This window comes from Lottia gigantea (genome assembly GCF_000327385.1).
Source record: "Lottia gigantea unplaced genomic scaffold LOTGIsca_6, whole genome shotgun sequence".
Taxonomy (NCBI): domain Eukaryota; kingdom Metazoa; phylum Mollusca; class Gastropoda; family Lottiidae; genus Lottia; species Lottia gigantea.
In genome coordinates this window covers 1,133,606-1,205,694 of record NW_008710049.1, presented here as the reverse complement: position 1 = coordinate 1,205,694, position 72,089 = coordinate 1,133,606, and the positions used below count along the sequence as shown (strand labels likewise).

The 72,089-nt window shown below is 33.6% G+C and overlaps 1 protein-coding gene across 1 annotated transcript; it reads left to right on the top strand.

Moving 5' to 3' along the window:
* Positions 1–37,970: 37,970 nt before the first annotated feature.
* Positions 37,971–64,724, top strand: LOTGIDRAFT_107384 (hypothetical protein; the record flags this gene model as incomplete). Its single annotated transcript, XM_009063804.1, has 5 exons — positions 37,971–38,410; positions 53,745–53,963; positions 60,238–60,388; positions 63,140–63,336; positions 64,484–64,724. The coding sequence occupies 5 exons, from the start codon at positions 37,971–37,973 to the stop codon at positions 64,722–64,724; spliced, it is 1,248 nt and encodes a 415-aa protein (XP_009062052.1).
* Between the last annotated feature and the right edge of the window lie 7,365 nt (positions 64,725–72,089).

Sequence of the window (72,089 nt, the reverse complement as noted above, 5' to 3'; positions counted from 1 at the left end):
TTCAAACTTGGTCATAATTTAGAACCAATGGCTGTTTGTTTCATTTGCTTCAGTAGGAAAGTCACCAAAAAGCCCCCTTATTAGCAGCAAAACAAACTTAACTGGCGAGCCAGATATAAATATTTTATATAACTTTTTATTGAGTTCTCTTCAAATCAAACTTTATTCATTGGTTTCTAATTACATTATATTCGGACATGGAGCGAGTTTTTTGATAATATTCATATCCATCTGTATAAAAAAAGAATGGGGATATTATCAAAATGTCACTTAATCATTCTTTCGGTATATTAGATGTTTTTAATCTTCAAAACATATTGTCCTTTTTCGAGTTATTCCACAGAATATGTTTTTGATGTCAAAAATTTGATCGGATGTGAAATGATTGGGTTTCTTTGGGAACGAAAATGATTCAAGGTTACCTTTTGTTCTGATCCTCAACAGAAATGAAATGAGATAGAGTTTTAACGTCCAACTGAGTTTTTTTTTAAAGGAGAAACATTATTTTTAGCCTCGGAAATTAGCGTATATATTATCTAGATTATTCATTGTTTGCAGCGAGAGGTAAAACATTTATTCTTATATTTATTATTTCTATCAGATGCTATTTTGTTGGGAATTCTATTCTATATATGTGATTAACCAAACGACCAACTAATGATGCAGAAGTCAATATGTAAGGGCGGGAAATTTTCCAGTCCGTCTGCTAAATTACCATGGGCTAAATACTTCCATATTTATTCCATCATTTATTCAATGTAAATCTCTTAATCTGCCCCTAAGCTTATGACAGTTTCTTCTACATTCGCCTGTCAGACGTTCTCCACTGTATAAATATACTTTTAATTTGTTTATCGACTTTCTGGGTCAATTTTAAGCAATTTGTGTCAAAAATACTTAACATCATCATTGCAACTAAATCGTTTATCAGAATGCACTATTATATAGTTTAAAATTTATAAGATAGGAGAACACAGTAATAGTAGATGTATTGTAATATAATAGTTACAGTAAATCCAAGAGTTCGCCTTTTAGCCTACTTTAAAACTTATGGTGTCTGTTCTAATAACACGACTAACACAGTAAAGCCTGTTTCTGTTATGACAACATAATGAAGCCTAGTCTGTCATGATAACATAATGAAGTCTAGTATGTTCTGATAACATAATGGAGCCTAGTCTGATCTGATAACATAATGGAGCCTAGTCTGATCTGAAAACATAATGGAGCCCGGTCTGTTATGATAACTTTAATGAAGCCCGGTCTGTTCCGATGACATGATAAAGCCTAGTCTGATCTGATAACACAGTAAAGCCTAGTCTGTTCCGATAGCATAATGAAGTCTAATCTGTTCCGATAACATAATGAAACCTAGTTTGTCATGATAACTTAATGAAGCCTAGTCTGTTCTGATAACACAATGAAGCTCAGTCTGTCATGATAACATAATGAAGCCTAGTCTGTCATGATAACATAATGAAGACTAGTCTGTTCCGATAACATAACGAAGCCTAGTTGGTTCTGATAGCATGATAAAGCCTAGTCTGTTCTAGTAATATAAGAAAACCTAGTGTGTGCCGATAACATAATGAAGTCTAGTACGTTCTGATAATGCAATGAAGCATAATTTGTCATGATAACGCAGTGAAGCCGCCTGGTTTGTCATGACAAAATAATGAAGTCTAGTCTGTTCTGATCACATAGTAAAGCCTAGTCTGTTCCGATAACAAAATGAAGCCTAGTCTGTCATGATAACATAATGAAGCCTAGTCTGACATGATAACATAATGAAGCCTAGTCTGTTCCGATAACATAATGGAGTCTAGTTGTCATGATAACATAATGAAGCCTAGTCTGTCATGATAACATAATGAAGTCTAGTATGTTCTGATAACATAATGGACTTTAGTCTGATCTGATAACATAATGGAGCCTAGTCTGATCTGATAACATAATGGAGCCCGATCTGTTATGATAACATAATGAAGCCCGGTCTGTTCCGATGACATAATAAAGCCTAGTCTGTTCTGATAACACAGTAAAGCCTAGTTTATTCCGATAACATAATGAAGCCTAGTTTGTCATGATAACTTAATGAAGCCTAGTCTGTTCCGATAACACAATGAAGCTCAGTCTGTTATGATAACATAAGGAAGCCTAGTCTGTTTTGATAACATAATAAAGCCTGGTCTGTCATGACAACATAATGAAGTCTAGTCTGTTCCGATCACATAGTGAAGGCTAGTCTGTCATGATAACATAATGAAGACTAGTCTGTTCCGATAGCATAATGAAGCCTAGTATGTTCTGATAACGCAATGAAGCCTAATTTGTCATGATAACGCAATGAAGCCCAGTCTCTTCCGATAACACAATGAAGCTCAGTCTGTTATGATAACATAAAGAAGCCTAGTCTGTCCTGATAACATAAAAAAGCCTGATCTGTCATGACAACATAATGAAGTCTAGTCTGTTCTGATCACATAGTAAAGCATAGATTGTTCCGATAACATAATGAAGCCTAGTCTGTCATAATAACATAATACAGCCTAGTCTGTTCCGATAACATAATGAAGCCTAGTCTGTCATAATAACATAATACAGTCTAGTCTGTTCCGATAACATAATTGAGCGTAGTCTGTATGGTAACATAACGAAATCTAGTTGTCATGATAACATAATGAAACCTAATCTGTTCTTTTAACCTAATGAAGACTAGTCTGTTCCGATAACATAATGAAGCCTAGTCTGTTCTGATAGCATGATAAAGCCTAGTCTGTTCTGATAACATAAAAAAGCCGAGTGTGTGTCGATAACGTAATGAAGCCTAGTCTGTATGGTAACATAACGAAGTCTATTTGTCATGATAACATATTGAAACCTTATCTGTTCTTTTAACATAATGAAGCCTAATCTGTTTGGATATCATAACAAAGTCTAGTATTTTCTGATAACATTACGAAATCTAGTATATTCTGATAACTAAAATGAAGACCATAGCTAGTGATGATCATATGATAAATTTTCTATTCACAGATAACATAATGAAGGCTAGACTGTCTATAACTTAATGAAGTTGTTTTGATTTATTATTTTTAATTTTGATTCATGCCCTTTGATATCATTTTGTATGAAGTTGCTGTGACATACCACTTCGAATTTGATTAATTATTAACGAGATATATATTTATTATTTATTTGATTTTTACATCTGTATGTATATACAGTTAGAGTTTTTTTTTATTTGATTCGGATTACGAGGTATTAGAATGTTAATGTAGATTTATCACCAAAGCTGACAGACAGATACGTTCTTTACAAACGTTTCGATATCAGCAAGATACTGTTATACTTGACAATGTGGCAACTGACCTATTTATCTTTGTGCATGGTAAAATTTAGCCCGTGTTGCTCAAGTTAAATTTTCATTTTTAAGATTAAGTCCTTAAATGCTTTCTATCTGATGTACTTTAGGTATTCTGAAGGAATATTCAAGACAATTACGACACTAAAGTTTATGATAACTATTTGACTTTGATAAATGATAAATGTTGACGTTTTCTTCGATGACCACTTTACTATAATATTCCGTTCTGAGAAGAGCGGTTGAAAAAATGATGACGTCACAATAGATCAGGTGTGTATTGTTTATATAAAGTCATGGTTTATTTCAGTTGCCTTGGTAGTGTGAAGATGTGTATTGTTTATATAAAGTCATGGTTTATTTCAGTTGCCTTGGTAGTGTGATGATGTATATTGTTTATATAAAGTCATGGTTTATTTCAGTTGCCTTGGTAGTGTGAAGATGTGTATTGTTTATATAAAGTCATAGTTTATTTCAGTTGCCTTGGTAGTGCGATGATGTATATTGTTTATATAAAGTCATGGTTTATTTCAGTTGCCTTGGTAGTGTGAAGATGTGTATTGTTTATATAAAGTCATGGTTTATTTCAGTTGCCTTGGTAGATGTTGCTACCATATTGGAATGTAAGGTCGTGGCACAATTCAAACGAACACGAAGCAATTTTCTGCTAATTAATCTTTGATTTAAAACAAAGTAGTCAGTTGTAAATAATCCAGTCCAAATATACACACAGACTACAAGTTTTAATTCAGACTGTTGAAGGTTATATTATCAGTTCCTAGCAGGGATAGAAGCACAACTAACAACATGTAATTCATGTGGTCGATTATTGCAAAAATATTAGCTTTATGTGAATTTTTCAAATATTTCATTCGACCACGAATACCTGAGACTCATTATAAATGTTATAGAGCGTCTTTTGCAATTTTACAGGGGTGTTCAGAATATAATTAATTCACTTAAAAACTTGGAACACTCCCCACGATTTATCGAAATTCAACGCAAATTGCCATGAACGACATAATGAACTTTTAACTCGGGTAACTTGGGGTACTCGATCCGCTCTAAGACCTAGGACAACTGCAAATATTCACGGAGATTTTTTTGGCTTACGGTTGGTTGTAGATATTATGTTAGTTCTTTTATGTATTCAGTAATCTGAGGTGCCTGAAGTAGAATTTTATATAAGAAGTTGTAAAGATGATATTTTCAGCACGTGTTACTTTCAATTAACCCACCACGGAAACTTTATTTCTACACATCGTACATAAATAGGAATTTATTATCTTAACCTCAAATATTTTAACAGAAAAAGGAAATAAAAAGGCTTTTCAGAAAAACTATATTTTTTTGTTTATTTGATAAATCTATTAAAAGATAAAAGTGGTTTTAAACTATCATTATAAAAAATTAAGTATCTTTCAAATCTTTTAATTCAAAAATAAGTTAGGATTACAGAATTTTTCATGTTAGCCAAAAACATTCATTTCTTGCAGCGGATAATTTATCCTTAATTTAGATCTGTTGTGGTAAACCCCACTCATATTACACAGGATCTTAAAATGTTTGTATCCATACAGTTAGATAGATAGTTTTTACAGGAATCTCGAACTTCTCTCTGTAGCTGCGTTTAGACAGCCACAAATAATCCAGACGAAGTGCGGAGTGAGAACGATTTACTTCAAGCGGGACAATTTGTATGGCAGTGTAAACGCGGCTTTTGATAACAGCAAACCCGAGGATTGAAGTGAGAAATATCATTTTGTAGCTCGTTGCTGGTTTTTTTATGAACGAGTCGTGCCATTTCAATAACGGAAAGGAAAACAAAAGGTGCCTTAAAATTGTTTTTACAAAAAGGGAACACAGGCCCGATTAAGGGACAAGTTCACCATATGTTTTACCAAATGTACTTCAGTCCCAGAAAAGGGATTTCTTTAGCTTAGCAAATCAGTTCACACCTCACAGTTGCGATTTTAGTCTTCAAATTCGCGTTTGAATGTCAAAATGGCGGCTCGTCATTTCTTGAAACTGTGTCATATAGAGAAAAGATCGTAGTTTGAGGTGTTTTTGTACATTTCTAGTACTTCTAAAGACGAAGATCAACGAAGATCAACCTATCAGGATTCTTGTATCTGAGTATTAAATCGCTAGCGATCCTTTGAATTCAGGCAGGGTAACAATCAACCAATGTATAAAAGAAGGAGGTACTGAAACTGGTGTTTTTGTCGGCCTCATATAAAAAACAAATTCCAAATTTCAGCAATCATCATGTCAAGACGGTCTTTCAATTCAAAAATTGAACATTTCTAACCAACTTTTTATTAAAACTGTCAGATTTGAAAATGAAATGTTTCAATTATTCTGTCTTGTTCTCGTCAATTTCAAATCTACACAACATCTAACATAATTAAGCTAGGTTCACACAGTATTCAATCTAAAGAAATAACCCAATCTTTTTTCTGACTGACTAAATGTTTCTATAGATTGTCCATGACACTACACAAATAGATATGGTTCAAAGTGATCTGGAATCGCAGATGAGTGCATACTGAGATCTCATTCAAGTGGAACGGCTGATTAGCATCCTTTCATAACATGTCAGATTTTTTTTTATATGATCTTTCCGTATAACTTTTCAACCAATGACGTACTTTTGAAGTAACTTAACCTGCAGTGAGAAGTCAATATAAGAGCAATGGCGGGGCCAGGTTGACGTCCGAGGGGGTGGGGGGGGGGGGGGCAAAATATCCCAAATTCCAACCTAGTTATGAGAGTCATGTCCGAAAAACGTGCATTCGGGCAGCGAGGGGAGTTTGCTGTCCCCTCTGCCCCACTTTTGGCTCCGCCACTGGCTAAGACCTGTTTACAGCCATTCTTGCATAGTAGAAAGAAGGCCTAACATTTATGGGATTTCGATACATCATCTTAGAACACCATTGTGGTTCGGGTTCTCCAATTCAAGCCAAAGAGAGCTGATCCTAGAGCAATTGCGCGTTGGTTAAGCTACATTCGCCAAAATACCACAGCTGTTAATTGTACCATAGGCCGGATTGTTCCATCTACATTTGGAATTACCAGTACATGTACATTTATTTTTAAATAATAACCTTACAACTGTTGTAATGTAGCCAACCATCATTCATACAGCGAAAAGATATTTGGAAGATAATCTTTGCTGTTTTTTAACCTGGAAGCAAACACATCTTAAATGCGACACCAATGTATATATATTTATTAAACTTTGCTTCAAGGTTCAACTTTTATTATTATTATATAGAGATCATCATTAAGTGCGTCACCTATCCCGACTTAAACTGGGAGATAAATTTCTTTACTTTGGCTTTAAAAATCACGGAACTAATGCTGGTTCTGGTATAATAATACATTATGCTTGGCATTTCCTTCAAATAAACACAATTCATGATTTTATAAATTAAGATTTCAGGTGAATCTGACCGAATATTGTGATATTTATTTTAAAATTTTACAGACATAATTTGTGTTTATTCAACTTTAATGGATCTCAAGATGTTTACTGTATGATTTTAGTGTTATTTATCAAAACGAAGAAAAGTAAGGCCGGGCGTGCTTTCAAATTAAGAAAATACTAAAAATTCACCGAAACCAAAAGGATGACACTATAATTAAATTGTACATATAAAATGTAAATTCAGTCTGTTGGGTAAAAGTCAAAACGGAACCAAGAATTTTGGTGAAAACAGAACCAACATGTGGCCAAGATCTTTAAAATGTCAAAATGTAACCTACCCCATAAATTTGAAAAGTGATTTTATTTGATTTGTTTGAAACAATATTAGGTCATTTACGAGCTTATATTTGGCACATCGACCTGGCACATCAACCTGGCACAGGTACATCAACCTGGCAACCTGGCACACCAACCTGGCAACCTGGCATATCATACTGGCAACCTGCACATCAACCTGGCACAAGCACATCAACCTGGCACATCAACCTGGCACAGGTACATCAACCTGGCAACCTGGAATATCATCCTGGCAACCTGCACATCAACCTGGCACAAGCACATCAACCTGGCACATCAACCTGGCACAAGCACATCAACCTGGCACATCAACCTGGCACAGGTACATCAACCTGGCAACCTGGCACATCAACCTGGCAACCTGGCATATCATCCTGGCAACCTGCACATCAACCTGGCACAAGCACATCAACCTGGCACATCAACCTGGCACAGGTACATCAACCTGGCAACCTGGCACATCAACCTGGCAACCTGGCAACCTGGCATATCATCCTGGCAACCTGCACATCAACCTGGCACAAGCACATCGACCTGGCACATCAACCTGGCACAGGCACATCAACCCGGCACATCAACCTGGCACAGGTACATCAACTTGGCAACCTGGCACATCAACCTGGCAACCTGGCATATCATCCTGGCAACCTGCACATCAACCTGGCACAAGCACATCAACCTGGCACATCAACCTTAATCACCAAACCCAGTGAAGGAATATAAAGGTACCAGAAAAATATGACTGGATAATCTACATTATTGCAAATTCTCATTCATATTTTCATAGGTTATTACACCTCATATTTCAAATCTAGGTCATCGTGAGATGGAAATGTTTACTTTCATTTTATCAACAAGAACTAATTTTAACTCGCGCATTTATTTCAACAAGTCAGTTGTAATTAATCAGGCAATCTAACAGATGGCGTAAGAATTACATGTAAATAATTTTATAACCAGCAAGTTTTTAAGGCGATTTAGTAAGAAACTGGAGCCAATCTGAAATCTTGCCATAAATCACGGAATATCTCGTCTGCCAAACGATGGTCGCCATCTTGAACGTGCTGAAAGACAAATTGGTGCAATTTTACAACTATGACGTTAAATGTGGGCCAAGTTGTCGTCTTATCAAATTATACGATTGATAACAATATAAAATATGTTTAGAATTCGCTATTTGCTGTGAAACTGTACTTATATACAACAGAGAAGCGCCATGAAAAGGGAACACCCGGTGAGGCCAACAAGGAAATGAAATTGGTCTAATTGTCCTACAATTAAGTACTATTACTGAGAATGAGAACGAGAAACACGGCTTGAAAGGCCATTAGTGTAAACTATAGCCAAGTTTAGAATTCCCCTGAGCGCTTGCTTAATACAAATTTTACTTTAATGAAAAATAATTTGAAGGGATTTTCTAAATTGTTTGTGTATCAGGTACACTGATAGCATCAATTTGCACCATTCCACTTTTCAATCAGACGTCTGTGGTCCCTGCTATTCCATAAAAAATAAGTGTTTGATGACGTCACAATCACAAAATACGCGTAATCGCATAATGCTTTTTCGCGATTAGTGACGTCTTCAAACACAATTATTTTTAGTAAAATTGCAGGAACCGGACACATATGATTGCAAACTGAAATGCTGCAAATTGATACTATCAATGTCCCTGTTATACATACAATATTTTGAAAACTTCTGTACGATTCCTTTACGAAACCATATACAACCATAAAAGATATGCAATGACAAAACCTGTAAGAACAACCCAATCAGTCGACAAATTGAAATCTCTTTCATCAATCACATAAACAATAAAATGTTAAATGTAATGATTCTAACAAACAAAGACAAGTTAAAGAGATGTGCCGCTGTTTGGATAAAGTTTTGAATATGAATTGTGACAGGTTCTTAAGAAATTCCCATTTTCAAATACCAGCAGTGTTTCTACGATTAGATTTTGAAGTCGTTCAGTTCGTTTCGATGTCAGCATGATATAAGTTAGTCGGAGAATGCGGTTAGTAACGAAGCAAAATGTAAACACATTGATATAAGCCCACAAGCAACATGTTAGCCAGCTATAGCAATGGGTTTGTGTCATATCAGCTACCTTGTCTGGCACGTCTTGTTTGATTTCCATCAGTTGCAATTTACCAGTAAACTCAGCCATTCGATTGCGACAGCATTAAGGAATAAACCATATTCAGTTAGACATGAAGGTCGAGTTGTCTTTCATTCAATTTTCCGATATATTCCCATACTTTATTACTTTCACCATATCAGCGTTTTAATTTAGAATTTAATCAGGTTTTGTTCCTTCTCCATCTTTCTAAATTACCTTTTTGTCGACACGCTATTTATCTCCATTCGTTTATATTGACGTCTGCTTGATTATAGTCAGCCATCTTGAATTTGATGCAAACCCAATTATGTAATGATTGAAAGCGTCTGTTAAAGATTGCTTAAAGCGCAAAGCCTAGGGCTTTAATAAGTTGCCATTATTAATATGACTACAGGTGCTCCTGCAGTGCTGCTTATTCCATTGATTCTGAATCATTTCAGTTAATAGAATCTCAATGTTACTGATTCTGATGGATGTTGATGAAAAATATAGAATAAGTAATAACATCAGTCATCCATTTCCATCACAAATTTCAAAGAAAATTGTTATAGTACAAAAGAAAACTAAAATTAAGAATGAGTATGCATGCAATAAATCAGGAGTAATGTATTATTCAAATTTCACATAGGTCTACAAAAGAGGTAAACAATTTGAAGGGTTGCAAACCGTAATTTTTTATCAATATGATATGGTTTGGGAAGAGAGTTTTATAATTAAAATTAATTAAAAGTTCGTTCTTTTCACATCGCTTTTAGTGTGAGCTTGACCCAATTTGCATACTATTTATACCACTTAAACCCCTAATCTATGCTTAAATTATATATTAACTCAATAATAGAATGAGATGAAGGACAATTTATAAGTTTCAGAAAGCATGTTTTGAATTGAGAAACTTCTTCTTTAGATCTCTACATACGATATATTTTTTTAATGATTTATTTGAGAAGGTTATTATTGAACCAACTAGATGGACTTTGTAATATTGTACCCATATCTAGGGTAGTTTGGACATAACAGTAATTGATTTTTAAAGCTTAGAAAACAAATAGGGTTTAATTCGCTATTAGTAAGCTTTCTATATTCAGTTATTTATGGTCTCAGGGGAAAATTGCTTAATGGTCAAACATTCGAAGTACAACTGCGGCTAAGTGAATGGGGTTGTGCTGAATTGATTATACGATGGGGAAAAGATGGAGATTGTTCACCTTATAATTTCAAAATGAGTTTATCATAGGCACAAATGCCCAAAAAGATGGTATAGGACATCTTCCCAAACCAAAACCATTATCGATCATTTTCTCATGAAATGTTTCTCAAAACAACAGGCCTACCCTCCTACGATTATTCTGAAGAGCAAACTTTAAAAAGTAATAAGAGTACGAGAAAACAGACGGAGATGGGAGACATAGATATCTAGTTCAGTACCGTAAACATCGTAATGTCATGGGAAGGGGAAGATATGACCAACATAGACAACTAGCGTTCAGTTATTATACCAGATCTGAATAACGTTTTTAAATCAAATTTCGAAATGGCACATTCAGACGAAGATGTTACAGGGATTATATAAAATCATAGAGAATTGAAATATAACTAAGATTTTATCATTGGTAAATAGATTAAGCTAAATGTACCCAATGTCTTCTCTTTAGAAAACCAAAATATCCATGGATTTCGTAAAGCTAAAAACACAGACCAATATCACCAAGAAAAACATAAATGTTAGCTTTCCTACCATAGTTGATAAATCTGGAACTAAGTTACTTGATTCATTGTTCGTTCGTCTAAAAATAATAATTAAAGAAATAATGGATACATCCTAATGAAGTGTTTTCAGTTAATGTCAATCTGAATTTCCCAGCTATGTCCTTTAAGAGAGTAATGGTTATATAATAAAAGGAAAATCTATTTCAATAACTCGCTTTAATCGTAATAACCTGAATGTACTTAAATCTATATTGAACACTGCAAACATCACATTGAATGAATGATGTAAACAGCAAGCCATATACATGTAACCAACTTCGTAATAACATTATATTAATAACTACAATAAAGCTAGATCTGCTAAGATAAAACCTGATTTCAAGACAAGATCGGGGGCTCTAATTGTGAAAATAACTAGCAAAACACATTTTCATTCAGACAAAAACAGTACATTGGAGTTGGTAAATTGATTCCCACGTCAGATAAAATTTAATAATAAAAACACCATACAGGTTTGAAATATAAAAAGCATGATTGTGAAATGAAGAATTATGGTAAAAGATTTGAAATATTGTGAAATTGACAGATGTGATGTGCAATAAGTATTATTATGCACGTACATGTATGTTAAATTACCGGTGACCTATGATTTTGAATTCTATTAGAATTACAACTAGACGTTAAAATTGTGAGGTTACTAAGGAACACACTTTAACTACAACTGTTAGATTCTATAGATGAGTTGATTTTAAAAGGCAATACTAAGATTACATTTATTCTTTTATTATTGCCGATTGGGAATACTTACAAGAGTCACATCTTTTTGAAACAACTCTGATTTTCTTAGGCTAACTATCCAGCTCGCTGAGCCACAGACTAAGGGTTTCAAGTGATCTTACTTTTACATCAGGTTTGTAAGTCTTCAAAACACGTTTTGAATTTTTGAAACATTACCAGATGTCCCATATAATGACTTTCTCACTCTTAATAAGACCCCGAGAGCAATAAGACTAAAAGGAATGTTTTCATTTTGGCTGTCATATTCTTTTTCCTATTACGAAATTTGTTACGTATACATTACAACATGTAGGAAATATTGCTTTTCTTATTGGAGATTTGATTGCCCATTCAAATTATAGAATAGCACGATTTGAGCAGTAAATAGAATCATTATGGTTATTTCATGACTCCAAAGTCGTTTTAGGTTCTAATCTCAGTCGGCGTGTTATTGTCTGGTGAATCAAACTAAGTCATCTGCCCTCTTTATTCCAGAAGATCCAAATGTAAATGATTAGGAACAACCATTGCACTGTTTCCCAATGGTCAACTGCTAGAAAGTAAGCTCGCGAGTCTTGAAAAACAATAAGGTATATAGCCAAACCCACGATGAAAAGGAGAAAGATTGTACTTTTGTTTACTTCAGTAGAATTCTGGGACAATCAATATCAAACATTGATTTAAAAGGATAAAGCCATCGAATAGGTATCACTTTACAAATTAAAAGCCTTCGTCCGGTACTTGTACCATTCAACAACAATGTACCTTGGAAGTTTAGACTAGACTATAGTCACTTCGTTGCATTCTCACATGAACATGTACTTGGCTTTTAATTCTGAAAAATATCATAAGTAATTTGTGAAGCAAACAACACATCCTGCGTTCTAAAAGTAAAAGTTACAAAATATGGGGATATCTCCTGATTCTCTCTTCAGAAGTCTGCAAACCCTAGTTTGAGTATCTCTGTAATATCTTGGTCTGTATTCTCATTACCTTGCAGCCCTAGGCTCTCTGATAATTACAGACAAGTTAGAATGATCAAATTGAGTTTATTTCAATCATTTATGTAAACACAATTGTGATCTACCGACTGTTCAATCAAATAGTTAGTGTGATTCGCTAATTTCTTCAAATATTGAAGTTAAGCCAACTTTTAACTTTGTATTAACAAGTCGTGATAAATGATGCACTCTGTGATTTCTGGATTTGTTGGTTCAAACTGAAGGTAGTATCCTGACACATTGACTGCTTAAATAAGGCTCATATTAAGACAAAAGTTTCCAAGCTTACACATGTTAATCAGTGTCGATGTGACTACATATCATTTCAGTCTCCTCTTAGGTCATATATTAGAATTACGATTTTAAAACCAATTTCAAGCTTATGATCATTCCTGTCAACAATTGCTTCTGACACGAACTGGACATCCCTTTATTTGAAAACAATTAGTTTACACCACCTTTTTGACGTACCCATATAACTCCTTGACAATATTTCAGATGTCAATTCTACATCATCCTGAGTGCAATTATGGCAAAAAAGTCAATCTACAATGATTAAGCTATGTTCTAGATACTTGTATAGATATAATGCAGTACAGGGAATGATTAAGATTCAACTTTACTATGAGAACGCTCCGAGTCACTAAAAAAGTCAAACTACCCGAACCAACCCGTCCCAGAGGTCGGCTTTCAATCAATTCATCGTCTCTATATACTAGTAATAATATACGTCAGATTAATTTTTAGCACGAAATGGAAGTCGTTGGTCACCTGTAGAACTTTACCACCACCAAGAGAACGTTCCATGAGTCAAGTTGCCCAGATCACTCCTATCTCCGAAGCCAGTCTGGTGTAATTAACCAATCTACTATATGATTAAATATGACAGTTTGAATCACTACAGAATGGAAATAGCTGGAGGGTAAACTGGAATAAAATTAATTACATTGTATGTTCATTATTAGTCTATGATATAATAGATAAGTAATGTAATTTATAGTCTGCAGTCCTTAACAGATTTTTTGGAACCCATATTTCTCTTCTTGTCTATTCCATGTTCCTTGTGGACATAATTTATTCAAGAATTCAAAGATTACATACTCAAATGAATATAATAATCTGATCTGTATACGTCCAAGCTTACAATTAAAACTCTAATCATCAAAATAAAAATAAATCAGATTGTTATTCTCTCTCTAAAATATTCTCAACGAGTTAGTTAAGGGGTGGAATTTTTGAATAATTTATTTTTCTTAATGAACCAATTCGTCTCTTGGAACACTAAAATCAAATGATGTTATTGCCCGATTTCTCTCTTCTTAAGAGGCTTTAATTAGTGGGATTCCATCAATTAGAGGATAATTAATAGCCGTGGACAGGTCATTAGGCATGCTTTTACCAGGGAGTCCAAAATATACTCTCTATAATTAATCAAGTCTGGGCCTATAATTTGATTGTGGTAAGAGGATATATTCCTCCCTTATGATAATCAGATAATGTGTAGGTGTACATTATCCACCCCGTATCGTACGTATCCCATACAGTTTTTGTCCAAGTCTATTATTTTCTGAATAACAAAGAAAATGAAATTATTGTGTAATATTCGTATACTCTCTTTTCCGACGATACCAGTGGTTGTCTGTACATAGCCTTTACTCCATAGGAACCAAATGTAAGCTGTACTACAATCTAAAGAATGCTCGGATTTTTTAAGATATTTTATTGCAGATCACATTTTCTCTTCTTTACAGCTGTTATGTACTGGTGGTGTATAATCTACTTTAAATCTAGACTAAGTCATCTGCTTCACAGACTGTGATCCATTCACACAGCAAAAATTTATTTAGTTTATTTGAAATCGTGATAACTTTGTTGGTATGTCCTATCTATTTTTTTGTTTTTTTAAATGGCGTATGTACAATAAACATCACGTTATCAAGTCTTTCCCTTGCAAGATATTTCCCTTAAATTTTCATTTGGTGGAAAGTTCGTGTCATTATTTAACGATATACTCCCAAAGCAATCAACCCGTCTGTTACTGAAATTGAAAGCATTACGAAGCATATAATGCCCCTAGTTTCATTACGAAGTTCCACTAACTTTCCTTCCGATTTGTACGGATATGTATGTTGCCAAAGGAGGTTATATTCACTTTTCTTACATAATTCAGTCATTATAACTCCATTACAGAGTAAATGGTGTGCTTTATTGGCGTTATTAGATTGTCGCGGAATGAAAAGTAGATAAAATATGTTTAAAGTTGAGAAACTCTCGCCACATTCAACCGCTCATATTAATCAACGTTGTTTAATAGTCCATCAATTTACAAAGAAAAAACTTAATCTTATTTTCCCAATATTTAGAGTAACTTGGTTTACAATTTTTTACTTAGCCTCTAACTAGAGATGGTAAATCTGGGAATCGAACAAAAAAGCCATTTTTGTTTGTTTATGTTTCCTTCCCATATATTATACTTCGCTTGTTGTTCATATAGAAAACTATTATAGAAAGTTATAACATTTATAATTGTATGTACACCTTCCGATTAGTCTGATTATTCTCATTTATTAATATCCGATGTCAACAAGCAAGCGACATCAGCCAAATTAACCGATCATATTTCCATTGGGTATTCAATTTTTTTCAAATTTGATCGATAAAGTTAGAAAGAGGAGGATGTAGAGTTCATCGGTAGAGAAGGGGCTCTATCAAACCTCGCCCACGCGACTCTGTTGTTTTGTTATACATAAGATCTATACATGTGATCTATTTAAGTCAATTAAATACCATCAAGCATCGCATGTGTTCACCAATCAATGGATCTGAGTTCATTTACTTTCTGAATATCATTAAAGAATGGAACATTATACCCACATTTATCACATAGTCAAATTCCCCAATGAACTTCTTAACAGTACCATCTTTTCCTATACATTGTGATTATTGTTATTATAAATAACCCGATGTGACAAACGTCATTTGCATCCCTTCCTTTCTAAACTAGAATAATTACTGTTTATATTGAAATAATAACAGCATGTAACGTCCACACGGGATTTGTTGAAATTGCACCTTAGTAAAAACAGGATATTGAGCAGTCCATACTTTCTGAAAGTGACATTTGGAATCACATCCAGTTAGGAAGTCAAGAAAGAAAGGAAAACTTTAAGGAACTGCAATATATAAGTATCATATTGATGGTATTCTTATTATTTTGCATTGGTAAACATTACACCTGAGTCTCTGTCATGCCAATATGTTGCGTCATGTTTTTTCTACATTGAATGAATGTTACATTCTATATCGACAAAAAAGTTTTTAATATGTTACTTCTGAAAAGCTCATTTTATAAATTAATTTAAAGTGTACCTTCAATGCTCGTAGGCACCTTTGTTACAGATTGTTGACGGTATTATCTCATAAGAAAAATGCCAATGTGTACACAAAATATCACACAGGGTATGGAAATGTAAAACACGGTTAAATATCTTAGAGACGAGCTACTCCAAATTGAATAGGACCATGTGATTTCAAATAACGTTGAAATTTACCAAATACGAATATGAATATGAACATGTGTACAAATAAGTAATGCTAGTGTTTTAACGTCATGAAATAAATTCATTTAGTGTTGCGCAGCTTGACAATGGTGTGGATCAGAAACCGTTCAAGTTTTATCTTGGTTTACTATCAGTTTTAGTCTCAGAAAACATTGACCTCAAAAAGAACCATAATTTAACTTATCAGTGTAGATTGGTCCAATGTTGATTTTCCTCTTCACTTGAAAACAGATTAGTAAATAATAGGAAAATAAATATTTTATTGATTGATTTTTATCTTCTATCGTCGACTATTGACACTTCAGATTGCTCTGAAGGTTTGAAAGGCCACACAGACTAACTGGTACCATGTATTTTGTAGTATTGTTGCCAAACATGCCTTGATATTATTCCATGCATAGTTTAACTTATGTAATAGCAAAATATTTTGCATTATTGGTGCCATGCATGGTCCTAGTAATTACTTATCGAACGATTGTGTCATGCATGTTGCATAGAAGTCATTAAACTGATGGCCAGACTGGCCTTGCTTGATCATTCTAAGTATCACCAAAGGCAATTTACTTTTTCGTTACAGTGGAACGTGCCAAGCTGCCAAACAAAGCATTTTTTTATTAGTGATATTATAATATCATGTATTATTATGATTTATAGAAATGCAACAAGAAGATTACCTAAATTAATATAATAATCGTAATTTCATCCGGGTTCTGGAATATGCCAATACATACTGCAAGAATTTCTATAATTCCCCAACCACTAATACTCCAATTAGCGGATTTCCTTTATTACTTTCGTATGCGGCTATGTTCATAGATTTCTTCTAAATTAAGATTCGATCGGAAATAACGTCAGATAACCGGAACTACATGCAGTTCTTAACAATTCTCCAGAAGATCAACCAAATTAGTTGCCTTTATCTAAAATTCCATACTGTCCCATTATAGTTCACCAATAGTAACATTGGAATTTCAATTTTATTATGCCCATGTTATCAAATTCGTCAAAATGAAAGCATCTTTTCAATATGCACCTTGATCAATCTTAGAACTGACATCCTGTGCACTTAATACTTTTTTTCCTGATGGAAAAAGGAGTAATATATTGATTGAACAAGGCTGTGGAATGTCAAATACGTGTTATTTCTGCACTAAATAAACCGAGTTTATGAAAATCATTGTGTTTTCACTCCTGTTACTTTTCTGAGCAATCGCAATAATGACAAGAATGACTTGCAAAGCTTTCTCGACCACCGAACCAAACAAAGCGTTTTTCTTCCATTCTCATCATGGCTTTAAGTCAAAGTATTTTTTCTTTTTTAAATTTTCCTACAGTTTTTTTTCAGAACATCGTTGTATCATATTCTGAATGAAAGATATGTAAAAACAATTTTCAGCGCATCTTAGCAGCAATTTTTTTTTATCGAAATCTATGAATTTCTGCATTTCTATTACATAGAATGATTTGTGAGCATCAATGTCAACAATTCGATCGCCTAACACAGGACAAATAAGGGTCGCAAACATGATGTTTTCAAAACAAATCTTTAGCCTAATAGATGATTCAGAACGTATGAACAGTAAGTTATTCGGAAACAACCAACTTACACATATAGAAATATCTTAAACTAGTGCTTGTGTAATATGAAATTTTTGAAATGAGTTGCCAGATTTAATATTGAATCCGGCAACGAATTTCATAAATTTCATATTACAAAAAGATTTATAACACAACTATCAAAAAAATAAATTCCTTACAATTTTAGTGCCATCATTTTGAGGTCCACCTTTTTGCCCCATTCTGCAAAATGTCCTTGTATATTGCGCATTGTTACATTTAGAACAGTTTTATGCCCTTTACCTAAAACTTTAACTGAGTCATCAACTTCAACGGATGTTATATTGTTTTGTTTACTTGGCCCATGGGTACATTACCTACTTGTACTTAATTTGCATGGTTATTAACCTGCGCAACGAGGTCTTATTTTATATGACCCGAGGAACAGTACAGTTGTGTGATAAAGTCCAATATGTTACTTATGGCCAAACCTTTAGCAGAGGCAATCACCTTCTTCAGTGAATCAACCTCTTAATCTGAAAGTTTCTCCTAAGACTATAGTTTTGCAGAATGTCTATAAAATGTCAATTAAGATTAAATTTGGTTTCTGAAGAAACGAGCTATAAATAAATAATATGTAGACAGATTATTCTAGGTTATATCAGTCATAAAGACATTGTTTATAGTTTAAAATCATCATCTGATTCTCCTTTATCTTATTCCAATTACTTTTAATCCAGCAATCCAACATTCAACACTGTACAGTTTTTGTTAAAGAACAAACATTAGTATGGAGAGATAATGTTGATAAAATTATTCAACGTGTCGATGGTTTAAAATACCAATGTCTTGAACACAAAATAAGTATGTTAATGCTGCAAGTGCCAATGTGTTATGTTTTTGTGGCTATTTTGAAGGAAAACAATGGTACAATTTCACTTTATATTAAAATCGTGTTCTCCAGGCCAGGTATATGTATTGACCACATATAGTCTCCTTGAGGCAATTATTTTGAGGCCTTGTTGAGTTTTATGTGATTGTTAGTAAATCAATTATATGTGTCAGTTGCTTATTTCAATGCTAAAGTTAATTTCTTGACATGCCAACATGATCGGGTTACAGAGACAAACGTCGAGCTATTGTATTGTACGGATGTAAGAATGGTCAGTCAGTTAAACATATGTTGAGATCGCGTGAGTTTTGTTATATTAATCGACAATATTCAGAATTTTTGCTAGTTCGATTGAGGTTTCTTTATTTTCAAAATATTCTTTTCTTTCTGTACTTACTTACTTGTTGCTCTATCATCAAGGACAATAATAATCGAATAAAATTAACCACGTTCTAACAGCTCGAAAATTTGAAGATTTTCCCTGTCTCTCCAATTCAGTCTATTCCTTGAATGTTCGATGGGAAGAGTTTATGTTTTTAAAATTCGACACTATTTTCTAGGTATCTAAATGGTGCAACTAGATCAAATCACAAGATATCACCTGATTTTTTTGGGTAATCGTTGTTGGGATTAGAGCGAACTACACCACCACAGACCTTTTGTCTGGAAGCGCCTTAGAGATGGAATAAATTAAGAGTTAAAAGCTACTGCGCATTATACACCACGTCGTAATATGCTATTGCTAGCTTGTTAACTTTTATTACTGACTAGGTCAAACGACCTTCAGATTTAATTGCATATTTATCTTTTAGTTCTGCCTTTTAATGCATTATTTATCACTTTGTTCATCCTGCTCTAGAAGGAATTTTACTCACAGAAATTACCCGACGTAATTGCATGTCATCAATTTCACATTTCGGCTACTGTTTGTGTTAAACATTTACACTCTTTAAAATAGAGTAAAAAGTGAATTGTTTCTTTGTAATCTCTAAAACAACTAACAAAACTGGGTCTTGTCTCATTTTCTTATGCCATAACATCCCGCAGATTGCAATCTCCTGTGAGGTTACTACTAAGACTACATTGAAGACCTTTCATACTTTTCTACATATTGAAAGGAGGAGGCCGCAGGTTACAATTCTACTCCTTAAATACAATACCACAAAGACTTATTTGACCAAGGTACCGCAAGCCCATGTTCTGTATGGTGGCAAATTCTTTAATGAGTTTAATGAATTTTGACTGAGATTGCCTAGAAGAGAGGATTTGCAACCACCAAGACAGAAGGCCGGAAAAAAATGAATGGACACATGCAGACAGGGATGTATTACTTAATTGATAGACTTAATAGTTAGGAGGATTCGTGAATGAAATAGATTCAAGTGTCTCACTTACATATAACTTTGTTTACATTTTATTAAGTCACGGTCTCAAAACCCGTCTTGCAGATTCGTACCTGACCTTGGTACGTGAATGAAATAGACTAGATTTGAATTTCTTGAATAGGTAGATTTTATGGGGCATCGGTTGTAAACGCCAAAGGAAATTCCTTTATAACAGACAAACTTTTTAACGCTGAGCAGGACAAAGCGGACAACAAGTCTAGGAATTGTGTATTGGGGGCGGGGCGATAAGTCTACTACGTGGAGTTCCAGCGAATGTCTAGTAATATTCAGTTCCTTCATAATAATTGTTACCTAACAGTGGTCTACTAAACACGCCTTTTACAACTTCTGTTTTCACTAAGCTTCAATCTTTCAATGGATAAATTTCTCGTATGATTTAAAGCAAGGTAAGTTTTTGTTATTGTAAATGCTTCCAACCAATTTATCATTTATAAGTCAGACTTATAGCACATTCAGTAGCTTATTTCTGAAAAATCTGAGTATTTCTATACCCTGTTATGTCTCTTTATTTTTCCATTAGAGTCATATATGTTCTCAATAAGCTGTGATTTCTCAATGATTGTTGTTACTATCAACCACACGATATGATTCGAAGTTGTAATATGGTACATTGCTCGCAATACCGTATTTCTTATATATATTGAATTTAATGCAGTTCTGTATTATTATGGAGGGGGGAGGGGGGAGGGACGACTGCTGATTTTTGATTACTCACCGTAATCGGCACATTTTTAAGAAAAAATTCCGAACAAGTGGAAAATTGCAGATGCTGACTGCTCTGATAGGGCGAATTCCGAATTTTTTCAAAATGGAAGAACGTGAGCAACTCTTTGCGCCAGTCATCGATTAGAGTCTTTCAGATTGCCATCAGTTGTTGAAAGTACATTCGCTTGCATATTGTACGAGAAGCATATTGATCTCTAGGATGATGAAAAAATGTACATTTCCATGTTCTCAAGATCAAGTTTTTCCGTACTTCTTATCGCATAAACATAATTCCCAAAATGAATACGCGTCTCATTCGGATAAGCGATAGGTCGGAGTACTCGGAGTTTCGACATTTTTTTTAACTGTTACTATTTATAGCTCCGTGACTCAAATTCTACAGACAATTCAGTTGTATGAGTTACTATTATTTAATTGTTCATATTTTGAGCTACTGTACATACACTTTTTATTGGAATTAATATTGTCCGCAAACTTTTTTCAAAATTCTTCTTTAATTTTTAAAATGCTGCTTATCGGTGTTCGACGTAAACCAAATTTCATAGCTAAATATTTTTGCGAAGAGCGCGGCACTTTTTGATAATCTCCAATAATTTGCTGTTTCATGTCCAGACACACCAGTTGTATAGGCAGGCTTCGGAGGACGAAAATTACTAACTGAGAATTTTCATAAAACGCGAAACAAGCAATGCTCAAGTTGCACATTTCTGTTCTATACGGTGAAATGAATGATAAGAGTAACCATGCCATTTGATCTAAAGTCAATGACCTTGATCTTGAAGCGATGTCATTGCAGTGATTAATCAGCAGAATTTATTCCAGCAATCTTCGGAATACACAGAATGTCAGAGTTTTTTTTTAACAAGCCTAACACGGAATGAATTGGGACCAGAAAATGATGTCGGTTAACGCAGAATGTCGGAATACTCAGATGTCGGATATCACAGAGTACACTGTAGGTTAAATAATAAATATAAATATATAAATAAACGTTAAAGCATTAATGGTAACAGAGTACATGATAGCTTGCCAGACTAGGTAATATACGCCCACTGGCCGCTTTGATTTTGAAATATTTAGCAGTACAGTAACAAATATTTTTCAATTTTTCTGATTTTCAATAGGGTTTAACCTTGGGTGATTACAAACAGGTCAAAATCCGTCAAGAATTGTACCTTCTAGAGTGTCTACAAGCTAAAATTGAACGCGTTTTCAAGAACAAGGGCAATAACTCATACTAATTACTGCCTTGTAGAGTGTTTACGAGCATTTGTGGTCGAACGGACGGGCGGATGGATATGGGTGACGACAATATATGTGGGAGTATAAATATTACTATTTCCATGATTGAAGGATATTGGCATAAACATAAGTATATAATTACTGCATGTTAAACATAAAAGAAAATGTCATTCTCCCAAACATAGAAAAAGGGGAAGAGAGAAACAAGTTAGGGCACTGCTAAATCGTTGTATCAACGTATGGATCTAATATGGATGTAACGTGTGCTGGTTACTGCTCACTATATTTTTGCTCGATATATTAATGATATTTTCGAGTTTTCAAGATAACAAGTTTTCAATCGTACTCAATTCAGTTATAATAAATGTTTATAGCCTTTCCTCGTTCAATAGGCTCATTGCATTTCCTTTTAAATTGATTTTCTAATTGCGTTCGTCTAAATGGTTTAACAGGTTTCTCAAAAAAAAACTTTTATAGTACTTTCTTTTACAACATCAAGTTAAAATCATTGGATTTACCTGGTGGCAGTTTTTATAAAATTTATTGATGTAAAAACAAGAAATGAGGATTCCATCACGAGGAGGCAAACACCTAAACTGGTTACTGAATCAAGTTACAGAATATAGTAAACTTGGGAACCTTGTACCGTTGTTCCTTATATATTAGTTTCCTTTTTTATTGGGCAGTTATGTGGTATGATGAAAGAGAAGAGTTGTCGTCAAACAGCCGAATTTATCACAAGCATTTTCTGGAAGAATTATGTTTTGCAGTTTGATCTTAGTTATACGAATCAGAAATTAAATTGAGAGAAACATGTCATAGCTGAGCTAACCAATATGGAATGGAAGAGATCATTTGGGTTGCCAACGACCTTCATTACATTATTTGAATTTTATGAGAAAATAGTTTTGTAGCGAAATTCAAGAGTCTCAATTTTCCAACAAAAAAGCATGATTTTGTATTTAACTTAGAATTATCCGGCATTCATTCAGCTAAATAAGTATGGCGTTGGCAATAATTCAGGATTGATAAGACCTGTTGACATTTCTAAATTACTAATCAATGATTATCCAGTCCATTTACATTCTATACCAGCTAATAGACACAATTTACAGGCAAACTAACATACTTTCACCCCTTGACATCTTAAGGTTGCCCTCGGTGATTGGTTGACGGGTCGTTAGGTTAATGATTAGTTAATGGGTAAAGCGAACTTTCAAATGAAGTTAGCCCGTTTCTTACAACATCAGCCTTTCAGCATTTTCCATCTGATCTGAACTCAAGGCTTCTCCTTTTTGTAATCTATTTTCAGCTGTCTGGGGGTTAACATAACCCATCCCAAAATGTCATAAAAGAACTATATCAAATTCACCTAACAAATCAGATCTAACAATTAATTAAATTAACTTGAAAAAATATTGATTAGAGAAGAACTCTTTAGTTTTTTTAAGAAGGGACAAGCACCGTCTTGAATACGACCTCCACCAATCGCCTCCTACGGCCTATAAACCAGGATCAATGATGACCGAGGTCAGGCATGATCAGGGTTAAGTGGGGTCGAGATTTAGTAAATGGTAGAAGTCGGGACGATATTTAACAAGACTTAAAATGACGGTCTGAATGCTCTGCCCATGTTACCACAGATAAAAGACGAAAGCCACTGAAAACAACAAATTTGCATAACGACATCATTATTCTACAAATGATTTTAATATTCCTTAAGGGAACCCGGTTTTTAAAGGGCCAGAGTGACCACCAAGTTTGTATGCTACAATCTTCAACTATTAGATTGCTGATAACAGCGAAGTATGCGATAGTTTGACTGTAAATTTAATTTAATTTTGGTAATGAGGCACTGTCTTAGAAAGTTTCAGTTTCAATTAATAAACTTGTCAAAAATACTTCCAACTAACCAAGGCTATGAACTATCTTTTCACAGTTGGATGAAATAAGTTTTAGATCACAACAAATCTGCAGTTTGGAGATGACTTGGTGGTCTTGCAGATTGTGCTGTCTTTGCGCTATCTTAAATTGTTGCCTGAGATCAAGGATGTGAGCTGAACTCACCGTACCTCATCGGGTATATTATACAAATTATTCAGTTCGGTCGACTAATGATGCGATAGAATTCTCAGTGTCATCCACTAAACGGTATTCCATGTCCAATGTCCAATGTTCCATACATCAGACATGACTAGTAGTTATAATGGTTTATTTAACTATTTTCTACTCTCGATAACTAATCGATGACAACTGATTGTTGTTTAATATCTGAGGTCAATGGATGCGTTCTCATCAACCATTATTTTGTTTCTTTCTTCTTTTTTCCCTTTCTGTATTAAAGGAAATATCAAGTCTTACTCTTACTGGTTATTTAATTTTTATAGAGCTGCTTAATTTCAGCAAATCATGATGAAATTTACTGCCTCACTCAACTATGTATATAACGCGATTATTAACGTCATTGCAAATTCTGACGGAGACCATGTTTACAGGTGATATTGATATCAGCTTACAGTAACAGTAACATGAGGATAAAACATTAATAACAATGCCACTGTAATTGCAGATTACTGTAGTAGGCATATAACAGTTTCCCTTTCCAACACACCATGTCATCTAATACGATCCTTGAATGATCCAAAACGGCTAGTTGACTCATGGATTTCGTTGGCCTGTGGACTCCGATTTCAGGGGTTTCACGAATAATGATGATGATAAATAAAATGTTAAATATGATGACAATATTTCCATGTACACAAACTCTTAAGAAAAATTTTACTTTGTATAACTTTAATTGAAATACATACACAAGTTGAGTGTCATTCCCCTCTGAATAAGGTCACTGAGGCACCTTTTAGAATCAATAGAGCCAGTGTTTAGGAATATCAGATAAACATTTTTAAAAAATAAACCACACTTCAAGTTGATGTTTTCATGATATCAAGATCAAAATGGGTTTATTTTAGAAAGAAATGTTTTTTAAAATTTGTGTTATGTTATAAGATTAGAGGAATTAATTCAGAATATTTTATTTTAGAATATTCTGTAGAAGTTGTAAACATGTAATTTCAAGGGCATGTGTGGTTGTCACAATTATTATGTCGTTTTAAACCCTTTAACAAATAGCACATCTAGATATATTTCACAGTAATAAACTAACGACTATATTAAATAATTATTTACAGTTAGATGTCAAGTAGCATTGTATACATGTTGTTTATGAGGTCTTAAACGATGAAAAGAAATGATTACTCTTTTCGAAACACCTGATAGTACATCTCTTTGGAGGAGTCCACTATTACACAACTTTTACTCTCCAATTTGCAATAATTTGAACGAGATTTTGATTCACGGAATTGTTATGCTTGTACAGATTTTTTATTTTAACCAACAATAATTTCGAAAGAATTTTATTCTTGCCGACTAACCACACACTCTGGTCACATACAGTAGAAAAAAAAATGGACAATGACTCCCCATTTGCTCTCATCTCGCTAATTAGTTCAAACCACTTGCTACAGCAGTCAGCATTCTGGAATAACAGACTAATATTACAGGGCGTTTCACAGTACCAGACAGTACCATCAAAGACTTGCCTGTTATTTTCACCTGTACAATTCAAAGGTAATTGGTATAAACAGGATGTTGTGTCAGAGCTAAGGAAATCATTGATAAGTTGTTTTTGGTTATCTTAATGTGAGTATTCTGTCTTCAAAGGTAAAATTTTTTTTGACATCAGAATGTACACCAATAGTTATTATGGTCCATAATAATTCTACTTTCTAAAGTTAAAGTTTTCAAATATCATTGATATCAGAGAGGTTGGTTATGGTTACCTATATGGATCACAAGCTACCATTGTGAGATTATAATACAAAATTGCAAGTCAAGTTGTATGTAAAGCTGGAATGAGCCCCGATACATATCTAAAACGTTACACCCAAACAGACTTTCTAGGCAGTTTTTACCTCCAAAACAACTTTTACCTTTGTCTCAGATCCCAATACGTCCACTTCCGCAGTCCAATAGAAGTCGGTTGAAAACTAAAGGGATAGGCCTATATAGCAGTTTCAATTCTAGAGAGGTTAACTCTATTTTAATTCTTTAAAACCATGTTTACCGACAAACAACCTACTCACCTCATTTTCTCGTCTTTTAGCATAAAGTGAAATGATAATATAACGTTAGAACATGACCTAGATCAAACACGAAAATTGTTAATTTGAAAGTGGTAATTAGCTTACAAGAGTTAAGTTAGTTATAAGGATAGATAGAAGAGAATAAGAAGAAAACTAGCGGGTGTAACCAACTTGGCGTAAGGAATATATGAATATAAAGCTGATTTATAGAAATATGCTCCTCCCAATGGGCAAAAAACCCCAAACTAATACAGGATAGAAATGAGATGAGGGATGTAAAGACAAGGGTACGTTTGTTCAAACTCTCGCCTTGATCGACCACCATTGGGGTCATGCAAACCGAATTATTATGTCCTGCTAGCTTGAAGATAACATAAGCTTAGTTATAGCACGATAGCAATTTAATTTCTTTGGTTAAATGTTGAGACCACAGTCAGCACCATGTCTACTACAAATCCTTTCCAACAACTAAGTTAACTACCAGTGTAGTTTATAAATTGATTTATGAAATCAGAATATAAAACTTTACGATCTACTTTCACTAAACACATGTTTCAGCCATTATTCTCTGTAAATAAGACAGTGGAAGATAAAATAATCCAGTTTTTATCATAATTTATAACAAATTGTTTGATATCGTGTAACGTTATAATCTACACCATTAAAAATTCTGATAAATTGAAGAATTTTCACCTCGGTAGACCGGATTTCAGGGTTATGCCAAAAATTTTGTCTGTATTTCATCCATTTATTGTTGTAAAATATTATCGGCAGCCTATTTTGAGTAATGATTCACTATGTATTTAACCTTAATTGTATTCATCAGACCTGATGGCAATTTTGACGGTGACCATAAAGTCACTTGTTGAATAGCCACCCATGTTAAAATTGTCTGCTGCTGAATAAAGTATGTATTTCATAAACAAACTACATAGTACAGAAATTTCATATTTTACAACCTCCGATGACGCTCTTCACTAAACAACTATCTTATTTAAGGTGGCACTACTGCTGGGATTTTATTTTGAAATCCAGATATATCAACTCTCTTAGAAGTTTTGTTCTACTGTGCTCTGTAACTGCATAAGATGAGAAACAACAAAACAAAGATATGTTAACATGGCACCAATGTCATTCTCTAGATTTCTATGGTGCACATGTTACAATTTCATCGTCTCAATCAATCGTTTTCATCGAGTTCGCCGTTAAAACCTATTCCGATCAGTCAAGAAACCCTCTGAAGAATTGTTTTACCCTTTTGTGAGACTTCTTTCAATTGCATCTGTTGAAAGAAGACGTGGAATGATAGTACATGTAACTAGTAATTGATCAAAACCTATTTTCTCAATTTTATAGTTTATCAAGTTAAGAAGTATTTGGTGTAATTATTGATGCATCAGATGAAAATGTAGTTTTCATATATTCAGACTCTTACAGATTCAAACTTCAAAATTCGTGTGCGAAAAAATATATTATTATCCGGCTTTTGCATGACAATTATCCCTTGAGAATTTGAATCGGAATTGAAAGCATCGGACATGTTTAGAATTAATTGGGTATAGAGTGAACATGCTAAATAGATTAAATCTTTTGGTACGATTTTTTCAATCCCTGATATTTAAAACTGTTTACTTTGAAATAGTACAATAAGTAAATTAAAAATTGTAAAAATTGTTATTTACGAATTATTATAGTACAAGAGCACCTAAATCTGATTTGTAAGAATTGAACAGGTTCAAGATTAGTTTAGTAAAGAATGAAAGAGTAAAATTATTTACATTTAAAAAGTTCCATTAAAGATAAACATTCTGACATGTACACCTGTAGCTTCTCTCGTAACTTTACGGTTGGCGCAATTCGAGATTTACAAATCTGCCAAAAACTTATACAGAAAAATAACAGTTCGACAATTCGCCAATATGTAACTAATGTAATATGTTCAGATATTTAATAGTGACGGTTAACGTCTTCAGTTGCAACTAGAATACACGCTTGTCTTCAAGTTGCTAGACATTATCGGATTTATAACCTAGGAATCTCCAGGATATCCCGTCCAATCGTCTTTGAAGTTGAAAATTAACTTCCACTAAATATCCCAATTCTGATTTTACCTCATTCCTTCGTTGAGAATTTGAACTCACAGTCTAATTATTCCCCAAGTCAGATGAGGTAACGTAGGCTATATAAAATTCCCAACAGTTGGCAATGATTTGATAGAATACAATATTGTTCAATCTTAAAATAGATACCTGGATTATTAAGATCAATTTGTAAGGTAAATGCTCTAGAAATTTAGAACTTTGAACCAACCTCTAAAATCAGGTTATTAACATCTGAAATTGTTTATATATTAAAGTATACATGCAATATGATGTACATCTTTCAATTTATTCACTAATTACAAAATCTGTTATTTTTTTGCATCCGAAACGATAAACAAAAAGACGTTAGCCATTTTTGGTCGTCGCCCCTGTCCGTCCTACCGTCCGTCCGTCCACAAATGTCTTGTGAACACAATAGAGGCTGCAATTTTTTTTTAATTAACTTTGGTGTGATCATTTACAAGTTCGAATTTGACGATTTTTCGATGAACGGTTTTTAAGTTATTGCTCTTGACTTGGGAAGAACACGTTAAAATCTGTTTGTGAACACAATAGAGACTACAGTTTTTATCTGATTTTAATGAAATTTGGTGTGATCTTTTGTATTGATGGGATCTTGGACAAGTTCTAATTTGTCGATCTTTCTTTGAAGGGTTTTTGAGTTATTGTCCTTGATTTAGGAAAAATGCGTCAAAATTTGTTGGTAAACACAATGAAAAAAACAGTTTTCATCTGATCTTAATGAAATTTGGTGAGATTATCTATTACAAGGAGATAAAGTTTTAATTTGATGATTTTTCGATTTAAATGGAATTTTATGTCATCATTTATGATGATGAGATCATGGTCAAGTTCAAAATTGATTTTTCGATGAACAGTTTTTGAGATATTGCCCCTGACTTAGTTATTCGATGAACGGAATATCTTGGACATGTTAGATTTTTGGTACAATATGACACAGATTGGCGACCACCCTTGATATACTGAAAATCTATCAGGGATGTGGTCGTATCTTGCTGGGCAACCACTTGTTAAAAATATGGTTAACTTCTCTCCCAGTAACGTTTGGCTTTGCACAAATATATTATAATTATACGAAACCCGCATACGTACGTTGGGATAGAAGACTGTGCTTTCTACCATCTATTTGATTGTTTAAGTTGCCGCAAAGAGCCCGTTATCGGCTAAAACACACTTTGTTTGTACTGGCCATTTTGGTTCACTGAATCTCTCTGATCTCTGACATGGACAGGTCAATGTAGTTCATTGTTTGTTTTAATAACGGGAGATAAGTAATAAACATCTCATTGTGGTAATTAACAAAACTAACATTGTACCATAATTAAGATTGTTATTTTGTTTACTGGAGTATTGACTATTTGTTGTCAGTAATGGAAGTTAATATTCGAACCTGTCGGTTGTAGTTAGCAGTTGTTGATATGAACAAGACTTAGAACGTTGTTTATTGTACAACCGTACATACTAACAATATATTCTCTCATTGAGATCAGCGGCGGCGTCAGCCTCTCGAGTCGCGGGGTACAAATAGGGGGAAGACTGACCCAATGGAGGGAACAACTGTCGAGGCTGAATTCAACTCTGCGGAGGCATCATAGTCGCGGGCCTCTCATAGTGCGTCTGAGAGGGTTCTCCCAAGGTTCTCCCAAGAAAATATTACAAGCAAAATAAGAGATCATGTACATCTTTGCCGTGTCGTTTTAATTAATGAACATTCTCATCATTGCACATTTATTATGATAATTAATTCATGAAACACAAAATATACTTTGACCATATTGACCCTTTCTTTTGATCAAGGCAAATAATATTCACATTTGCACTTTGTTTAGAGGCTAAATCATAGGTCTTGATAAACTGTGACGTCATAACAAGTATCACTACACACGGGAATAGCCAATGTATCACTTTATAGTCGGTTTCCAATCGAACTGAAATCCCCAAAACATTTGAATGTGTCCTCTTTGAAAAAGAGTAGGCTATAATGACTGACCGGGTCAAATTTCTCTCAATGTATACTACATGACATTACCAGTCTTGAAATGCCGTAATGAAATTCCATTTAATTTTTCGGTTGCTGTCGATCTATCAACAATACATTTGGTTTTTCAGTGTGTGTAAGGTTACATTGACTTAATACATTTTTCAAGTAGTAGCTTCGTAAATATTAGCCCTTGTGCGTTTCATTTTTGGGTCATATTCTCCATTTAAACATTACAATAACACTGACTTCGTCTCTCAATGTACCAGTTGATTTAAAATAGACAATCCCTGCATTCCTTCAAAAGTGATGCTTTTGTTTCATAAATTGCACAAAAACAATAGAATTGCGTTATTGTAGATTTAAAATGAAACTGTCACTGTGGCATACAAGATAAAACAAAAATTTAATTCAGAAAATATATTGATTCATTGTAAATAAAAGTGCAAAACTTGTCGTGGAGATTGCTTCCAAAGAAATATGTTGACGAAGAGCATAAGAGATGAGAACACTTAATTCACACGAATGCATTTCTTCTTTGTCAAAAAGTTCACATTCCAGATAAACCAAGATCTAATAACATCTAAAACACTACAGAGTTTATACCTTTTCCCTTGCTGATTGAAAACATTTCTATTTTTCCACTATTGACAGGCGGCTGTCTTTGATCAGCAAATCTCTATAGGTATATTATTTACACTTACTGAAATCTTAGCTTCGACGAACCATTGAAAAGCTTAAATCAAAAGATATCCAGTTCCATGTGTTTAGATTTGCATCATTAGGCAGTAAATTTACCAAAGTGTTCAGGTTTGTTGCGCTAAAAGGTCGTGTTTTTTTCACTTCCGGTTTTGGGACATCGATCTCTCTTCCACCGGAAGTATTGTTGAAGTAAACTGTAAACATGCAGACTAGTGTGAAATACATTTAAAGAGAATATCTAACCAATTCTATATTTCTTTAAGATGATATTATGTTCTAAGCTGTTCTGGAAAAAACCGAACTATTCATGTCAATCACAATTACGCCGTTGTGTCAGGTTAATCACTGTCACTCAAAAACAAAATTTCCCAACCTGTCAGGATAATGTCTCAATGGGTAGCGACATCAAAATCATACTCATCTCATACTTAAACTCATAACTACTTTATATTGCAATTTTACAATGTATTTATTGGTATATGATATACTCCATGTTCAAATTATACACGAAAAGAATTTTAGAATATGTTAGTTACTTCTATGTATACATCTTCATATACATATATCTTGATTAACCTTAATTTGTTTTTTTTTTTAAATTGGGGGGGGGGGGGGGGGGGGGGATGAAAACAGAGCGAATGTATTGTTAATTAAGCAGTTTTGGTGCTTTGAAATTCTTAAAATAGTTTTCCGACACAAAACAAAATTGTTAGCGACGTTAAAATGTTTACTTCGATCTTGTAACTAGTTTTTTTTAGTACATTTCTCTACATTTTGGTGTTTAGTTTTCATAAATTAGTGCAAAACCTTTTTTTAAACTTCCGAATGCTACTTTAAATTCCTCTATATTGTACCAAATCCATAGAATATAATGAATTGATAATTTCATCTTGTCATGTAATTTAAAGCTACAGTCTCTGTAATCTTGGCTTACTATTAACTCGGCTCGAATTCTCAAGCAGAAGATTGAAAAACTCTGGTTAGATTATAAAATTCCGTTTAATTAATTGCTCAAACTTTTATAACTTATAGGTTACAAATTGTGAGTTTCAAGCGGATATTCGGTACTTTAAAAGTACATCTTGTAAATGACTTAAACAATATTGAGCCATTATCAGATCAAATATTTTATGATGCCAAATAGTTAATCTAAGAGGGAAAGTCAACTATTTATGATATTAAGCTGGCAATATGATGGCAAAACGCACTTTTTACAAGACTTGATTAGTCATATTTTTAGGCCATTTTATTTGAACATCACACTGCATTAGAGAATATCAGAGTGTTATATTCATAGGCGTAGGAGACGGCGGTGCAGCTGCTCTCCCAAATATTATATTTTTGGACAGCGACCAAACAATATCGGACAACAAGCCGCAAACAAAGAAAAATACAGTTCAAATTCGTCGAAAAAATTTCGGGCAAACCAGCCTGCCCCCGATAGGCCTTCGGCCTGTGCGCCTACAGTTATATTGGAAATTGCATTAAATGGTTACATTTGCATGTAAAAGTGTGCATGCACATCATGATGTAATAGTTCACCTCATACTGTAATAGTTCATCTCATAATGTAATAGTTCGCATTATCATACTGTAATAGTTCACATCATAATGTAATAGTTTGCATTAGTATCATAATATAATAGTTCACAGTATCATAATGTAATAGTTCTCAATATCATAATGTAATAGTTCACAGTATCATAATGTAATAGTTCACAGTATCATAATGTAATAGTTCACAGTATCATAATGTAATAGTTCACAGTATCATAATGTAATAGTTCTCAATATCATAATGTAATAGTTCACAGTATCATAATGTAATAGTTCACAGTATCATAATATAATAGTTCACAGTATCATAATGTAATAGTTCTCAATATCATAATGTAATAGTTCACAGTATCATAATGTAATAGTTCTCAATATCATAATGTAATAGTTCACAGTATCATAATGTAATAGTTCACAGTATCATAATGTAATAGTTCACAGTATCATAATGTAATACACAGTATCATAATGTAATAGTTCTCAATATCATAATGTAATAGTTATCAATATCATAATGTAATAGTTCACAGTATCATAATGTAATAGTTCACAGTATCATAATGTAATAGTTCTCAATATCATAATGTAATAGTTCACAGTATCATAATGTAATAGTTCACAGTATCATAATATAATAGTTCACAGTATCATAATGTAATAGTTCTCAATATCATAATGTAATAGTTCACAGTATCATAATGTAATAGTTCACAGTATCATAATGTAATGGTTCACAGTATCATAATGTAATAGTTCACAGTATCATAATGTAATAGTTCTCAATATCATAATGTAATAGTTCACAGTATCATAATGTAATAGTTCACAGTATCATAATATAATAGTTCACAGTATCATAATGTAATAGTTCTCAATATCATAATGTAATAGTTCACAGTATCATAATGTAATAGTTCTCAATATCATAATGTAATAGTTCACAGTATCATAATGTAATAGTTCACAGTATCATAATGTAATAGTTCACAGTATCATAATGTAATAGTTCACAGTATCATAATGTAATAGTTCTCAATATCATAATGTAATAGTTCACAGTATCATAATGTAATATACAATATCATCTTGAAATAACTAAAACAATGAATTAGGTGTTTTGCTGATATACTTACCATAAACTGTTTAGATGTTGTCTATAAGTATATTTTGATTGCAACTTAATGTCTAAAATTGACATATCTGTGTATATTGTAAGTTATAAATCTAGAACATGTCAATACAACGTGATAAAGGTATTCGAATCAATGCACGACTTAGAATATGAAACTTTTTATAATTTGAAGATGTAATGGAGCTTACAGAAAAGATAATAAGTTTCTAGATAATAGTTGCTTGATAAACAGATACAAGCTGACTTCTGTTTTAAAATTATAAAAAACCCAGGAAATTAGAATAAAATGATAAGAAAAGTGTGTAATAATGGAAGAATATCGGAAATTGTCTGAAACTTGCCGCAAGTTATCTCGATTTTTACATAATGAGGTCAATCTGCTTGAAATATTAAGTTAAAAAATTAGATATTACTTAGAAGCGAGCTCTTGTTTTAAAATACGATTACTTTTTGACCCGCTTAATCTGTGTAAGAGTGAGAAATGAACATGAAATATTTTGCTTTTTTTATTCAACTTGTTGAAAGGTTTAAAATATATTTTCTGATTTGATATATACATGTAACAGGCGCTAGAAACTAAACTAACAAGTAAAAGTTATTTGCAACTGGTGGTTGTAGCATAATTCGTGGCAAAGCAGAACTGGTCTCTAATAAGTCATCAACCAATCATAATCCTTACAATTAATCCGATACCAACATCAGAACTTCCAAACAATAACTCTTTACGTAAACAATCGGTTATTAGGAAGCAGCAAAAAGTGCTACACAAATTTCAGAGCGTAGAATGCAAACTTGTGATCACAGAATTAGTAGACATTCTTATAAATAGAAATATACAACTTGTTAAATATAACTCTGAAACTTTATGCTAGCAATAAGGTGATGGATGTCTTCCTTTTATTATGGAAACAATTTAAATTAATTAACACACTATCTGAATACATCAAGAAGCCAACAGTGTTTTTTTTTTATTTAACAAAGAACATATTTAAGAAGATGCTGAACATTTATTAGACGATACATTTTCAATGAATTGAAGAATAAGTTATTGCTATCAAAGTGTATATTACCTTATCCAGCAGGATAGTGCAGTTTCTGAATCTGTTATTTTGATGTGTCATTTGATCCACGTAAAAGCTCTGTGTTCTAGTTCTGTCATTTTGGCAGAAAATCTGCACTTGTTAGTAAAGAATTGTGTCAGTTCAGAAGAAAAGGCGATACCTCAATCTGGTGTAAAATACTAGTAAGTTATTAACAGCAATATGTATATTGACAACTGTATTCCCTAGTCAGTTTCTATTCCACTGTATCTGATGCTTATATTAAAGATATAATATTAGTTTTATGATTTATTTGTCGTTCTATTCACTTTTAATAAGACATGGAAATAATGGTTTCGCTAACTATACGCCTACTGGGATGTTTTCGTCTAAGATAAAACTTATGATATTTGTTGGTGAACTTGTTCATAATTTACCTTTCGCCTTCAAAATAGCCTTTAAAGATCCCTCGACAGTTGGAAATCGAAAAAGAGCAGGCTAATGCCTCTGTCCTGGCAAAATTTCCCTCATCCCATGTTGCCCGTCTTCATTAGCCCACCTGGTGCAGAAAAGTAGGACGTAAAACTCCATTCATTTCATTTCATTTTCAAAATGGCCTTTTTTTTAGTCCCATATCTTTTTTGGCAGGCTTGGAAGTGGGGGTGGGGGTTGTTGATAACCTGTTATTAAAACACAGAAAACACCAACGAATTTGGATCGAGGTGGTTTGTTTTTCAACGATGAAATATGGTAGTTCATCTGCTTTCTCGTATATTAAGGTATGACAAAGGGTGTAAATGATTACCTACAAGTATAGAGCCAAATTATATTTCAAGCCTTTAACCACATTAAATCCGTTTTGTTTCAATAGTCCAAAAAGCCCGGAACAATAGAATTTCTCGTAAAATTCTCATTTCTTGAGAAATAATAATAACAAAAATTTATTTTCATTAATCTTGGAAGTTGCAGAGCACAGCGAACAACGAAAACTTCGTGCCACTTCATTTTTTGATCGTAATAGAACAACAGGATAAAAAAACCCATTTGATCAGGGTTAGTAAGGCGCAGAACAGAAAAAAGCTGAATTACACTTGATTTCATGTGATTTCACTCGATTTCATTTCATAGCCTTATAAGAAACATAAATAAATCTCTCGGATATTCCAGGAAGTTGCCTGAAAATCGTTTTATGTTTTTCAACACACACATTCTTTACATTTTTCTTCTTGAAGTTTAATTAAGTTTTACACCGACAATTTCTCTCCAAAATATATTTTATGGATTGTTTTTACCTTTTCAATTTATTTTTCAATCTTGTAGGTACCGTGAAATATCTCCTCGGATTTCCAAATCGCTTCCTTTTGTGACAACTTAAAAGGAATTAATATTAAAACGAACGAAAGGATTCAGAAATGGTAATCAGTCAATCTGGTTGTCTAATCACACGGAAAAACCATTTTTGTTCTAAATTCATCAGGGTTTACATTATTTATCCACGTAATTTTCTTTTCCAGGATATTTATGGGGCTATTTGATGGTAAAGAAAACGATATTCTATCTGCAACTGGTGATTATCACGACCTTACTAATCAGAGAGAAGTGGAGCGTGAGTTGGAGGCGGCGTGTGTCTACTCTACAATGTTCACAGATTACATGGAATCAGTGGTGACTATATTGTACTGGCGATTGGAATGACTTCTGTGTCTTCTTTGATACTCTTTTAAAAACCATAAGCTCTTTAGTGTGATTCGGAGTGTGTTTATTATCGGAGTGACGTGAACAGTGCAGTGAGTCTTTCAAATTTTACATCAAATAAGTGATTTTTTTTAAATGTTCTCGAACATAACTTATATTACTTATATCAAGAGTGGTCAAACTTTTCAGAATAATTAGAAAATTATTCTATAATCGCCTTACGGTTATCAAAGAAAAAAGTCAACATACAACAATCAGGCGCAATCAATGGCGCTGAAAAACTGATGTCATACAGAGAACATCCAGCAAAAAATATAGTGTCGTTGAGTACTTTCATACCTAACGTCATCGACGAACTGGCATTGTCCGGAACGTGACAAAGTTGAAAACAGCATCGTCGAATATATTTTCCGGCTTCACGGAATTCTGCTAGCTGTGAAACTTTTAGAACCATTCTCAGTCATTAACGTTTTTTTCAGCTAAAACTTTCAAGCCTGATTAAAACAGTCTGGGGATTGGTTCTGATTTTAAACTACATGTTTACTTTTACATCATTACACAATTCTTATCTATTAAAATCACACGCAGAAAGTGAAAGGTTTAATTAAAATTGTTATGAACTATTTGAAGCTGTGAAATTGGAGGTAAAATAACGCCTGGCAGATAATTAATTTGAATTTTGTGGGGTTTACAACTTCTTGAGTATTCAGCTTTGTTTGATACTTGTATAGTTGGCACTTTCAATTGTAAAAAAAAAGTCCTGACCATTTGTAACTAGGACCTGAAAGCTATAGAAACATTTTACTCTGAAATTTAAACGTTTTTAATTATTAACGTTTTAGTGCTCTTATAAATAATGAAGTGATTCGATTTTTTCAGGGAACAACTTTGATGTACATATTATATAAAAGTGGTATAAAGCTTGTAAAGGTCAGTGAACACTGTGATCTCCAATCGGTGAAGTAGAGTGACTGGATATTTCCTTCGACAAGGGTTTCAAGTCAAGAAAAGTCAAGAAACATAATCTATTAAGTGTTCAGCAAACAGAATTTATAAGTCAAGAGAATCTCAATGATTCATTAGATAATAATGCATTGTGCAAACTTGTAAAGATTTAGAAAAAAGGAATTGATTCACTTTGATTGAAACATCGTGCAAAACCGGAAGTTGGTAGTTAACAGATTGTATAAAGTACTCGGTAGTTCTGAAAGCCGTACAAATACACGGCAGTGTAGGCCGACAATTATATACTAGAATTAAATTGTACTTTTCATTTCATTTGGAGACATCCGGAACAATTCTTTACTATCATAGATGCTTCAAATTTATATACATTTGCAGACTGAAAACTATCTAATCATTCAGATGCCATCAGTAGGGTTTCAACACGAAAAAATCTTATCATAGTATCAGACTTGGAAAAGGGAACAAACCGATATTCGAATAATTTCATCAGAATGGATAGTACTGCTATAGCGTTATCGTTGATAAAACAAGGCATGAATACAACCACTATGGCAACTAGCGGATTGAACAATACAACAACAGCACAAGAGAATACCACAGTGATTATAAACGACTACAATTTGCCATGGTGGCAACAACTGATATTCATAACGTTATTTGTAGTGATTATAATAGTTGCGGCTGGTGGCAACATCATAGTTATCTGGATTGTATTAGCCCATAAACGAATGCGGACGGTAACAAATTATTTTTTGGTTAATTTGGCCGTTGCCGATGCGATGATCTCTATTCTCAATACCTTGTTTAACTTTTTGTTTGTGCTCTATCAGAATTGGTGGTTTGGTGAAGACTATTGTAAATTTTCAATGTTTATATCGCCATGTACAATCAGTGTCAGCGTTTTTACCTTTATGGCTATTGCCATTGACAGGTAAGTCTTGAAGTTTTAATATCTTAATTAAAAGTTTCGATCAATTTTAAAAGGCCTTATATCTCAAATTTGATGAGAATAGAATAAACCAATATCATGTGATTTACTGAATATTAGATATCTGGTTCAGACTAAATGTGATTATTATACACTTAACTCTTAATGCAGTTATAGTGAAAATGATTCATTCTTACTTCGGTACTTAAGTTTTTCTTTTACCTATAAACATTAATAGAACAGTAATAGTATAGTTCTATCTCTTCACCATTAAACCATTGCAACCATTTTCGGTAATTCATTGTGTATTTCGGTCTACCCACTCGTTCAACTGTCTTATTTAAAACCTTGTTTATGATAATCTCAGTAATGGGAAAATGCATAAAAAATACGAGAGGATCTAATTATTTGTTGTAGCTGTCTGATATGTCGGTTAGCGGATTTTGATAACTAGCCAAGATAATGATAATTCATTCATTAGATTGCTTATTATTTCATTTATTTCTAATAATACACGTCACTTTTATATTCCACCTCTTCAAGGAATAATCAAGTCTAATTGTAGACTTTTCTTTATAATGGGCTTTATGGGTATTTTACGTCCTACTGTTCTGATCCAGATTTTGGATTATGAGAACGCGCAACGCCATACCAAAATTGTAACGTAAGCCTTCAAATATCGGGTGATCTTTACAACCTTCGGACCTGCATTACTAGTAAAGGTTTGACAAATACTTTCTGCCTATACCCGAACCTTGATATAAACATAATAGATCAGTCCTTTCCTCTGAGAAATATAATTACTGTCGACATTACTATTGTTAATCAAACTTTCATAGAAATAAACAATCAATCAAATGTTTTTGAGAAATGACAAAATCACAAATTTCAAAATCTTAATAGAGACGTTAATGCGAACTAAGACAATTTACTAATTTTCTCGTTCCTGTCTCATCATTCCTGTTCTGCGAACTCCATGAAACTGTACATGATTCTTAACCAGCTGCACTGATGAAGAACTTGACTTTCAAATCATGTGACAACAAATATATTGTAGAAAGTAATACTACATGGCCATAAAAGTCATATCAACTCTTTCAACCAAGGAGAACTTTGTTGCTGTTCATTATGTCTTCCAGTATTGTTCATCAAGCGTCAGACTACATATGAGTATACAACGACATGATTCTATGTATTTATAACAGTAGCTATTTCAGATTTAAAAGCCAATTAATAGAAATACATTATTATTTCAGAAGTTCAAAGCATTAGTGAGATTTTTGTGCAATACGATCAAATTTAATGAGAAAAAAGCCTAGAATTTTTAATAGAGATCATGAAATATCATTACTAGCACAATATGTTAGCATTTCACCCCACATCCCTGGTTTCTGGTTGTAATACACAACCATAACTATTTATTACATCAATTTAGATCAAATATGGATACTGATATACACAGAGAACTGTGTGTGGTACAACTATGTCTCTGTTGTAGGATTGGAATACATGATAATAAAATTGTTTATTGCAGCTCCCATTAAAAAGCTTTCGTTACTTCGAATTCAAACTTTGTACACTTATCTGTAAAATGAGTTGAAATGAATACACAGAAATAAAACTTACCACCATTATTTGTGACAGATTTTAAGAGTATAAAACAGTCTGGCGGTAATGAAATAAATAACAATTACTATAAGTTTTATATCTGTTGTAAAAACTAATGATTAAGAAACGTGTTTAACTACCTTCTGTATCGTTTACCAGATCTGTTAACTAGTCTACGTTTCAAGATACGTGTGTCATTTGGGAATGAGGCATTGTACAGTTGTTATAATGGATCAACCCTATTTGCCTTCGTATAGCTTCCGTTGATTGCACATATGTTTAACTTTAGCTGAAATAAGCTAATTTGAAGATCTCTGAAAGTGTCACTGTAAGGATCGATAGTGTCTAGGCTTGACTTTCCCACGGGGTCGATATCCCTATGGGTTGCGATTCTCAGATTAGGCATCCACCACCTCATGTTGCATACATCTGAATCTTTATATCTGGATATCAGGTGCTTTGACTTTCCTAAATATTTTGCTGGTTTAACTCAGTATGTTTGAGACCTGAAGAATAGTAAACTCAAGGCTCTGAAACAGGGAATATCTTTTCCTCAGCAAAGTGAGGTTTCAGCACAATGAATGAGACAAACGCCACTCATTCTAATTATGTTATCTAGAAGTTTCACCCCTTTTCTAGTAGGAAAATTGCAATTTGGAAATAAAAATACCATTTTCTTCAAAGGTTATGATAAATTTTCAAAATAAGGAATAGAAACTCTTGAAGAAAAAACTAACTTGTATTTTCCTATATCTCCGGATACAGAACTGATATGATAATTGAATGTTTGTGAAGGAAAGAAGGAAAATGTCAGATTTTAGATATCTTTTAAAATTATCTGAAAAAAGAAACCACATAAAATCATCATTAACGTTCGTCTGCGATTCTTCCTCTAGATATTCGCTACTTTCGTTTTTATTTTTCTTACCTTTTATTTTGATGATATTTTCAATAAAAATATATAATTAATCGAAACTCGCAAATATACAATTTAATCAATATTATTGATATTGAAAATAGGCTATCGTATTCTAGATTAATGCTAAAGCGCGTTCAGGAAGGTTGAAATGTTACCACAATTTTCATTGTCGATTTAATCAAAACACAGCTGCCAAATATATGAATGAATTGTAGACTTACACTAACACATAAAGGGTAAGATGATAATGCTTCGTTTTTACCGGTAGGAAAGCATTTTGTGCATCTGGAGTAAGAAGCCTCCTCATAATTGCGGAAATGAAAAGATTCGTGCTAAATGACTACACCAGCAGATAACCATCCAAAATTTCAATTACGGTGCTGATACAGTGAAAGAAAGTTGACTTAAAGTCTCCGTAAGCGTTGTATTAGCTTGCTAGAATCGCAAGACATCGTGGTCACCATTGTCGACAATGAAACACCTTGAGTGCGTAGTAATAGTCGTTCTTGGTGCGCCGTGGGAAATTATTATGGTCGCATAGGACGACTGATTTAGAATTTATATTTTTTTACGGAGTTTGTATTGTTTTTTTTTTCAATTGCCAGCAACCTGTTACATTATTAATTGCCGAAGATCTCAGATGGTCGCAATCCGGTGTTACGGGCTATAGAGCAAGCAAGTTTCAGGCTAATATCTCATATGCATGATCATATTTGCAGATTTAAAATGATCCTTAATCTCAGGAGCTAAATGGCGAGGCCGGATTCCATAAGGTTGATTGCGTCATTGTAGATCAATAATATCTGCAACAAGGTCCCTATCCGTTGATGTACCATGTTTCTCGTCATCAAATTTTCCCATTTTCTCAATATGTTGATTTTTGGTTTCGTTTTGCGGTTCGGATCGTTAGTACTTGGTTTAATATTTCCATAGTCCTTCCAACTTTAACTGTCATCTTTTTCATGCATTTTCCTTAATTTTGTCTCTGCCAATTTATTTTGATATTTATTCAGTGATCAGGCCTGATGTATCTTGTTTTCTGGTATTAATCTGAGGTAATTCCAATAAACATCTGCCTCCTCTCAAACAAACAGATAAAGAGTGCAGTGAACTTCTGAACTAATACATAATGTTAAAGTTAATAGCTGGTTAGATTCTATATAATCAGAGACGTTTTTCCAGATTTTAAAAATTTATACATGAGATTTGTTTTCGATTCATAGATATTGTAGAAATAGAACATTCATGGCGTCAGCACATCTGTAAATATTAAATAATTACGATATCAATAAAGATACGCTTGTAATTAAAGAGAGCCTACCTCTCGAAAGGTAAAAGTTACGCCCAGAAGTTATCGTATGAAGGTTTCAGTTGATGAAAAGTATACAGTTTCTCTACACTCGAATGTTTTGGTACATCTGATATACCGGAGGATTGGTACTACCTTTAAAACCTATGTTAATGCGAATTATATTCAAGTAGTATGGCTGTTTTCACTCTACCACACACAGTTATGTTATTTAATGTTCTGCATTTCATGTTCAAAATTAGTGAGCAATGGCAGGCTAATGGCATTCTACTGCCAACTTCAATATATATTTTATATATTCCGTAATAATGCAGTCCAATAAATATTTATAATATAATTGAAGTGGAGTTTTATGTTCCTATTTTTTACCGTGCTAATCAATCAAAATGGAGTTTTACCTCCGCCTAATTACGCCTGCGAGATGCTCTGGCGAACCTTTCTGGGATAATGACATTGCAGCAAGTTTTATGGTTTAAGTTTAAGTTTTCTTGGGTTAATGAATCGCCTGTAACTTTACAGAATATCATTTTTCCTTTTCTAAACTGATTTTCGGTGAAATATTATTGAAACAAAAACAGTGGCTTCAAATAATATTCATTTAAGTACAAATGCTTTACAATTGACGTAACTTTGGACTTAGGTTTAAAATTGGAGATGCCTGTTTTGCTGTTCAAACTGAATATCACCGCTGTGCTAATTACATTATTCAGTCTGCACAATAAAACCATAATGATAATAATTATGTAATAGTCATTAACATAATTTGTTAATGTCTGTATAGAATTTTAATGAACCTACACACATGTAAAGATATCTATCTTACTTGGAAGAAATGGTTTGTCGTGTGTACTATATGCAATTGTAAAGCTCAATAAATCTTATGGTTGCATGTTGTGAAAAATTCCAAAGCCATTCCAAAACATTTGCCAACCCATATTCAAGATGTCATAATATTTAAAATAGTGCGTCGAGTATTTCCAAGATGTTAAAGATTACCCGTTTCTTGAGGTCTCCTTGCCCCGGTCGTTAAAATAGGGCTGTGACCTTTTTCTAAGTAGGATGAATTCCAAATCACAATCTATTCTCTCCTAAAAAACACATTTTCAAATGATTTTGATAGTAACAGTTTCTGGATTTGAATCATGTTGAATACATTATGTTGGCGAGACAAGGTTTGAAGATCTCAACGTCACGAGACCTTGCCCTTGAATTGTCAATTAATCAAGGAATCATTTTGTCTAGTTATCAAATGTTTGTAGGTATGATGTGCAATATTAGCTACAGTTATCTTCGTGAATAATTGTTGTTAGCCTCTTTATCAATAATTGACAAAGGTATCCAGATAGCCTAAAAGAAATAAAATAATATGGTTTACCAACTTCTTACAAATTGTCCTTACATGGTCCTATGTATTTTCTTACAGACAGACTTCTCTCTTATGTCAAATACACGATATTTTAAAATCATTTGGAATTGTCTGGTAACTTGGCTTCAGGAAATATTTGACAGTAATCTCATAATTTATCTCGATATGTTAAATCGGAAACATTACATCAATAGTCAATGTGGATCACATTACAATACCATACCATGACGGATGTGGGATTTTAATGCTGTTCTTGTGGGGAATATTAGGCACCATCCAAGATATTTTGTATATTTATACATTGATCTTGCCAATTTATTACAAGTCTTCAATTTGGACTAGTACACTAGAGCATTACATATAACATGGCGACCAAGTTACTTTGTTACATTGGATACTTTGTGTAACCAGAACAATAAAAACCATGTAAATACCTGTCAATACCCTCTTACCCTGTTGACTTGTTCATCTTTATAGTCATACATGGTGCACGTTAGGCTTCATGTCAGATCTACCTGTTATGGAACATACCAAAATATGTTTTCAGATTGGATACCTAGGGCGATTGGAAACAAGTAACATGATATGTTCGTCTTTAATATTTCTGACATGTTTAAAATAAGATGGAATCTGGCTCTAATTTTATTTACATTTCTTCGATGTAAAATAGATACACGGTGGAAACCATATATTCCCGCCGACCAGATGCTTTCTCGATTAACTACGGGATTTATAATATATAATTTATGGCCAAGATAACCCAAGAATGTGACTTTCATTTGAACATTATTAAAGGAAAAGGCTGCGTAAATTTCTCAAAATCTATGTTTTTATGTCAAGTTGGAAAATGCTTGTGTTTCTTGTATGACTCAACATGCTAGCAATGAAAATTGTGTAGTATGTATTATTTTCAATCAATCTAATAATGTATTCTTTAAATGCCCATCCATCAAAATCTGATATGTTTAATACTGACCCTTGCCTTGTACTGCAAGCCTTCTTGTTCAGTGTAATTGGGTTAGACAAGCAATTTCATTTTAAGATTATTTCCATAACATGATAAACGTGAGAGAAATATGATGCATAAATTGCTCCCACATCTGTTGACATTTCTAAGGTTAATATCCTAGATGGTTTGTAACTTTTTATTTGATTGTGATTCGCAGATGATCTGATTAGCTGTTAGCAAAAGCTCTGGCTCTCACTAAGGTGGAATTCTCGGGCGTATATTGTGAGTTGGCTTGACCTGGATTATCTCAATAGGCGTCCTATGATATAATACGTAATTGTCTGGATTAAGCAGACCCTGCTGACTACTTTATGATATAACTACTATTTAATCCTCTTAGTTCTATGGTTTTGAACGATTTCTTAAACGTCATGTATTTTTCAATGATAAAATGATGTTTCACGCTTACTGTTCTGTACCGTAAATTGGAGTGCAAAGACCACAAGATGTAAATTTTTTCCCGATGCACATTTATGGCGACGAATAAACATTTTAGAGTTGAACGGATTGTATAGTAAAAATTTCACACATATTTCAACAAACTACGAACAGATTTCAAAAAAAGAAGAAAGCAATTATATTGTCTATCTTTGAAGTGATCGTGGTCGTTATTGTATTTAAATATATGATATAGTCAATTTACTAGTAAATTATTTATTTTATGTGTCTGACAACCTCACGGGGGTCAGGAATCTGATATAAAGACTAGTTCTTGTCATTATTAAAGTAATAACTATTTCTAAGTTTAAATCTTTACAAGCCCAGATATAAAATGACGAGCTTGTTTCCGCCGATTAAAGACTGTCTGTTTGTCGGGTTGCCGTATTGTGACGTTATAAGCTGCAAAATGACCAATAACGCATCATGACTAAGACCTTAATCACACTTTATAAGAATAATACCACTACGTGAAATAGGAAACAACCACGTGTAGTTAAATGTATATGTAGATTAAACGGACCCCGGCAAAGGGTACTAATTTAGCCATCTTTAAGGGAGGCAACCGTCAATTAATTTATTTATTATCACATCTCGAGTTAGTTCAAAGAACAGAACCACAAATTAGGTATGGTGGAAACACAACCTGTGTTCGACATATGAGTTATATTTATTAGCAAGATCATTGTCAGCCTTCATCGCTCGGAATCATCTCCATTGACTTAGTCACTGTACAAGATTGATCAAACAATAAGTTACAGTTTTATAATTCAATAGAAAAAAAACTGGGTAACCCAATTCATACAAGAATTTTTATTTTTACACGTTTTTGCATATTATGTTTGTATAATAAAACAAATTCAAAAAGAAAGCAATCACGAGAATTAAATGTGGGGCATTATTAATCAACAGTCACCTCTGTCAGTTGTAGGTAGCAATGTAGACTGAAGACTGTCCAGTAGTTGACAACCTATCAAATAAGAGTTCAGACGAGTCATTGAAAGCTTATTAATATCTATTAACCACCAATCACAGACTATATAGCCAAGCTAAACTTAAAGTTGCTCAACATTAGAATACTTTTTTTTTTTATCATGTCTGGATATTTGGACACTTCTGACATGCAAATTTCTTCGGGAACCCTATGTTACTACTTGTGTTACCAGAGTAGATATAATTTGTGTTTTGAACTCTCTGCGAACTGACGTTTTATAGATGATGCTCAGTATAGCGATATCTCTTCTTGCAACAACCTATTATTACCTACTATACTATTCCTACTTGGGATTTACCGATGGAACTGAGGTATTGGTCTTATCATTCTATACATGAACGATTAGAAGAGAAGAAGTACCTCCGTTAATGGATTAAGATGCAACAAATGCCAACAACCCTTTCTTCCTGGGTTTTCTGTAAAACTGAAATCCTGTTGGGATCACAAATTATCCCACTGTTAAATAAATATTGTTACATTCAAATTTAAAGACCAAATCAATGGACATCCGAGGTCAATTGAAAGGATGGCGTCTTAAACGTTTCGGATGCAAAACTCCATGAACTAGGGAGTTCCCACACAGATAGATGTTTAAAAACCTGTAATATGCCAAAATAAATGCAGGAAAAGTTTCATGTCTCACTGTGTTAGCCAGAATATAGAATATATCTGGTACTGATGGACTCTATGAAGCGGTATGGCCGATCATTTATCCCATTAAACTAGAGCTTAAATGTCGTTGAGTAAGTCGAGTTAGTGTCAAGGCACAATCAAGATTCAGATGATAAACATTATGGTGATTTTCTGGTCTGGAGAAAGCTTTAAATGCTGTTAATGTGATTTCTTATCTAAATCGTTATGGTGACACAACTATAGTTATAAATCAGACAACTCGATAGTGTTAATATTTCTGTAAACCTGGGGAATACTGGAACAACATCAGGATACCTTTATTTAACTCATTAAATAATAAAATTTATTGTAAAGCGCTCTGAATACAATTTCAGCATTCTGGAATTAACTTTGATGCTCACCCTTTCAGAACTCCTGATGCTTTTCTACGACTGGCTTTGTCCACTCGACATCCCTTTTGTTGTCGATTAGCAAATACATGATTGTCTATGTACGAATATATGGGCATCACTTGAATAACATAGGGCTTATTCCTTACAAATCATTCCACGTGCTTGAACTTATGTATATCATATTCACAAGATAAAATAATGTGTAATATCAAAGTTGAATATACGACCATAACACTGCAGTGACTTGAAATGATTCCATAAGCTAATCTAACAATTTGCGCTTGCCTTAATATATAGATTGTCAACAGTTAACTATGTCAGAGATCAAAAACTAAACGAAATATAATATATATCTAGAGTTGGAAAGATTATTGGGTCGACATGACCACAAGACCATTATTGGCACTAATCTAGTTACTTTCCGATCAGATTTTCAAGCTATCAAAATACATTAATCAAAAATATACCCAATTGACGGATTCATATCAAGTGAATGTTTTAGATTTTAAATCCATTTTTCGTGGTCTAAGGTAGTAAAATATCGTGTTTCTGAGACCAAATAGGACTAATTACCTACTAATTTAGAAAAGCAAAATGATACCATGTTTTACCACAAATAGATCAGTCTAAAGAAAAACGACAGGACCCAAGATTTTTCATTATTTGAAGATCCAAATTGAATTGACTTCGCTTCAGGTTGCAATAGTGAACTTTTTGGGGCAACATTTGATGCTTACACTTCACATCAATGAAAAACCTGTTGAACTAAAATGCGATTAGAGTGATTAGTATGTATTCCTGATTCACCTCTCCTATTCTAATACCGAAAAGGTGATACTTATCCTTACTTGTTGAAAATCCTCGGGGACTTTCAGTTAGCACTTAAAATTAGCATGTTTAGAAACATCAACAGACGATAAGGTGGAATTACTGTCTCCCTTGTCGGAACTTAATAAGATAAGTTAATAATGATACGTAAAATCTCGAGTATTTCTTTAAAAGCATCTAGTCGATCGGAAGGGATAATAAATCGAGGCCCCGTGTGCTGCAGGCTGTGCACGTTAAAGAACTCTACAAAGTTGGAAATAGAACAATAGTAGGCCAATAGGCAGAATTCCCCTACTTGCACGTCATCAATAGTCTGATAGTGCAGAGAAAAATGATGTATAATTCCTTTGATTTAATTTCATTTCATATGAATATTGATTTGCTGGACACATAATATGGCTGAAATCTAAATCGAAGATTGTTTGGCCGGATCGGTTGTACAAGATAAAGCTTTGCTATTCTTCAACTCATTAAAAATGAATTTCGTTCATTAGGAATAAATGTCTTGACAAAATGACATTTTCTCTGGAATTGATTAAATTCTTTACCTAATTGTGAGGTAATTTAAAGTGTACAGGGAAAGGTTCCTTTAATAGATAACATACAAGATAAATAATCCGCCTACTCTGATTTTTTAATCCAAATATCAAATAGATCAAATGTATTGACAATAGATCGTGTTTTTTAATGTTCAAAGATATAATGCGTTTATACACGCAACTCTCTTGTTTTTTATGACTTTACAGTAAAATGTGTACATATTTTGTATAGGGATAATAAAGTCCTCACGCACTATTGGGAAATCGGCTCATCAAAATACTCTCTGTCGTCTTAATTATTTAGAAGGCTATAATATATTGTCTAATCCAGTAAAAGCTCCCGAGCCTTCAATGACCTGTGTCTAGATGGAAACTTATATTTACCGCTTTTCAGACTATTGGTCTTTTTCCAATAACACTATGCCACGTGGATCGCAGGTTAGCGGTGTTATTTTACTCTGTAAGTTGATGCTGCTATAATAATGCTATATTGGCATCCTCAAGACATTGTGTGCCCTCCATATCTCTTTCTATTATTTTTAGGATCACATCTTGCTGTAACTGTTAATGATTCGCATAATTTGAAATGTTAAATACATGTTGCCATGGTTGACAAGATATCTTTAAAGATGATAGTTTAGAAATTTCAATATAATAATGATTTTAAAAAAAGCCACAAACATAGTTTCGTGCGATGTCTACATTTGTCAATGTTCCGACGACTCAAATGCAAATGCTTGTGATATATAAGTAAAGTGACAATCAAGCCAACTTTTGTTAAGTGATTGCAGGCAGATATTTTATAGGGATACATAGACTTTAAATTCATCAGGGAAATTTTATGGTCGTTACATCGAACTACTGGACAAATATTACAAATCTGTTTCTTGCATCTTGGCTGGTTTGAGTGGTTCAGACATAAATATATCAGGTTAGAGTGGCGGGTGTCGCGCCCGAAGCAGACTATGCTTACTCGTTTCGAAACATCTGATGGTACTTCTCTTTGTAGGAGTCCACTCTCGATTTTGCCATGTTTTGGATGAGATTTTGAAATCGTCTTGTTTTTTTTTTTTTTTTTATTTATTCGCCATTACAGTCAACAGATCAATTTCAGCTATCCATATCAATTTATAATCTTGACCAGCTTCTTCTGCAATTGAGCAAACAAGCACCACTCTACTTAGACTATATAGTACTTCCAGGGAGTTGAAAGTATTCGAATAAGCAGCTGTTGTAAATGAATTCATAATTTTGATCATAATATCTGCTTCTAACTTCGAGAAAGTGACGATGGCAATATTTTTACGTTTGAAGCACATTCACAATATCAAACTATTAAGAACTTCGTACTTATACCTTGACTACAAAAGTCACTATTCTTGTTTCACGGATTTCAGCGATCTGATTGGATTATACGTAAGCGAATACAGCGAATCAGATCCCTCGACAAAAATGCTGTAAACATTATGTCTTGGTGTTCACAGTTTTTCGGATCTGAGTGAAAGTATTCGCTAGAGTACACATTAATGTATTTAAAAATAACACTTGCCTTTTTTGGGGGTGGGGGTGGGGGAGGGGGTTGCAAGATTGTATTTAAGGGGATGGGGCTATTACAATCAAGGTATACGTCAAAAGTTCGTAATAGCTTTGTGACATTGTGAAGAAGCGTTTATGGTAGAACCAGAACAATGATTTTAATGTAAGTTCAATAAAAAGCTGAAATTGAGCTTTCATTATTGTTAAATATATGCATTTGTTATATGAAAGATAAAGAGTAAACTTAATGTCAATTGTATTTAGCTTATAAAATATCCTAAACTGCTGATATTTTTCTGTATACATAATTCAGGCATCCTCGGGCGGTGCCTTTGATGTTGGAAGTTAATTCATTTGATGTTTGTAACTAACTGTGGGTGTTTAAATGATATTGTTTTTAATTATTAATTTGTTAATTAGCAATAGCTTATGTCTCTTGGGTTAGAAATTAATTAGTTTAAATAATTACAGTTGTCAGCTAAATATAGGCAATAGTCCTTCTAGTGCTGAGTTACTGACGATAAGACTCAAAGAAAAAAGAACTAAAATAGTAATGGAGGTTCTGCGTCTATGACCAATGCCTCTTTTACAAATAGCTTCATTTTAATCTGAGAATTTATTAAGGATTTCCCAATCCGATTATAATACAACCAGATGTTTTGAATTAGATGCAACTGCGCAATACAGAAAAACAATCCGCACAAGCAAAAAATTAGCTTAACCAAAAAAAAAAAAACTCATCCAAAGCAGGGCAAAATCGAGATCAATAAATGTATAATAGTGGACTCCTCAAACAAGAATTACCATCAGGTGTTTCGAAAAGAGTAAGCAGTAAGTAAGACACCCGCCATTACTATATAGGTGAAAATCATGAGATCAATTCATGTTTGACAAAAGAAATACAGAAAAACAATCCGCACAAGCAAAAAATTAGCTTAACCAAAAAAAAAAAAAACTCATCCAAAGCAGGGCAAAATCGAGATCAATAAATGTATAATAGTGGACTCCTCAAACAAGAATTACCATCAGGTGTTTCGAAAAGAGTAAGCAGTAAGTAAGACACCCGCCATTACTATATAGGTGAAAATCATGAGATCAATTCATGTTTGACAAAAGAAATCTACCACAAAACAAGAAGTAGGTTTGTCGTACTTGAGAAGGAGTTCCCCATCATCATAATAGTTGTGAAATGCCATAAGCTGGAGATTATGGTATGCTACTGCACCTGAATGGAAAAAGGAAAATACTTTCTACTAATTGATTTTCATGGACATTATCGATAATTTTAGCAGACTAGATTGAGTAGGCTGGCTGCATTCATGTGACCAAAAGAGTTCTTTGTAGAGTTAACCTCATGGCAAGATTTAATTGTTGAATTCTTGGATTTGGTCATTGGATCAGAGATTAGAAAAATGATATGAAATGGATGGAATTTTACGTCTTACTTTTCTGTACCATGTGGGCTAATGAAGACAGGCAACACCAGACCGGGTGCAATGAGGGACATTTTGTTAGGAAAGCAGCATTAGCCTGCTCTTCTTTGATGTCCAACTGTCGAGGGACCTTTAACGTTTACAGCCTGTAGCACACACAGGTCTCGGTTTGTTGTCCCATTTTTCCATGTCAGCCCCTCTTATCTGACAGGGGGAAACCGAGGTATTATCTCGACCTATGCCGGGATGGAACCCTGGATCTTCAGGTTAGCGAGCAAGCGTCTAACTCACTGAGCTGAATGTGGTATGCCCTCTCATATCCGCTGATGTGGTAAAATCTATATTTTAATCAGAAATAGTGTTATCTGCCTTTAATGTAATTTTATATCCAAAATAAAAACATTTTGAGCACTAAACTATAACGCATTTTCATTAATTTGATTTGTAGAGCAGATATTTTTACAGTAATGATATAGTAAACAATCAAGTTGAAATGTTCTCAATCAAGATTGTTTGTAAATTTTAGTATACTTTGAAAATAATAAGCCAAGATTTAAAAAGAAACCAGATGGGAACAGGATGTAGAAATGAGAATTTTAAATTAAAATATGAAATTATGAGAAATATTGATGTGATGTTTTAATATAGATTGTAATAATGTTTATTATAACGGATGAAACCTCTTATATCTTATGAACACTAATAAATTATATGCTTATATTAGTTCTTAAAGGAGTACAGTCTTCTATTTTGGTTTGCTCATGTAGTTGAAGTTAAAAAATGGAGGTTTGGAGCAATCAGATATCTCAGATAATGGTATAACATCCTTGTCTCGAATGCTAAAATTGCTATAGCACTTTTAGTTTTCATCCAATTCCAAAAAAACTTTATAAACACTGGTAGGTCGTGATGAAATATGGTGAGATATATTAGTTCCTTTTCTGAGATTGGGTGCTTAAGACTAATATATGTTTATCTTTATACTTAATTTAAAAAGTTATTTCATATAAATCACTCCAAATCCACCTACATTTTTCTTTAAATTAATAAAAGAATGCGTAGTAAGGTTCAATAATTTTTCAACTTTTTCATGACCCTTCTCGAGCCACCCAGAAACTTAAATTGGTTTTAACGCCTTATATGTGTTTAATTACCAGTCTTGCTACCGTGTATAGTCCTCAGGGAGGCAACGCAACTCAACAGTTCAAGACGTAGCTCGTTATTGTCTCTGTTGAAGTCTGCTACACATATATCGATGGCAGATGTCGTCCAACAGTGTTAAAAAATAGCATCTAGTTTTTCCTGAGGTAAAGATTTTGCAAAATTTGAAGCTGAAATAATCCTAAACAGACTTAATTGAAACATTGATTAAAGTACTATTTTAATAGAGGCTAGTTGGTCCGAGAAACTATTATAGGTCCGAGCTATCAATCAGAATGTTTCCGATTCCTCCAAAAACTTGTGTGATTGGTGTAGGGTATATTGTGCAATTGTCATTTTTTTAAGAGACGCCCATTTATACGAAAATAGAAGCTATAGAAGTTTTTCACACCAGATTACAAATCACGAATTCTATTACTAAGTGATAAGGTCCCTAAAGTAAATTCATTCTTCGTTGAAAAGCGTTTTTCCAGGAAGATTTTAACTTCACAGCTGGATGAGAGTGGAAATGTTCTATTTTGTCTTAGACTTTTGCCAATTTACTGAAAATGACGGAATATATTTCATATAGTTGGCATCTTATGCAACATTTTAAAATGAGATCAACTGTCAAATTGACACTTTCGCTCAAACAGACACGGAATTCAACTTTTTGGGAGTGTCTGTTTGACCAAGGACCAAACACTAATTAGAATTTGATTTAATTCAACCACCAATGAAGCAAAACTGTCTCCGCTCCGCTGTCCTAAAGTCATCAAAATTTATCAAATGCGGAAAGATGCATTTACTGTTGATAAATATCTTTAATGTAATATTTTATCATTACATGTATAAATTTTTCATATACTTTTGCCGCTCGTATATTGGAAACTGATAGTTTTCAAAAGTTTTGAGGAAAAGGTGTTAAGGACGCCGTTTGAGAGTCGAAGAACGTACTCCATTGGCTTGATTAAGAAGATTATCAGATGTTTCACAAAGGGGTTCATCTTCCGATACGAATATGAAATTACTTGCCCTGTTTGGTTTTGAATTTTAGTTGTTGAAAGCTGACGTCTAGGATAAAATATACACTGCTGTGGAATTTAGAGATGCATGTTTATATGTTATTAAAACTGAGAGTGATGTCAGTGTTTTAAATATTAGTGTGTTTTAAATAATTTTGTATATTCCAGGTATATGGCCATCATTCATCCGTTAAAGCCTCGGTTAACAGGACGCATTGTACTCACTATAATCGTTGCTATCTGGATAGCCTCGTTTCTCCTGGCTTTACCTAATCTACTGTATGCTACAGTTTATGATGTTCCCAAACAAGACGGTACTGTCAGGTCAATATGTTATCTGGAATGGCCAGATGGTGGCGCTTCTAAAAGTCTCGCAGCTGATTTGGCGTAAGTACCATTCAATCTTTTACAGCTCACATCATTTTGGAGATCTGGAACAAATGTCGCCTTTAACAGTTAACGTCACTTCCATTTAAATTATCATTCAAAATTGCATACGCCGAGTATGAAATATTGATAAACAATGGCCACAGAGATATAACTGGTGGAAAATTACATTCGTATGTTAATTCAAAATACTTTTTCTCAGGTTCCGCAAGATCATTATCATCCGACTAAATCCCATATTTAATGAGCATCTACTCATAAGAAATGTTTTACTTATTTAAACCAAACTGCGACCGCGATTGAACTGTACAGCGACTATCTGTTTTTACTCAGTTTGAAACTACGTTATTAAATCGAGTACCAAAAAAATACTACATGTGGGTTTATAAAAAACGTGAAGAATTGATATTTGGAGTAAAAGAAAACAGAATTCGTCAAGAAAGTCGATGAAAACTAAACTTCAGATGATAGACGTTATTTGTCGATATTAATCATATCTGATTTATAGAATGTAACAGGGGAAATAGGAGCTAGTTTTATACAATATCAATATTATCTTGAATTAAAAACCAGTAATTGAATTTGTCAGGTTTAAGACTACATGTATTGTACACAGTGTAAGGTATTAAGCTAGTTAACAAAATCCATTATGTACATGTTTAATAAAAGGAAATGTCATGGTTCTCATCAAGGGATATAAACCTGTAATTATATAATTTAGAAGCTGATTGAAATTTATGATTTTAATTCAGTTATCCAATATAAACGAAAAATCTCGTCTTCTGACACCCCCTTTATAATAATAATAATGTGAGAATGAACTGTATTGAGTATTAGTTGTGAAATGGAAATGATTTATTAGGAATATATCCCTTCACGTTAATTCAGAAATTCCATAAACGGAAATGTTATGAATTTTATTTGTATGAATAGAAAAAAAAACTAGGTATGAACATAACGTGAGCTTGAATAACAAAGTGGATCCAGTTTACCTTTAAATTAAAATGCGGTAAACAGAGATTATGGTTAAAAAAACAAGAGGGGGTGGGAATCAACCTCACTCGGCATATTTTTGAGACTGCATATAAGACAAAATCAACAATTTCTATTGTTACTTCACTTCTCTGAAATTTAAATGATCTTTATTTAACACTCAGATATTTTACATTAGGAAAACATCACAACCAATAATTCACTGATGCTAATTTGTAGTGCAAGATTTGCTTTTCAAAATATACTCGAAAGGAAAAAAGACATGGAATATGTAATTTGTATTTAATTAGATATAGAAAAGGGCTTCGAATTAAATCCTTTTTTTATTTGCTCCAATTTCTAAACAGTTCAATAAACGATCCATAAACTGCATGGAATCGCCCCCGAACTTGAAATTTAAATAAAACAGCTATTGATAACGGACTGCCGGGGGATGAACAGGTTATCTTAAGAGCTACTACAAACTCTATTTACATTGACAGAAAGAAAGAGTTGAAATTGTTTTTTAATAAAAACTAAAGTAAACCAAGTGCAATGGTTTGAGCTAATGTAATGTTGTGTTCCTTCTATTAAGAATCATACCAAGGAAATATTTAAATAATAAATTCTATTATTGAAATAATAAAATCTTAGAGGACGCAAATGTTATTGATGGATATAGGAGTCGGCGAGTCCATCCATAATTCCTAGGCCAGATTCGGAAAACGTTCTGTTAGTGGACACGGAATTTAAATAATATTAACTTACAAATACCTTCAGTAACGTAAATGAATGTGAATACTATTTTCCTCCCTATTATGTCATCATGTCAGCCATAAACGTAGGGCCTTTCGATATTTACTTCTTTCAAATTGTAACAGGTTGCATTTGTTTGGTCCAAATCCCCCTCAGACGACTCACAGACGAAGATAACGTCACATACTCGATCATGACAGTGAACATAATCATCATGATGAATAGAACCTTCACATAACGTAAATATCCTGTGATCCTTTGGATATCTTTCTTTCACTTTTTTACGCGAGTCCATCTTTAATGGTACAGCTATTTATTACAGTTATCTAAATGGAAATCAATTCTATATTTTAAACCAGTCTGAATGTTTCCGATATTGTAAATGGAAATATCTCATATAATATTACTATCGAAGCTGTATGAAACCATTGAACGATGTAGTTTTTATTAGCGTTTTTTTTTTCAGTGAAATCTAAAAGAATTAATAGAGTAGTGAATCAAACTGCTTTAAGCGCATGCAAAAACGCGCCCAGAACATGATTAGATTAGTTGCCATCTTAATTGTATGAAATTTGTCTAAAAATGTTATTTTCTTTGAGTGAATAAGTAAAATAAATTAAATTCGTTTTCAAATATTATATATTCATAATTCAGCTGCTACTGGCATTTATTTACATCTATTTAATTGATTGATTTTGTGAATATTGACAAATGCAGAAATTGCCAGAAAAGTACAATTTTTGCAACGCTTGTTTACAATTTTTTTCGCCCTTTAATTTATCCTCTAAGAAGTACTTGATCATATCTAACAGTTGCAGACCAAACCTCTTTCTCGAATACCCACACCCATTTACAACATGATCAACTGAAATGAAGGCATATTTCTTTCGGTTAACTTTTCATTACAATATTTTCAGCTGACAAACAATGCTGAACGTTGAACATACTTTCCAACTTAGTTCGAACTGCTACCTGTTGCAAAGTAAGATACGCCCATTTACCAAAAACAATTTGTAATTTAAAGATGCGTTTGGTGCAGAGATTCCAAGGCTGCGATTACATGTTCTTTCAAACTCAAACGAAAACTCAATAAGAATTGGACCAGAGCAAACCCTATCTAAATTCTTAGAAAATCCAATTACCTGCTTACTTGTGTCCTAAAATACCTTGACCAAGTACAACGGATGGCTCGGTTAGCGATTTTTTTCGTTTGTGGATGACTACGGACAGCTTTATCCCTTTGACATCATTGTTGTGGGGGACTTTCCTCTCCTCCTTTGTTTACTGACCCAATACAGCTCACCTTATACATTGACGGTTTTGCGGAATCGTAGTAAATACACATGTAATCACGTTTTGAGTTTGAGTTTGAGTTACGCTTACGTACACATGACGTAATCACAGCCAAATTCATTCAATATACTGTCACTATAAAGATACACACTTAATTTTAACCAATAATCATAACGCCGTCAATATTTTACAAATCGTACTCAAATTCGAATTTGTATATTATGATCTTGTGGTAGTATACCTAAGTACTAAATTTGATGAAACTCTGACAACAACTGTGGTTTCTATCACAATGACATGCCAGCGACTTGTGGAAGGAGAGAGGTGAGATTACAATGTGGGCGTACAAAAGACAAGAGTTGATATTTCTTTCTTACAAAAATACATTATAGTAAAAACTGTACTTCTAGAAAAGTCTTGTTTGAGAATAAACTTCAATTACACACATTGGTATCAAATTTCACTACTTCTATCATCTGCTTTATTTCAACTTCATTCATAAAAATAACATGAAGGAGATGACGTCATGGTGTAATAATGATAATGAAGAAGGCAGGTAGTAATTGTCTTGCAGTATAGTTCCTGAAGTAAAGTAATTAAATATGGTACCAAATATACAGAATTTATTTTCATACTTAATATATCTCTATAATTAGTGCGCAGTTAGTCAGATTTCGACTGTTTTCAATTTATTTTAGCACCAGGTATGTTCCCTACTGTAATTAACTCTAACTTACGTCTATAAAAAAATGACGCCAACAAACTAGGAGACAACCCAGGGGGGGGGGGGGGGGGGCTTAAACTTTTTCCCCAAAAATCTTGGAACAAGCTAGGGGACACCTCCATATAAACCCTGTAACAAGCTAGGGGGCACTTCATATAAACCTTGTAACAAGCTAGGGAAAAATTTATATAAACCTTGTAACAAGCTAACAAAACTATCCATATAAACCTTGTAACAAGCTAGGGGACCCTTCTTATAAACCTTGTAACAAGCTAGGGAATAATTTATATAAAACTTGTAACAAGCTAGGGGACACTTCATAGAAACCATGTAACAAGATAGGGGACACTTCATATAAGCCTTGTAACAAGCTTGGAGACAATCCATATAAACCTTGTAACAAGCTAGGGAATAATTTATATAAACCTTGTAACAAGCTAGGGGACACTTCATAGAAACCATGTAACAAGCTAGGGAACACTTCATAGAAACCATGTAACAAGCTAGGGAACACTTAATATAAACCTTGTAACAAGCAAGGGGACACTTCATATAAACCTTGTAACAAGCTAGGGGACACTTCATATAGACCTTGTAACAAGCTAGAGAATAATTTATACAAGCCTTGTAACATGCTTGGAGACAATCCATATAAACCTTTTAACAAACTTTGAGACAATTCAATTAAAAATCCATATAAATCTTGATATCAGGGAGAATTGAGGCGAAGGTTCGCTACTTCGACTATAAAGTGTTGAAAAGTATTTTGTTTTTAAAACAACAGCTTTAAGATAATTTTATCTTTATCTATCACAGATGTAATTATCACAGTGAGAATAAAACCACATAAAACTTTTAAACTTAAGGGTGATTTAAAAAAGGCTGTTGATTTGCTAGACAAATTTCCGATGTGTCAGAGCCAAGTAATCAAACTTCAAATGGACTGGCCTCTTCAGACGCTTTTATTTTTAAATGTTTTGTGGATTGAAAACATTCGAATCTACTTAATTGTCACACACAAGTGAGGATAATTTTAACGATTGAAGAGCCGTTTAAGATCGAGTATAAATTTTAAAACCATTGTTATATAGCAGACATCTTATTCTTAGCGGTAAGATTGTTGCTTTTGTTGCTGGAGATCTTCACTACACGTCACGTCTAAGCAGTATTGGCATTTGTGGTGGGTAAAAGTGTTTCTTCACAATTCCAGATCGAGATGTAATCGAGTAGACGAAGAGTAGCTCTTCTTAACACCGATAACTTCGTTTTCATTGAGCCAAATACAAAATTAGAGAGTCATTAATGTCAAAAAATGGCCGAAAAAGACTTTTGGTATGATTTTGAAGGCATTATATAATACTATCGCCTCTGTTGATTGGATCATCTTACAGATTAATGCCCAATCACTTGATCTATCTCACAAGATGGTGAAATGCCATATATCTATAAACCAGCACATCCTTTCTTACCGTAATCGGATTATTCAAAATGGTGACAAAAGAGATTGAACTATAGGCTTAACCATCAATCACTAAAATAATTTAAATATCTTTTCTTCTTGTATATTGAATATATCAGATTATCACTTCACTTTGAATTTCTTGGGATATAAAACACATTAAAGATTCTAAATCACTTTTTATCTCATTTAAAACGGAAAAAAGACATCAGCCTCTAATGAGATTCCCCGTAGTTCATTTCACCACGTTATCTGGTCTATTTCCGGTTGCACGATGACGTCATGGTGATAAAAGACAATAAATGAGTTGAGATAACAATGTAAAGCTCCAAGGATTTCAAAAAGATAATCGTTGGTATTAAAACGGAAATAATTAAAATTTCAAAGAATTGAAAGGAAGTAGGATAATGGTGAGGTAGTAAGATTTAACAATGTAAGCTACAGCTTCGCCTACGGATGAACACACTGGCAGACCGATATTAATCATGAAGTAAAATGTTGTCTAGCGGATGCCCCATCTTTACAACTATAATTACAACTCTAGTGTAAGGAAATATAGACATATTCCCCGGGCACCTGCACAAAATCGAAATTATCTTGTCTGATGTTTAATTGGAGACATATTTAAAGAGATTTAAAAGTGGTTTTCTCAACTGTTGACGAGTATCGCATACACTGATACTAAATAGTGTATAGATTTGCACCATTTCATTATTAGTCAGACGTCAACTAAGCTTTTATGACGTCCTTGTAAAAGCTGCTAAATCAAGGTACCTTTGCAACAGTGTTGTCATAATGAGTTTAGTTTTAGTGAATTGCAAGACCCACATACGTTTGTTTGGCTGAAAAAATTAGAATAGTGGGAATCGATGCTATCATTGTCTCCAGTTCACATAAATAATTACAATCACTTTAAGTGAAATAACCAGATGAATGTTCTATCACTAAATTGTCTTTACTAAATATATGAAAAAATCAAGTTTGAAACGGTTTAATATCATTTAGATTATTTTTTTGAATGGAGCAAAAAGAAAAAAAAATTCTTTCTATTATTTTTTTTGTATTTTCAGATATAATATATTGCTGATGATTGTCAACTATTTCTTGCCGATGATGACTCTAGCTTGCACCTATACCCGAATATCGTGGGAGCTGTGGGGAAGCCAAGCTATAGGTGAAACTGTACCGATGCAGGCCGAACGGGTTAAAAGTAAAAGAAAGGTAATTGTCTTTGTGTCACCTTGATAAAATGAATTGAAGGATAAAACTGTGAATTCAGATAATTATGATAATGAGGAAAGATTAAATAATCTCACCGTTTGTTTTACTTGCCGATGTGGACTATCAATCTTAAGGCTTTGAGATTTTCAGTTCTGGGGGCCTCGTTCATTCTAAAAAAAATCTATTATTAGCAACATCTGGCAGATGAAAGCTACCTCTTCACCGAAGAAGTTAGATAAGATTAGGCCTTAAACATGATCACGTGGATAAATTTCTGTTCTGTCGACCAGATGTGCTTTCGAATATTTCACATGTATGGATGGGGAATATATCCAATGATAGATAATAAAAATGTAAGGATTTCTAGGTTAGACTTCACCAATTAATTATGTTTATACTAATTAAAAGTTAATCAGAGAGGAAACTTTACAAGTGAATCAGGAAGCCTGTTAAATTCCGTTCGTCTATACGATTTTGTACCAGGTATGATATAAATACGGATTCTTATGGAAATAAGTGTTTGTTTACTAGTAATGGCCTGTCTACTTTACTTTACTCTTTAGATTCACTGTCAACTTTATATCATCGATTCTTTGACCTCCAAGATAGATTCATAATAGGCTATTTCTTCATGTCTTTTGTAAAATCATCTTCCAGTTCGTGCACAGAGGCCCTATAGCAGTTCATCCAGCTTTATAATGACCATTACATTTGATCAATTCTAGTTAGTGCTGAACTGATCCACAATACGCTATTGGGGTTATATGTGACCTTGATCACATCCATAGTTCTGATACAGAGGCTTAAGGGATCCATTGTGTAGATAGCAATAAGTCTTCTCCATCATATCATTCTGTAAAGTTACTGTCTTCGATGAAACTCTCTTGATTCTGTTCAACATTTTATAATTGCTACTGGCAATTATAGGAATTTGATACTTTGTTGTTGTATGAACAAAAGTTCTTAACATTAATGCATAAGAATATTATACAGAAACAGCATTGTCCAGAAATGAGAAAAGTCTGTAATGGACCTAAATTATTAGCATCTTCGTGCTAAATGTTTTACAAATTTCAGGTCTTTAACCAAAATCCATATTTAATCATTCTTGATATAGAAACTGGATTTTCGCAGTTGGAAGTGTGATGATGAATCCTCCAATTAACATATGACAGTTGACAAGACGAGGATTATTCGTAGCCATAAAAGATATATTAGTATGTTAGTAAAATAGACAAAATAACATGAGAACGAACACCCAAAGTCGAGATGATCCATAATGGGTCGAAACAATCACCCATGAAATAATGAAATAACAATATTCATGGTGTAATAACAATTTTGACCTGTAATTGTTTGAGACTAGATAATGGTGGAGATTCTATTCACAGTGTCTATTACTCTACATGAGATTGTAATCCAGGGACCCATTGTCTACACAAGGATTAACTAACCATCGTTATTGGAAATCTTTACCAACTAATAGCACCTTAGATAAAGTAATTTAGATAATGTATTGCATACGAAGCCATCGTGTTGATCTAGTCGTATATATTATATAAATTGTTTGGTAGATGTAAGGGTCAAGACTTCAGAAGGGGATAACTGTCAATGTTTTATTTATGGTAAATCAAAAAATAAATATGCTCTTAAATTGTAGTACATGCTACCTGTCCGGAAAACAAACTGTACTTAATTTAACTGTCCAGTAATTAGATTTGTCGTGAACAAAGTTCCAAAGTTTTCTTTTTATTATATCTTAACAATATTTTCCCCTTGTGAATATGAAGATACCAATTGATCTACAAGTCATGTTCCCAGAACCATCAAATCATTATATGTAACACATATTGAATAATACCTGTTATACGCATCGGTGTAATAAACCGGAATGCGTGACGACTAATCATATTCTTCCAATCTTCAACCGATGTGTTTAACGACCAATAATATCAATTTAATTCCCATTGGAGTATTTACGGCATATAATTTGATGAAATGTAAGAAATCAAAATCAGTTCGTGTGCTCAAGAGAACGAAAAATTATCTTTTTATGACAAAGCCACAATTCACAATCAGGTTTTCTTGCTACTTGATAAGGTAATGGCTTACTAAAGAGATAGCAAAGGGTGATTTCTTTGTAATGGTTCATTACTCTTTCGGCTTACTTCCTTATCGAGTTATTCAAATGCAAGCGATTCGTTCCACGGGAATTCAAATTCAGACAAAGCTTTTTTAATATGAACTGAGGGCTCGGGCAATCAGTGTGCGCTTTCATCTCTTTTTGTTTTTCTACATCAGGACTTCTGATTTGCTAGATGCAAACACACTAAAATGAAAAAGGTTTTTCAAGTTTGAATAACTATATGGAGTTGCAGTGTGGCATAATAACTCCTACGGAAACATACTATTTAATTTGTAACTTAGGAGTAATAGTTATAATGATTATTGTTGATAAGTTCTATTTCATTCCTTTGATTATTTGTAAATGTCAGGTTGTCTCGACCTTTAGTATTTGTATTTGTATTCCTAATGGTCCACGAGGATGTGGCATCGTTACTAACGTGCTGATGAGATGTTGATAAATTGTGGTCTATACGGTGGACACCAGAGCGTAGCTGTACCTATAATTAAGATAAATAAGACAAATTTATGGATAGATACTTCTGATATTTATTACCTCAACGTTTCAATGTGGTTCTCACACTGTCATCAGGAATATAATTAAGATGTTTGCTGTTTGCTTTGCAGGTAGTAAAGATGATGATTGTAGTTGTATTGATATTTGCTGTCTGTTGGTTTCCAATGCATCTATATTTTATTCTAACCAATGTCAAACCATCTATAGTCTTTATGGAGAACATTCAGCAGTTTTATTTGATAATCTATTGGCTGGCTATGAGTAATTCCATGTACAATCCTATAATATACTGTTGGATGAACGCCCGGTAAGTACTTTCCAACGCTATCTAAAGTTATGTATTGATGTATCAAATGATGTGTTCAAAAGTGTTAATAATTCGGTAAGGAGTTAAGGATCATGGTTTTGACATGGTTTTTGAATATTTTGGAATTTTCTGCTCAAATTATTTTGACAGTATCATTCTATTACCTGCATTTACTATTCGGTTATCAGACTTTGCTAACATTGCTAACAGAAAATATATAATATATATATATTTATAAAAAAAACTTTCTATAAATCTTGTATTGAATATCAAGCAATGACTGATTATATTCATGCTATGCAATGTGTTATGATAGCAATGTATTATGTATAAGGCATTAAGAACAGTGTTATTAATTTGCCACTGATTCTTTTTAAATCTTTAACGTATAAAACAGTATCGTCATTATTCAGAAAACCGATATGATGAATGAGCATGTACGTGAAAAACGTTAATTGCCATCATTATTTTGTCACTTCTTTAATATGCATCTGATAATTGGATCTAATCGTCGCGTTGGTGTGATTAATGATACTCTGTATTGCCTACAAGTCGACTCTTGGTCCCTTATCAACGTTTGATGAAATTGATTTGCTTTTATGACAGTGGGTTAAAGTTTGAGCGTTTCCATTACAAGGTACTTAAGAGATTTTAGCAAATAAATTGCATTTATTCAAATTTCCAAAAGAACGTCATCGTTGGCGAGGGACGAACCCGAGATTATACGAGATTATGTTCTTGTACAACCATCATGTGTTCTTGCACTGTATAATTGGGTCCATTTGTAGCTTTAGTCACCATATTTTGCACTGTTCATTTCCAAAACACTCAGTTGACGCAAATCGTTTGAAATTTTTTCAGATTTCGGCAAGGGTTCGTCGCATTTTTCAGCTGTAGTCTTTATCGAAGAGATAGACAATTTATCGGTCACAAAGTTTTATATTCTGCTCGATTACAATCATATACAAACCACTATGTGTAATCACCATTGTGACGTCGAGGATTTGCGTCATTCGAAATGGTCTCAGATTTGTATTCACGACCTCGCCACCAAGTGCTGTAACATTACACCAAGATAAAGTGACCTAATGCTACTTATTTAAGATAGTGGATGCTCCAAAGTTACTTGAAATTTGGCTTCTTTCAGATTTCGCCATGGGTTTATAAGATTTTTCCGCTGTTCACCATGCCGACAAAAGAAGAAACGCCACGTTGGTCATGATAGAGCTTTTTACTCGACTCGTCTCAGCAGTGCATCGGAGAAATATGAACGTAACGGATCGCTGATGCACACGCAGATGGATAGTTTGGATGATACAACGTCTACGCCAAGTGTGTACAGAATGCACCCAATAAAACAACGTACAATACGTGATGACTCAATCTGAAGGACAGTCTAAAAATTGTCAGAATACTCAACACCAACAAAGACCGGCTTACCTGTATTTAGTTTCAATTCAAACAGTGGAATATGACTACAGAAGTACATAAAGAAAGATTTATATTCAGTTTTTAAGTGTGACGGACGTGACGAATCGTTTGTGTGACTAAGACATGTTAAACCGTGCAATATCGATCGTATGAAGTATGATTGTATTTTGTGACGCTCGAATATGGAGAGTGTAAAAGTTAAATGTTACAATGTTCGGTATAAATCGTGATACGCGTGGATTTGTAAAGGTCACGAAAGTGCATGAACCAGTTCCTCGGCGCTGTATTGAAATTGATGTAAGAAATGTTATGTAACATTCGTTTATCGTTTGGGGGAAAAACTATGTGATGAACATAGGCAACTTTTCAACAAGTTACTCATATTTGAACATAGAGGAGATTTGCAATATTTGGACTTGTGAATTTGAACAATTGTTTATTACCAAAAAGCGCAGCACATGACAGTATAATATTGAAGCCGTGTGTTTAATGAAGTTCATAACCTTGTACATTTTTGCAACTCATTATTATCAAACAAGTGTTAAGAATATTAGAGTGGTAAACGAACGTAACCGTGAAAAATTCCTGAAAATGAAAATAAATATGGTGTTACACACTCAAACCTGACACGAGATATAGCTATATTGAAACACTAATGCCACCCTGACAAATGCAAGATTTCTGTCCATACAATGACACACACAGGTCTTTCAGGAACTAGCGTGAGATGTGTGAAGGGTTCGTTGATACGTGCCATGACGTATAGAAAATCTTAAATTTTCGAACTTTTGCGTCCATGTGAGTGCCACTCACGTAACCCATGTTACCAACACTGTGCAAACTCGGCGCACACACTGCTAACGTGTGAACAACGCTTGCACAAATAATTCTTAACCCATGTGTAAACAAGTATTTTCATTGCGTGTCAATGTGTACTTCGAAGCAACGAAATTTACACTCCTTGTCACAACCATTGCGCGGCATTGAGGGAACAAAAATCGTGAAAGTGTCAGGGTGGCAAAACTCACAATTGACCTAAAATCTCAATGTTTTCGTATATGACTATGACAAACCTCTCTAACCTAGCTAGCAATTTGTAACATTCTATTTAAGAAAAATACTCTTCTTTGTGGGTTTTCCTGGTATCTGATCCTCGTTCCTCCAAAAACAAAATACACCCAATAAATTCATAGTCAAATATAATACGAGAATACTATAGATTAGCCTATATTGTGAACATTTTTTCTAGCAACATAGACTTTTTATGACGTCTGCTGAGACTAAATTTGTAAAATAATGTACATATTCATGTATTTTAAAATACATTCCACTACATTCTTAACGCCCTTTTGTTTCAGACAAAACCTATTAATTTTGTATATATTTTCTTTTAAAGGAATACAGGCGTCAAACTTAACGTTATCACTATCATATTATACTACAGAATAATTTTAACTACACGTTTAACATAAAATAAACGGAAGTGATATGATTAAAATTTGAAATATTTTTAGATTTTTGTTACTGTCTAAAATCGAGATCTAAAAAATTTCGTAAGCCAAAGCAAGTTAAAGCGAATGTTTAGAAGACTGTATTCCTTTACAAACTGTTCCCTCCATTATTGTGGCAATAATCCTCATAGTCTGTCAATGTATGTTTTATGTAATCGAAAGATAAAAAATACGGGAAATGCTTCCGCTTACACTCCACATCAAAAATACCTCTCACACATTAAAAGCTAGTCATTAGATCACCAAAGAACAACATCAAGGCATACTACCGTTTAGAATGACCACAAAGTAAAATGTTTTTAATAGAGATTCTAATCTTTAGCCATGTCACCTGGTAAGACTAACTGATGAATATATTCACTTGTCGACCAAGAAAATTTATGTCAACTCTAAGAGGTTGTACTCCTTTTGTTAAGGACAATGCTTAGGAGGAGAGTCTAGTTGTCTGTATAGCCTAGAGTTGTTCAGTTTTCTTAAATAACTTCCACGTCGTGTCTAAATTATTATATTTTTAGGTATGATGTTTAAGATAACAATCCTCTGAACACTGTAAGTTCAGATTCAAGATGGTGTCCAATCGCACAACATGACATATACGCCAATTGTCAATAAGCATATTTTCTGTTACAAAACTATGTTGTTCACTGTTGTTGTTCAGATATATTATGTAGCTACATCATACCGAAACCAGAAAGTTCCAGCGTGATAGGATATCCATCTGGTAACCAACATCCAACCATCAACAACCATCATATGGACGGGATGGCATACAATAGCTTCGTTCTATTGTTTTAAATTTAATAATCTATAATATTATATTTGAGCCATATTTTATAACCTGTTGTTAGGTGGGAACAATTTGTGAATGGGAATTATAATATATAATTATACCAAACCCTGACAGACCGATAAATTTGTTCTCGATTTCCAAGATGTAAATAGCGCCACCACATTCGGTTTGAAAAAAAAGCACATTCATTCATTCATTTCTCCAGTCATTTTCATTCTTTTTTTTGTTGTAGTTTTTCTTTTTGTCGCGACGGGAACAGAACTTACAAAACTGCACTCTTACAATACTTTCTGTTCACGTCGATGAAATGTGATTCTGGTGGCAAAATAAAATTACAGTGGGAACAAATGTATCTCTGAAATCAGCAGACGTCGAGAATAAACTAATAGTTATAGTCAATATTTTGATTTTGTATAAAATCCCCGACAAGTCTTTGTGATGCCCTAATTTCTTATTGTTTGTTTCCATTATTGTTTATTTATTGTAATAAAATTATTGGTTTCTTAGATTTGTATGTTATTATTTTTCTACGGTTTGTCGTCAGAATTTCTGTTAACATTTGAAAACTGCATCAACATCTCTTATCCTAGAAAACACAATCGTACAATTTGGTGAAAGACGAGGGATTTGTACGCTGTATTTTGTTCTGAATAATAATAATACTAATAATAATATTCCATCTTGTATAGCCCTGGTACATTCAGTAAAACTACTCGGTGGCGCCCATTTTCAAATAAAATATTTGTAAAACATAGTTTAAAAGTAAAGCAAAGGTTAAAAGTTAAATCACTGATTAAAAGCCTTATTAAAGTGGTATGTTTTAGGTACTTTTTGAAATAGAGCAAGTTTGTTTGATGGATAGGGGCAGTTTATTCCATTCATGAGGGGAAGCGAAACAGAAAGCTCTCTCTCCAAATCTCGTATTGGTTTTCGTTGGTTGTAGTGCGTTTGAAGATCTGAGGGAGCGTTTAGGAATATATAGCTGTTTTAAATCTTTAAGGTATAGGATGGTCGTTGAGGCAGTTGCAAGTGAGAGTGTTGATTTTAAAACAAATTCGATAGTTGATAGGTAGCCAGTGAAGATCTGCAAGGATGGGGGTTATATGTTCTTGGGTATTAGTTTTTGTGTCGATTCGGGCTGCTTTATTTTGGATTGACTAAAGTTAGTGTATAAGGTATGATGGTAAGCCGTATAAGAGTGAATTTGAAGTCTAGTGCGGATATGACGAAAGCATTAATTAAAATTTTGGTAGAGTTGGTGTTTAAAAAGTTTCTGATCCTGTCAATTCGGTACAGGTGGAAGTTGGCTTTCTTGCATACAGCTGAAACATAATTTTTCATTTTCAATGCTTCGTCTAGTAACACCCCAAGATTTCTAACACAATTGGTGGTTTCTATTTGTGTGTTCCCAACCAATACAGAGTTGCCCTTGAGAAGCTTGGAAAAGAATATTGCCTCTGTCTTGTCATCATTAAGTTTGAGGAAGTTGGACTTCATCCAGGTCCGAAGATCTTCTATACAGGTTTTCAGCTTTTTAATGTTGTTGTTGGTAGCATCAACCTCCACATAAAGTTGGGTGTAATTTGCATACATGCGGTGGTGAAGATTATGACGTTGCATAATGTCGGCAATTGGTGTGGTATAGGCTGTGAACAACAGTGGACCTAGAACTGACCCTTGTGGCACGTCGTATCGGAGATATTTTGGTTGTGATCGGATGTTGTTGATGGTGACTTCTTGTTTTCTATCCGTGAGGTATGATCGGAACCAATCAAAGGCAACGCCGATCACGCCAAGTCTTGAGAATAAACGATCCAGAAAAATCGACTGATCGATCGTGTCAAAAGCTGCACTCAGGTCCAGCAAGGCTAAAGCTACAGATTTGTTGTTGTCAACAGATGACACGACATCGTTGTACACACGAACTAAGGCAGACTCGGTGCTATGACATTTTCGGTAGGCTATTTGGAATTTTGCACCCAAACATTTACTGCAAGATGATGGCAAAATTGTCCAGCAACAACCTTCTCAATAACTTCTCAAGATAAATAATAAGTTAAATAGAATCCCTGATAGACTTGTATTCTTTTTCGCTTTTTCCAACGGCCAGATACAATAAATATGATCGGATAGAATTGGGCAGTCGACATTTCGCCGAAATGTTATCTTTATGCGGCCATAAGATCGACCGGTAATTCTTGAGTGGAGTTGTCAAGGCCAATATAAGTTCTTTTGTGTGTTGAGACGAGGCCGATCTAGTTTGACCAGTGTGGTCTGAAAGAGAATTACTGATATAAACATGATTACGTTATAAACTCATGGTTTTATTACGTTCCAAATGCCGTTTCATGTTCGTTAAAGTATTAAATCCTTATATTATATTTAGACCCATTTTCTCTATTCGAAAGTGCCGTTTCTTCTTGCATTGTAAGGTCTATTCCCTTGTGCTACAATGATGCTTTTGTTAAATTTAAAGTATTATGTAGTGTAGACTTTGCTACGGAACCATAGCCGGTCAAAATATGACACTACATTGTGGATCGCAATTCCAATAATAAGTGGTTTCCACTTAATAGAAATCATCCACCAAGTTAATCTATCTAAAGAACATAAAATTAGTCATGACATATCTCAAGATAAAGACTTTCTCAATGTTTATAACATTAAATCAGTAGACTAAATGTGTTTTGTCTGTTTACTACGAACGCCTATGCTGTCTCACAACGCTGTGTTTATTGCTGCGTTATAGTAGATTCCAGACTTTTTGAACGTTTCATGTTGAATTTAACGACGTATTGGATCTGTTTTATAATGATTAAAATAGTTATATAGACAATATAAGACTACTGAAACAAAAAGTTTAAAACACTAACTCTAGACTTTTTTATCAGTTAATATAACGACTTTGAAATTGTAAATTTAAGATCGTACTGCATATTCGACCCCTTAAAAAAAACAACAACAATTGGTGGATGGTATGAAATCTCAATTGCCCACACCTTTATCATGTATCACTAAAGCAGGAGACAGGACTGAAATGATGATTTTACAATTACTTTTATTTCTTCATAAATACAAAAAATCAAATGAAATGAATAGAGTTTTACGTCCTACTTTTCCGCAATAATTAATACAGCACGTTATAACGCTCTAGTGGCGTCAGACCATTTTTCGTGCGGGATTTTATATCTCTTAAAATTCACAAAAATTCATAAACATTTGTAGATATGAGTTGCACCCCTTTGCCAGAAAACGTATAAACGATAAAACTCAAGTGGACACTATAAGGTGCAAGTTGTGTCCGAGGGATGACTTACATTTTATATTGTTAATTTGATTGGGTTTAACGATACACTAGTTCCCGCTATCACTTACTTTCTCTGACTCACGGAACGGACTCACTGAACTATTGATATCATAAATCAACTCTTTAAAGTGTAGGATTTCCTTGCATAATGGAGAGAGTCCAAGGTTAATTTAAATACGCCAAAGTTTCAAAATCTTAAAAATAGATATTCTAGCTAACAGGTTGATGAACTGAACAGGTCCTGTCGGCAAGAGTTATGCCCCTATTTCATCATTACTTATTATTCTTTATCACGAATGACTCCTTATAGGTTTATAAGTCAAATAAAACACTTTCCCTGGGATTTTTATGATATCTTAAACACTAAAATTTCCTCCTGAAATATCTATTTTCATCTCTTTGTCTTTGCCAGGGAATGTACAATGTACATACTAGCATGCAAAACCCCCTTCGTTTCTTAACAAGTTAGGAACAATCGTCTTATACATTTATCAGTAGACTGCTAATACTGAAACTCTCTCTTATACCAATGGAATATCATAAACATAAAAGGTATCAATAAATGATAAAAATTCACATCCGACATAATGGCACGAGGATCAGAATTAAACCTTAAATAGAATTTATCACGTGTTTTTCACATTGGTTAAAAATTAGATTAGCTAACTATGTCATATTATATTATACCAATTAGTTCTAAATGTAAATCAATGTTGTTATGTCATTTCGTATTTATCGAATATAGATGAAAAAAATATACCGAATTTAGGATTAAATCTTTATTAGGTTAATTCTATATATCATGTTAAAAACAATTTCTAATAATTACCAAGTTAAATAAATTCTATATATTATCAAGCTAAATCAAATCTTGCCCTCTCTAGAATGTACTGGTCACTTTTTTAAAATACACCTTTTCTTTTTCCTGAGTCAATAGGAGCGGCAGGTAACTGAGTCTGAGTGAATGGCCAACAGTGGTCATTCTGGTCAGGCATTTTATGGTGGAGTAAGTGCACCAGTCAACTGCTCTTGCATTGTCGATCATATGATGAGTATTTCGATATTTTGATTATATGTAACGTAAAAAATAAGGTTATGGCTTTCATATATACTGCGCTATGCGAAATGGTTCAACAAAATACTAAGTATGCCTACTTAAGAACTGTTTTTAAATATCTTGCTGTTTATATACTATAGCTGAGAATGAAACCATCATAGCTTTTCATAACATTATTAAGTTTAATTACATTAGAATAGATAATTTGATACAATTGAGTTCGTTGAAAATCATAAAAGTCTGCAGTAAAGCGTCGTTGGTAAAAAAATTATTGGTCTGATACTGGATTGCAATCTGTCCCGTCTCAAAATTCAAAAGATCTGATTGGTTGATTATAAATACTGACCAGTAGACATATATTATCCTAAACTGTATTCATATGAATCAAACAACCCAAAGTAGGAAAAATGGATAAATATTTGATCAAAAAAGACAAATTGCTTGAAGGTTCCGATACTACTACGACTGACCCTGGTATCAAAACCACAGCGGGCAACACAACGGATGCAGTACCAAGATGCTCTGAAAAGACAGGAGTACCAGGTGACATTTGAAAAGAGAATAAAATTTCCAGCGATGTCTGGTCGCCATTTTAGTAACAGCTGGTATGATCGATTTCCATGGCTGGAGTATTCAGTGTCAAGGGACGCCCCTTTT